The sequence below is a fragment of the Silene latifolia genome, chromosome Y (genome assembly GCF_048544455.1).
Source record: "Silene latifolia isolate original U9 population chromosome Y, ASM4854445v1, whole genome shotgun sequence".
NCBI classification, from domain to species: domain Eukaryota; kingdom Viridiplantae; phylum Streptophyta; class Magnoliopsida; order Caryophyllales; family Caryophyllaceae; genus Silene; species Silene latifolia.
In genome coordinates, this window is record NC_133538.1 from 32,656,712 (window position 1) to 32,728,800 (window position 72,089).

Sequence of the window (72,089 nt, forward strand, 5' to 3'; positions counted from 1 at the left end):
AGTCAATGCATGGTCTTTATATTTTACGCCTGATTGTCAACAACACACGGCCTTATTTCCTTCGAGAATTGATGGGCTTGTCAACGTTCATTTCGTGGGCTTGTCAACGAGTCCAATTTGGACTGAACGATAATATTTCGGACTTTTCATTTACGTCCCATACTTCGTATTAGAAACATGCTCAACCCATTCAAGTGGACCGTCTTTATATTTTGGCAAAATGGACTAAAAAACCGTCATATTTGTTCGGGCTAAAATCCACCGACCCATTTCTCAAAAGATAAACTTTCACATAAGTCAACATTTGACCATTTGGCCTATTATAAAAATGTAAGACATATTTTTATGTCTACAAATTTGCCCCCTCGGGATACAGCTTTTTGTCTGTCATCCACCATCTCTTTCTACGCTCTTGTGGCGTAAGTGCACCACGCCCTCGTCACTCCGCATCTCACATGCATCGGAGGCTTTCAGGAGATGTTAGCTGCTCGCACAACGTCGATAAGGAGACTTGCGTCCACTTTTTCGTACTCCACCAACTTGATGTTTCTATCCGACATGGTCTTTTGCTAGGTTTTAATATTTGTATCGTAGTGATGGTTACTTGCATGTGTAATATGGGCGTTGTTTGCCCGAACTTTATGTAGGTATACCTTTATTTACTGCTGCCAAAAAAAAAAAAAAAAAAAAAAAAAAAAAAAAAAAAGGGATTGAGTCACGTACACGATTTTGAGTGTTTAAGCGTGAGTCGATCCCGATAGCTTTTATTTTGCAGCCGAGCTTCTCTAAATAGACCAACTTCATTTCAACTGGGCCTTAGAATTTGAACTCTCCCTGTACGTATACAACTTGAAGCCAACCACAACTTAGCTGGCACCCCTTCTTCAAAGTCTATCCTAATCCATCGAATCAAAGTAGTTTTACTAAGATTTTCTTTCGTCCTTCTCATTGGACTGGAATATTATCAATAAAAGATAAAGTTTCGACCTTAAATTGATAAATTAAGAGGACTTGATAGAATTTTAAGATAGAATTGAAGGTCTTTTACTCCTACTCAAATTATGAGCTTAACCGTCTGACAATGAGTATAAAAGGAAGAACATGTCATTCAAATTCTTCATCAATGTTCTGCCTCTCATTCCTCTCATATAATTGCTGGAACTCAGAACAAACAAGACCATACACACTGCAGCTACCGGAACTCCTTAGTCGGATCGAAATCATCCTCAGAGTACGGGAGCCAAATCTTCAGGTTTGTATATGAGCGAGACTTGCATTTTACACACCTACTTTCTTTTGTATGCAGCGTAGTGTATCAATCCTGATGCTATAAGCGAACTTCACATCATCACATACGGACTGAAAACGTACATGGCGCCACTGGTACGGCCTAATTTTCAGCGGCCTTTCATCAAATTGCTTCGTTCTCGACGTATGCCCAGTGCTCATCGTCAACTCGGCGCGATGAGATTTACATTGGCTTCCCTCCGTTGACGGATCCGATACCCCAAGCGACGCGAGGCCTCTGGACTTGCCTGATGTGTATGCAGCAGCCAAATAACCTGTAACTTTGTCACTGTCACGAAGCTTTGCGAGACATGTTGTTTTATAGCCGAATTCCAGCCTCCTCCGACAGCGAAGACGAAACAGGCGCCAATTGAAGGTCACGCTATGACCTCCGAAACCCGAGTGTGCCAATAGACCCATAAGCGAATTAATTGTCATCTTCGGCATGCGGCTTCGACGACAACTACCGGAAATAAACTTGATTTGGTGGACAAATTGAGTTTCCGTAGAATTGAATTTATGTTGACAAGCAGGAATTAACCCAAGTGATGAATAACCGATTAAAATTTGGGGCCTTTATTTATTTATTTGGTTTTGACTTTGTTTTTTTTCTTTTGATGTATAGCTTGCTGGAGTCTTGTTCCCTTTATACTCCTTTTGTTTAAATGGAGCACGTGCCCCACCACATAACACACTACACTTGCAATATATTTTCGTTTTTTTTTTTTTTTTTTTTTTTTTTTTTTAAAAATAAAATAATTTGTTTGCCTTTTTGTCTTAGGAGACGATATGGTGCATTTCAACGAAAGCAAATCCACGGTTACCGGCAAAGAGTACTTAGTGACGGTTGACGACGCCAGTGACATAAGTAAGGGAGTCAAGCACGCCATCTTTCCTTCTGCGACGGGTCCCTTTGCTGAATCATGGTTACCGCTGATATACCCACCGAACCTGAAATCCTGGTGGCAAGAAGTCGAAAACTCGTGTCCGGTGCTACTTTCTTCACACCATAATAACACTGATGCAACACCGACTTTCTCTAAGTTGCTACACTCTCGAATCTCCAGAGGTGAAGTTCAACGCAGTGCTAGTTTTCACTTTGGATCCGAATTTTACTACATTCCGCGCTACTGGGAATGGTTAGAGGACGTTCTTCGCGAGTGTCGCAGCAGTCTGAAATCCGTCTACATTTATGAAGCAGTTTGTGCTTCGCTTTTCCTTTATCGTCGCAGCACTTCATTAATTGAGTCCTTTTGCGACTTTTGGTGCCCGGAGACAAATACATTGCTAACCGCAGAAGGAGAAATTTCGATCAGTCTTTGGGATATTCGGTCCATCACCGGTCTTCCTCTAACAGGCTTACTTTATGACGAAGTAGTGCCTTCGGTTTTAGAACTCCAAGGTTCTGATGAGAGTGGCAAAGCGCATTTGCCCCCAAGCTGCAAGCATTTATTTTCAGCATTTCATCGGATTGCTCTTTCGGCGAAGAAGAACGGCAAGGTCTCATTTTCCGACTGGTGTCACTTTTGGTTTAAAGGCGCGCACAAGTATTTTCCCTCGTTTACGAGCCAAAATTTCCCGACACTACGACAAAATTTCGGAGAGCCTTCTGAATGGGATGAAACTACTCACGACTTCTTTGCAATTTTAGGTGTTCCCGAGGCAGAAAGACGAGAAACATATCTTGCAGCTTTTATCTCTTGCTGGCTTTGCGCGTTCGTTCTCCCTATTCGCGACCTTGGCCACATCCGAGCAAGCGTCTTTAAGGTTTCTTCTCTATTAGCGAACAATCAGATGGTCTCTCTAGCAATACCTGTGCTAGCAAGCATTTATCGCGGTCTGAATGACATTTCTACTTCGGCAACGCCTGGAAAAGATCATGGTCACTTTGCTGCGCACTATGTTTATGGATGGATTGCCAAATACTATCATTCGCATAAATCCACTAGCCACTCGTCTGTTGAAGGAACCATGATTGAGTTTCAGGGTCTGGATGCCGCCAAGACTTTCCGCTCCGAAGAGGCTAGAAGACTAATTCAGTCTGGTAACCAGGTTTCATGGCTCTCCACATTTAATTGAGCCAAGGGAAATGCGGAACACGTAGATGATGGTCGTAACATACGTCGGCCCACGACTTTCTCATTGCTTCGCGGTCGAGTTTCTTAACTCTAAGACATGAGGACAACTACATCATTGAACCGTATAGTCCTCACCGTTTAGCTCGAACTAGGTTTTCGTCAAGATGTTCCAGGTGCACTTACTCGTGACATTCGCAGCGGCGACCTTGAGCGCCTTTTTCAATTGTTTACGTCTTCAACATGCTTAGGAACGAAATCAAAGTTCATCATTCCGCGAAAAGACCTGAAAATTGGCATTTTAGTCACTCCGGCTTATGCTAAATGGTTGAAGGGAATTTCTGTGTTAATGCTTCCAAACGAGGTTAGAAGATCTTCCAAGTCTCCGCTTCCGAACGAGGTTAGAAAATCTTCCAAGTCTCCGCTTCCGAACGAGGTTAGAAAATCTTCCAAGTCTCCGCTTCCGAACGAGGTTAGAAAATCTTCCAAGTCTCCGCTTCCGAACGAGGTTAGAAAATCTTCCAAGTCTCCGACGCCAATGATCCCAACCCTACTGTGAAAAGAAGGCTAGAGAGTGTTAATCTGCAACCTATAGTTCAAGCCTTACCGTACCTGGATAATGTTGTGCGTCCTTTGAAAATGACGACTTCACCGAGCTCAATCCAACCTTCCGCAGATCATGCCGTATCGCCACCGACGAAGAAAATGAAGCGTGCCCAAAGTCAGATAGTTCAAACTTCGAATGGGAAACCATCATCATCTAAGGGTAAGAGAAATGTGAAGAATGGATCCTCCAAATCTTTAACGGTTTCCTTAAAGGTGAAACCTACTTCTAACCCGACTCCTCCATCTTCTGGCAAAGCCGAAGAACCTAGTATTCGGCACCTCCTCGACGACCCTGTTGAAGCAGACGATTATCCTGTCGTTGACGACCTTCCTGCTATTAATGAGGTAAGTTCACAATTTTCAGTGCTTTCTTCTTTCCTTCCATTTTTTATTATTTACCCTTTCTTTTTTTTTTTTTTTTTTTTTACAGAGTTCTATGCCTCTGGCGAGCGGCACACCTGATTTGCCGGCCACTCATATTGAAAAGGTGATTGATAAAGTGGAGCCTTCTCAAGTCAAAGGATTTTCCTTCAATACACAACACATGATCCTTGAAGTTGAACGACATGCGTATTTGTCCATGGCTAATAAGTTGCGAGAAAATTTGTTGAAATCCTCCCTTGACGAAATTCCAGCATATGAAAAGGAGTGCGAGACTTTCTTCGAGTATTTAAAGTCAAAGAATGTTGATGCCTCAGTCCTTCGTGCTAATGTCCAGAATTATCTAAGATCTGCTTCAGTTCTTCAATCTATGGGAGGAGATTACCCGATGAGCCAGCCTACTCCTTCACAGATCGAGGAACAGATTAAGGTTATCAAAGATCGCATCTCGAGTGCTGCATCTTTGGTAAGTCAAGCAAGAAAGGAAGTTGCCATTCTTCGAGGAAAATTGCAGGAATCTGTGGCGAAGGAGGAGCAATTGAAGAAGGAATTAGAGGAGGAAGGGGTGAAGCAACAACAATTGATTGCGTCTATTGCTGTTGCAGACAAGGAAGAACGCGACCAGGTCTCAGTTGTTGAGACTTCTACTCAAGAGGAGTCCTCCTTGGAAGCTCGTATGATGATTGCAAGGCAAGAAGTCGAGAAGATTGAACATGTTGAAAAAACCTTCACCGAATCAGCCGAAGCTTTAAAGAACTTAGTATGGTCTCCGTGATGTCATTTGTTGTATATTTTTTTTTTTAGACGCCCTTTTTTTTGGACACTTAGAAGTGTGTGTGTGTGTGTTTTTTTTTTTTTTGAAACATGGATAATAATAAATTGAGCTTTATTTGTTTTTATTTCTCAATCTCTCTTATCCATTTCATTTTGCCGTTCATAATTTATACTCTTATGGGCCAGGAGTGTATTTTTTTGTTTGATGTGGCTGGACTAAAGTAAATGGCTTACTTCAGCTGCCTACGTACTCATAAAGCACAAATAAATATACCTTACGAGATCAAGCCAACGTAGTTCAAAATGAAGAAGAGGTGATTTTATTTGGGGGGTTTGGCCGCACCTAAGTAAAAGAGTTTTACTTAAGCTGCCTACGTACCTACAAAATAATAATACTTTGCAGGATCAAGCCAACGTAGTTCGTTAAAGGGAAGTTTGTGTTTGGAATTTTTTTTTTTTTTTTTTTTTTTTTTTTTTTTTTTTTTTTTTTTTTTTTTTTGATTTTTTTTTTTTTTTTTTTTTTTTTTTTTTTTTTTTTTTTTTTTTGCAGTTTAGGCTCGTACTCAGGAGCTTATTGGAGAATTGTCATCTTACGCGTAGTAGCGCTTCAAAAACTTGGCATTAATCGGACCAACACGTACTCCATCATTATCAACAATCTTGTACGCGCCGTTGGTGTAGACTTCTTGCACAACATAAGGCCCGTCCCACTTGGAAGTGAACTTATTTCCGGCCTTACGAGGCATGATGATGGGCCTCCGGACTGCCAAGACCATATCGCCAACTTGGAAAGATCTAGGACGAACCTTCTTGTTGAATGCCCTTGATAATCGCGCCTGATAGCACTCCAAATTCTGCTGCGCATCGAGCCTTTTCTCATCAAGAGCTTCGAGCTCAGCTAAACGCAGCTTTTCATTTTCGCCTTCCGCCAAACCCATTTGTATGGCCATACGAAGAGAAGGAATTTCCAATTCAAGTGGAAGGACCGCCTCTACTCCATAAACCAAGGCATAAGGTGTTGATTGGGTTGGAGTTCTATACGTGGTGCGATAAGCCCAAAGTGCTTCTCCGAGCCTCTCATGCCAATCACGTTTTGATTTTGAGACCATTTTCTTCAACAAATTGCAGAGAGTCTTGTTGAAAGCTTCGGCGAGACCATTGGCTGGCGCATTATACATTGAAGAATTACGTTGGACGAATTTGAACTTTTCCATCAATGCATCCATGAGCTTGTTGTAAAAGTTTTTGCCATTGTCGGTAATGATATACCTTGGCACTCCATATCGATATATGATATGCTTTCGCACGAAATCTGCAACATTCTCCTTTTTCACTTCTCGAAGAGGAATAGCTTCCGCCCATTTCGAAAAATAATCAGTTCCGGCCAAGATGAATAGATGTCCGGCAGACGACTTAGTTGGTAAGGGTCCAACTACATCGAGTCCCCAAGCTTCAAATGGCCACGAAGCGACTGTAGGGTGGAGCACCTCAGGCGGTTGATGAATGAAGTTTCCATGAAACTGACAAGCGTCACACTTCTTCGCATACTCCATGCAATCTTGCACCATTGTCGGCCAATAATAGCCCATTCTTTTGATTCGATCGCACAACTTCGGTCCCGATTGGTGAGCACCGCATATGCCGGCATGTGCCTCCTCCATGGTGTGCAGACCTTCATCTTCATCGAGGCATCGTAACCAAAGTCCATTAAATGATCGGCGATATAAAATCCCTTTGTAGTATATGAAGCGAGCAGAGCGACGTCGCACCTCCATCTTGTGCCTGGGATCAGTTGGCAACTTTTTATGCTCTAAGTAATCGATGATCGGCTGACGCCAATCTTCTTTGTTGATTACGTAGACCGAAATTGCATTGACGTCTTCTGTCAAATCGTCATCTTCTTCTTCTGGCAACACTACCCATTTTTTGCAAATCGGAATTGAAGAAGGAATACTTGCCCCCAGTGCCAAAGTGGCTGCGAGATTTGCCAGAGCGTCGGCCATCTTGTTGGCACTCCTTGGTATATGACCTAAGAAGACCGAATCAAGTTTTTGTAGGCACCGGGAAGCTAATTTATGATATGGCACAAGACTTTCTTCTTTGACTTCATACTCGCCGAGCAATTGATTGATTATCAACTTGGCATCACCGTATATGTCTAGATCTTTGCATCCCAATTCGAGAGCCATTTGTACGCCTATGATCAAAGCTTGATATTCGGCGGCGTTATTTGTGCACAACTCTGGAAGTATGAATGAATATGGCAGGAGATGTTTTTCCGGCGAAATGAATATGACTCCGGCTCCTGCTCCGTCTTGACGAGCGGCTCCATCAAAGTACATCTGCCAAGAAGGAAGAACGTCAATGCAGAAGACTCCTTCTCCGGGAAGTTCGTCAGAAAAACTCCATTTTCCCGGAACTGGATGATCCGCTAAGAAATCTGCCAACGCTTGTCCCTTGACAGCCTTTTGAGGAATGTAAACTATGTCATCTTTGCTTCAACAAAGACGGCCCATTTGGCGAGTCGTCCCGAGAACACTGGCCTCGACAAAATGTACTTGATCGGATCAGCTTTAGAAATGACGTGGACGGTGTGAGCTTGAAAGTAATGGCGCAACTTTTGGATGGCGAAGATGAGAACTAAACACATCTTCTCAATGGGCGAATAATCCAATTCGGCTCCAACAAGTGTGCGACTCAAATAGTATAGAACTCTTTCTTTACCGTCTTCATTCTCTTGAGCACATAATGCCCCCATCGAGTGTTCTTGGACCGATATGTACAGAATGATCGACTTCCCAGGAATTGGCGCTCCTAATACGGGAGGATTTGACAAATACTTCTTGATGTCATCGAAAGCTTTCCGACACGATTCATCCCACTCGAAAGGAGCACCTTTTTTCATTAGATGACTAAACGGGTGACATCGTCCTGCCAAATTGGAAATGAATCGGCGTATGTAAGCTAAACGACCTTGAAGACTTCGAAGATCTTTAAGTGTAGACGGTTCAGGCATGTCTTTTATTGTCTTGATTTTGGATTGATCTATCTCAATTCCTCGGTGACGTACGATGAAACCCAAAAACTTGCCAGAGCTAACACCGAAAGCGCATTTTAAAGGATTCATCTTGAGCTTGCACTTTCGTAGTCTCTCGAAAACCGTTCGAAGATCTTTCACGTGGTCGACCCTTTTCTTGGATTTGACAACAAGATCATCGACGTAGCACTCAACAATGTCATGTAGCATATCATCGAAAATTTTCTCGCATAGCTCGGCGATATGTGGCTCCTGCATTCTTCAACCCAAAGGGCATTACCTTATAGCAAAATATGCCCTTTGGTGTTCAAACCCAGTGGCTTCTTCATCTTCCGCGCCATTTGGATTTGATTATATCCAGCGGTGCAATCCATGAATGACAATGCTTCATGCCCGGTCGTGGCGTCAATCATGATCTCCGTAACTGGAAGCGGGAAATCATCCTTTGGACAAGCCTCGTTCAAATCTCGAAAGTCGACACAAATACGGAGTTGTCCGTTTTTCTTTCTTACCGGAACAATGTTAGCAATCCACGTCGGATACTTGACCTCCCGAATAAATCCTGCGTCGATCAATTTGTTTACCTCCGCTTCAATTTCTAGCAACATTTCTGGCCGAAATCGTCTTCGTGGTTGCTTCTTTGGGGAAACGCCTTTCCTTATTGCAAGTCGATGAACTGCGATTTTTGGGCTCAGGCCGGGCATTTCTTGATAGCTCTAGGCAAACACATCTTTATATTCTGATAGAAGCTCAACATATTCCGTTTGCTCTTGATCTGTCAGAAGGGAACTTACATAGACGGGTCGAGGCTCCTCGGTTGTGCCTAGGTTGATTTCTTTCAAGTCATCAACCGTCGCTTGGACTCCGTCTTCAAGAGTTTTTGGAATTTCACCAACCTCTATCTCGTCATCTAAATCTGGGCATTCTTGTGCCGTCACATGGTTAGACGAGACAAAATCCCGAGCGATTTTCCTTTGACTCGACTCCTCTTGTGGATTTGTGAAGATGACAGTACGACTTTTTACTTTCAACGACTTATCCATAGTTATTTCCACTTCATGATGACGTTTCATTTTAGAGGGAATGACACTGTGGATATCTTTGCTGAGGTCAATAGCAACTTTTGTCTTCGAGGACTTCCTTTGTTTTTGTCGGCGCCTCTTCTGCACCTTGGAGTTACCAATGCGACAAAAAACTGATTTCTTCACCTCATTTCTGCCAATGCGAGTGAACACCGACGCACTTTGTCTTTGTGGTTGTGGACCTGAAGTTAATTGGACGCGGACGGTCTCTTCCCTTTCTCCCAACCTGTTGAATACGGAGGAGCGAGGAGTAGAAGTTGCTCGACCTAGCCTGTCAAAAACAGACCTTTGCGGAAGCATTTCAGTGTTCTCGCCTTCACTTTCTGCGAGCTCTGCAGCAATATATTGTGATGAAGCTTGCTTCGCCTTACGTCGTGCAGAAATTCTAATGGGTTCAGGAGGCGAAAAACCAATGCCAACTTTTCCGACTTCAAGTGTGTTACCTTGTTGGTGCAACTTCTTTTGTGTTTGATTCAAACCATACGGGGTGACTTCAATCACTTGCCCCAATGGAGTTGGATTCTTAAAATCGTACCCGGACTTCGACATGAGCTTGTAAACATTTGGATCGAATCGTCCTTTTGTCGACTCTTCGGCACCCGTTTGGTCCCCTTTCTTCGATGCTGTCGTAAAGCCAGGTAGAGGTTGTTTACTCGTTGTAGAGTGATTTGTTCTTGCAACCGAAACGATGACATTGTTTTTCAGAGTTTGCAAATCTTTATCGTCAATTATTCTAGTTGATGTGGACGCTTCACTTTCAGGTGCGCACTCTGCAAACGGTGTCTCTCCATCTTTACGCCTTGATTTTGGTACGTACTTAAGGATCGGTGTCGCTTTCATGGGATTAGAGAAACTTTCTTTCCGCCAAAGTTCACATTTGTTTGACTGGCCTCTTTGAAAACGCTCTCGTGATTCTCGACTCTCATCGACTCTTTTGCCTCCGGAACTTTAGAATCGTCTACCTTTTTTGAAATTCTGGTTCCCGTCGAAATGATCGAGGATGGCAACATCTCACTTGGCACATCCTGCTTTTCATAGAATCGAGCGTCGGCAAAGTAGGACTCCACCGTAGAAAAGGGCTTTACATCACCATTTATCTTCTTTTCGCCATCTCTGTAATATTTCAGGCATTGGTGTAGAGTTGACGCTACAACACCATTCTCGTGAAGCCAAGGTCGACCAAGCAACAACTTGTACGACGTTTTGGCATCAATTACTTGGAAAAGTGTGGTAGATAACATATCTCCCATCGAGATTTCGACACGGATAATGCCAATTGCTTTTTGTCCTCCGAGATTGAATCCTTGGATCATCAAGCGACTTTTGGCTAGTTCGCTTACAGAAATCCCTAGTTCTTCCATAGTGGCTTTCGGCATTATGTTGACGGCAGAACCTCCGTCGACTAAAATGCGGCTCACCTTCTTCTCTCGAATGTATCCAGATACAAACAAAGGACGATTATGCAACTTTGATCCTAGTAGCAAATCTTCATCACTAAAAGCGAGAGCGACATTGCAAGTAACACATTTCTTTGATTGATCCGCAGCTCTCCCAGACTTTAACTTTATCAAAGATACGCTTCTGGTTGAAGAATCGCCAAAGACAATTGTTGACGCATTTCTTCAGGCAAGTGAAACATTTGTTGCCATCCCATACGCGCAGGCAGTGCATCTAAGATTGCATCAATCTTTGCACCATCGATCAAATTTGAGGGAGATTCTTTAGCCACATCATCCTTGCAGCTTTCTTCCTCAATGACGGTAGAAGACACGGTGTTCACCGAAACTTTAGCAAGATAGGACTCGGGAAAATAATCCTCTAACGTCACAACTTGATGTAATCTCGACTTAATTTTCTTAAACGACGTGACATCTGGCGAAGAATCCATGACGACCCCTCTATATTTCTTCAATGAAGATTTCCTCACTTTCTGACGAGTTGACTTTTAACGTTTTGGCACTTGGGGTACTGACACTTCTCTACCTTGATTCTTTCGTCGACGCCTAGTCACAAGGATCCACCCTTCGTCGCCGTTTTCTAGATTCTGAACGGTGGAAGTTGGTGATATGACAGACTTCAATTCTCCGGGCATGACAACACTCACCGGCTCAAAAGTTCCGAACTGAATCATTTGCACACATCCTTTAACTGCCGAAGTAGGACATCTTTTAACACCTTCGTCGTTTACTTGAGCTGCGATGTAATTGGACTCAGCGATATCTTCGAGGTCCAAGAGAATTTTCCCGTCTTCGGCTAACTGCACTATCTTTTCTTTAAGGGTTATGCATTTTTCCAATGGATGACTTACGACCCTATGATATCGGCAATACTTCGGATCGTTCGTACGTCCAGCTTCACTTGGTCGTTTAGACTCGGGAAGCTCGATCACCTTCTTCTCCAAGAGATCATCTAACATGCCGGCCAGATCAGAATCCGGGAAGGGGTACTTCTTCTTCTCGAGCTCTTTCAGAGTTGGTCGTGGCTTCCGTGTATCCTTTGAATAGGTCGCCACCTTCTTGTCTGTCTTTGGTCGAGCCGAGATTTTCACCGGATTAGAAGTAGAAACCGTCATAACCTCCTTCAAAGTGCTCTTGGACGCCTTGTCGTTTTTCTTATACTCCTTTCTCTCCGTCTTGATTCGAATGAGTAAAAAGTCTTCCCCCATGGCTAGCGATAGTAATCTCCATGTCGTGAGCTCGAGTGGCTAAATCCTGGAATGTTATCGGCTTGTTGCCTTGGAGGATGTAAACTAGATCCAGATTCATTCCCTGGATGCACATTCACTACAAGAAAAACGCGGCTTACTGACGGCCCTACCGACGGAAAAAAGAGGCCGTCAGAAAACACGGGTTACTGACGGATGTGTGACGGAAATTCCGTCAGTAAAGTTTCCTGACGGATATCCCGTCGGTATCTATTGGCGCGTTGACCAAGTCAAAGGCGCCAAAGAATCTGTGACGGAAATTCCGTCGGAATCTTTTAATCTTGACGGAAAATCCGTCAATGCTTTTTGCGCGTTAAATTGGATGACATGGTGAAATCACTTTACCCTATCGATGGAATATCCGTCGGTGTTTTCAAAAAACTGACGGAAAATCCGTCACTTGGTCAATTATTAGTGGGTGGTAGTGTGTGACAGTGTCACAATAATTGACCTAGTGACGGATATTCCGTCGATTTTTGAAAAATCGACGGATATTCTCGTCAGAATTTTACTTTAACGACGTGTACATCCTTGCATTATTTTTCTCGATAAAGTGAGCGGTGACGGATTTTCCGTCGGTTGAATAATAATACGACGGAATTTCCGTCGATTTCTATTTAATCGACGGAATTTCCGTCCGATGGTTTCTATTAATCGCAAAGACGCGCAAATTTCCTCCTTCACTTTACTAAAATTCCCCCAAATCAATTAAAATCGCCTCAACCCCTTACCTCCATAAAACCCGACACCACCACCACCCTCCTCCACTTCCGGCGCCACCACCACCACCACCAACACCACCACGCCGTCGCCATCACTATAAGGTAATTAACTTTATCTTTTTTTTCTATTTTCTTTATCTTTATCTTTTTCCTTCTCCTTCATCCTTTTCCTTCTCCTTTTCTTATTTATCTTTTTTTTTTTTAATAGTAGGCCGCCGCCGTCGTCCCGCCCCGCCGCCGCCGCCCAGCCCCGCCGCCAGCCGATAGCCGCCAGCACCCCACCACTTCACTTCCTTTTTCATTTTTTTTGGTCAAGTTAATTAGGTATTACTCCTTTTAATTAGTTTAATTAATTTAGATTATTAGTTATTGTTTTAATCCGTCGAGGTTTCTCTCGACGGATATTCCGTCAATTGTGAAAAGCTGACGGATATTACTCTTTTTAATTTTTTTAATTAGTTTAATTAATTTAGATTATTAGTTATTGTTTTAATTGTTGTTGAAAAAGGGTTGGTGTTGATGCATGTTGACTTAGGATAGAAGTCAATGTTGTGACGGATGTATGTTGTTAATGTATGTTGTTAATTTAGATTATTAGTTATAATTTTTTTTTTATTTAATGTATGCATGTTGAGTTAAGATAGATATTTAATTTTATTATTAAAAATTAGATTATTGTTAAATGTTAATTAGAATAGATATGAATTAGACTAGATATGTAAAATGAAAAGTAAATCATGTTAGTTTTTGTTAATTGAAAAAGTAGTCATTGTTGTATGTTTTGTTTTTAATATTGTTAAAATTATTGTTCATATTGACCTAGTACCCGTTCAAAAATTACTCACTAGGAGTAATTTTTGAATAGTCCCCGTTTTGGGACTGTCTTTGTACGTTTTAAGTCACTTAGGTAGTAAACATGTGCTTGTGATTTGTTAATGAGAAAAGAGTTTGGTGACAATTCCTTTAATGTTCTCTAAATGCATATGTAGAGTAATTATTTATTCTATATTGTGTATTTGGAGAACGGATGGGAATTGTTGCCGAATTTTTTTCTCATTAATAAATCACAAGTACATGTTTGCTAGTGACTTAAAACGTACATTGATGGGTTTAGGTTGGAGTGATAAGGACCCAATTCAAAGAAATACAATATTTATATTGGTTAAAATGTTAAATTATTGTTTATTATGCTTGATTTTGATTATTGTTAGGTTATTATCTTTTTTAATGATATATATAAATGTGTAGATATATAATAACATGAAAAGATTAGAACAAAGGTGGATGTATGAAAGATTAGACGAAAAAAAGAAACCCAAGAAAGCATATGCAGAGGGGGTGAAAGAGTTTATTAAATTCGCGGAGGGAAGTAGTGAGTACAAGAATTTAGGTGAAATGAGGTGTCCGTGTAAGAAATGCAAAAACCTAGGTTTTAAAAGGAAAGCAGATGTTCAAATTCATCTTTGGTCGTATGGTTTCGCCGATAATTATTATGTATGGACGTATCACGGTGAGAAACTACCTAGTACAAATGCTAGTGAGAATCTTTACCGTGAGTTCGTGGAAAATGCATTGCGTGATATTGTTGACCAAATTTTGGAGGATCGACTTAATCCTGATGACCTTGACGATGAAGAAGTGCGTTATGAAACCCCGAACCCCAAGTTTCTTCGTTCTTTAAAATGTTAGAGCAAGGTGAACAACCGGTGTTTGAGGGAAGTGATATGAGTTTGTTGCAAGCAAATTGCTAGGTTGTTATCAATCAAATGTGAGAACAACATATCTCTTAGATGCGCTAATAGTTTTGTGTCGTTCGTTGGTGACATAATTCCAAAGGAAAATCAAATGGCGCGCAATTTTTATGAGATTAAAAAAGTTATGAAGGGACTCCAACTTCCCCATGAAAAGATTGATGCATGTATCAATGGATGCATGCTTTTCCGGGAGGAAAATTCTAATCTTGAAGAATGTACAAAGTGTCGTGCATCTCGGTATAAAGGTAAAAAGAATTCAAGTGGGAGGCGAATTCCATGTAAACCAATAACTTATTTTCCGCTTGCGCCAAGGTTACAACGACTATATGCAACCAAGCACATAGCAGGTGAGATGAGTTGGCACTACAAAAACTCTCGATTAAGAGAGAAAGGGGGACAATGGCACATCCAAGTGATGGAGAAGCGTGGAAGCATTTCGATAGAGAGCATCCAGATTTTGCAAGTGAACCCCGGAATGTTAGGCTAGGTTTGTGTACGGATGAATTTCAACCTTTTGGGCTGTTTGGGACGAAATACTCTTGTTGGCCCGTGATTGTGACTCCGTACAACTTACCTCCTTGGTTATGCATGAAGAGACAATTTCTGTTCTTATCTGTGCTAGTTCCCGGTCCTAAGAATCCGAAAACAAATTTAGATGTTTTCCTCCAACCGTTGATCAAAGAGTTGAAACAACTTTGGGAAACCGGCGTGGACACCTATGATGTCTCTAAGAAACAAAATTTTCAATTAAAGGCTGCATTAATGTGGACGATCAACGATTTTCCGGCATATGGCATGCTTTCTGGTTGGTCCACAAGTGGATATCGTGCCTACTTATAGGGAATTTGAGGCACATATCAAAATCAATTTTCCTGATGTCACATCCTCTGATGATGTTTGGGCATCACATGAGAAAAGTTTTCCGAAATGGTTCCAAAATCAAGTAAGTGATGATACATTTTCTTTGAAATTGAACTATACATTTAGATTTCTTATTAGATATTGAAAAAAATATAACAACTTAATTAACATTTTTTTATTCATAGGTTCATAGATTGAAGGATCATCTAATAATAGCTTTAGCATTGGGTCCTAGTAACATGGTGAAGTCTTGGAGACGGTATTCCATCAACGGCTATAAGTTTCGAGCTTATAAGGAGGGAGTTGATGTTTCGAAGTCTACGTTAAGCAATGGGGTTTCTGTGAATTCAACTGAAGGGTTGGACTACTATGGAACCCTAAATGAAGTAATTGAGCTTTCTTATTATGCCGGGCAAAGGGTTTATAGGGTTATATTGTTTAAATGTGATTGGCTTGATAATTCCCCACAAGGACTTAGTATCCATAAGGTTTATGGACTTGTAGATGTAAACGAGAAAAAGAAACTTCGTGGACATAACCCATTTGTGGCAGCTTTTCAAGTCGATCAAGTTTGTTATGCTCCTTATCCAACCATTAAGAAAGGTAATCAAGGTATTCAGTGGTCCGCGGTTTTTAAAACCAAGGCAAGATCACAAGTTGATGCTCCTATTGAAGAAAGTGTCTTTCAAGAAGATGTGGTTGTGAATGATCACTCAATTTCACCGATTTTGTTGGAAGATACAGATGATGAAGATGTATACGAAGTGACAGTGGAAAGAGGTCAAGGGGAATATGACAGAGACGTCGAAGAAGAAGGGGATGAAGATGAAGTTGAAGAACTCATTAGATACGAAAATGAGGAATCAGAGGAAGAAGTGGGAGTGCTTTTTTCAGATGATGAACCTGTTTTGATTTGTAGTGATAGTGATAGTGAGGAGGACTAGTTGTAATTGTACAATTATTAAACATTCAATAAAATATGCCCTCCGTTTTTTATTACTTGTCGTTCTAAGCTATTTGGTTTTTTGTTTTATACATGTCGTTTTAGCTTAACATCAATAGTGTGTTTCAATTTTCAAGATTTGGTTATAAGAAACCTCTCAATTCACCCAATAAAATGCATTAAAGAAGAGGCAAGTGGTAATTAGTTCACGCTTTTCCATAGTGTTTTTTTCAATTGTTTATATATACTAACGATTTGAATTGTTAACATGCAGTGATTATGCCGAACATTTTTCGCCGTATGATTGGGAGCAATAGTAAGGCAAACGCATCTCAACGGAATCGGGAGGACGAAGAGGTTGAGGATGAGGAAAATCCTGAATTTCCATCAACTAGACAGGAGAACATGCGGTGATTCTCTCGAGAGGCCCGTGCTCGGCCAGATCATTATTGGTAAGTTTATGTTAATTTTTCTTAAGTTTAAAAAAACTTAACATTTACAATTTTAATTTCAAATATTTATGTGTTTTTCAGGTGGGATGACGAAGCAATCAAGAAATATGTTACTTGGTCGTTCACCCGTAACACAAGAGATGAGTACTTCACTAGGTGGGGTGAAGCGAGTAACGCACAAAGGCGTCGAAGATGTGGAATTACTTTGCGGTAATTATGTTTTTCAATAATAATTTTAATAATTTTCTTAAGTTTATAAGAATTTTCCAAAGTTTTATATAACTAATTTCACACTTGTTTTTTGAAACAGACTCATGTAAGATCCATCGATCCTGGGTATGATCCTATTCCTGAGTGGCAGGCGAGGGTAACGAGGCGGATTACCACTCTTATCAATGGAATAAAATATAACAAGAAACCGCCAAAGTGGGTGCCTGTTTCTTGGTTGGAGAACCTTAGGAATAGGCCAAATGATGCTACTTTTGCCAAACATTCGAAAATCAACACGGCAAATAGGAAGTCGGGTGGGAAAGATGGGAAAGCATTGGGCACCCACACTCTTGGTCGGAAGAGTTGCTCCGATGCTTTCAAGGAATTGGTAAGTATTGTTTATATTGCTTTTAAAAAGTGGTTAATATATATGATTGACAAAAATATACTTGATTTTACTTGTTTCCATAATAATTTCAGGGTCAAGAGGCCACCCCCCACAAGATGTTCATGAAGACGAAGAAAAATAAGAAGGGCGAGTGGGTTAACCCTCGAGCGGCTGATGTTGAGGTAAATTCTTGAATTTAATTTAATATTTATTTTTATTACAAAGAACGATAATCTCTTTCTTATAAAGATAGGTATATATATATCATTTCGACGATTTTCTATTTTTTTTCAAATATGATTTCCAAGAGGAGATGAGGCGCCCATTGCCACATGGACAGTCTCCGACGAGATTCGGGCCTACTACAAGGTCAGTAGGAGGATTTGACGAGAAGAACCGGATGTTTGGGACAGAGATACGGGGGCCAAATATGGTATGATCTTCCTCCTAACAAAGCTGGCCGACGGTCTTTATCTTATGCTCCTAGCATAATTTCACAGTTTTCCACCCAAATGAATGATGAGCGATCCGCTCGAGTTGCTCTTGAAAGACAGGTTCGTGAACAGGCTGAAGAAATGGCGGCAATGAGAAAGGCTTGGGCTGATTTGCAAGCATCTCAACCCCCAAACACGTGTTCACAATTTACTCCACATAGACGGGATGACTTTGGGGGTGGTGATGACGGGTTTGGAGGTATTGGTGGTAGTTTTATTGACCCTATAAACACTTAGAGCTTTTAAGTTAGAGCCTTTAGGTTAGAGCCTTTAGGTTAGAACTTTAGTTTAGTTAGTATTGTCGTCTAGTAAGTATGAAAGACATGGTAAAACAATTCTCTCTTTAATTTGTAAGACAATGTACAAATTTGACTATGTTTTTATGTAAAACAATTTGCGTCCCCTTCTCTTTTGTTGTGTATTGATTCCCGCATTAGCGGTCGACGTGAAAATGGATTCCCGCTTGGCGGTCGACGATTGGATGTGTTTTGCATGTTTTGTTTATATTGGAAACGATGCAAATAGGCATCGTGGGTGGCAAAGCGAGTCAGTATTTGAAACGATGCAAAAACGATCGTGGTAGGGCAAAGCAGTCATTTTTCTGGTCTGTTATTTAATACTACCGACGGAAATTCCGTCAAGAATATTAAAATACCGACGGAATTTCCGTCACGCATTTCCCTCCCCATTTTCCGATTTAACTAGAAGTCGCCACGTGTCCCCAAATCGACGGAAATTCCGTCGAAAACCAAAAAATCCGACGGAAATTCCGTCACTACCATCTCGTTAATGTGATTTCGAAACCTACTTGGAATGCCACGTCCCACAAACCGACGGAATTTCCGTCGATAATGCTAAACACTCGACGGAATTTCCGTCACTATTGACCTATAAAAAGGACGGATTTTCCGTCACATATCCGTCGATTTTGGAAGATCGACGGAAATTCCGTCGACAAGATGGTATTTTACTTGACGAAATAAGTCGACCCACAGTTCTTGACGGAATTTCCGTCGGAGAAAGGGAAATACCGACGGAAAAGCCGTCGATGGGCTTTATTTTTCCGTCGCTTTCCGTTTTTCTTGTAGTGATTTCAATAGCGAAGTCTCGACAAACGGTCTTTACACTCGAGGCTTAACGAGCGCCATCTACTTATGTAGTCGATAACGGGTTCATCCTTCCATTGCTTCGTGTTAGTTAGTTCCGTCATGCTTACGATACGCCTGGTATCAGTAGAAGCGATTGAGGAACTCCTTTTCCATTTGGTCCCAACTGTCGATTGACTCGGCGCTTAGATCCGTGTACCAATCAAAGGCGGTCCCTTTCGTGAGATCGGACAAACCGCTTGACAAGAAGATCGCCATCGATGCGCGGTGTTACAAGTTTCAATGAAATGGGCAATATGTTGCTTGGGATTGCCCTTTCCATCAAACTGCTGAAACTTCGGTGGTTGGTAGCCGATAGGCATCCTCAAATAGTCAATCCTCTTACTATATGGCTTGACGTAACGGTGATTGCCGACGGAGCGAAAGTTTCCATCAAACTGACTTTTGAAGGCTTCCGCGATCATCTTTTGGACGTCTTTAGCAGTAAACGACTTATCCTTATCACGATCATCATCGTTCTCGCTGGCATAGTCACTATCTTCATTTTGAATTGACGAAATAGGCCGCTTCTCCAACTTTTTTGTCAAGGCGGCAATCTGCTTGGATTTCTCTTCGTTTTCCTTCTGGAGGTCTTCAAGAATAGCTTTCATTTTATTAAGCTGTTCTTCCATATTGTCGCCCTCAATGACCATGACGGGTGCCACCATGGAGTATGACGGTTGGCTTGACATCTCCTCGTTACGCCTTTGTGGTGACGACGGAGACGAACCAAAGACTCTCGTGGCTATCCTCGACGGTGAATGGCTCGAACAAAGGGCTAGTGTGAACAGTCATCTCCTCAAAAGTGCCGGACATTATCTCTCGAAATGTTGACGAGACAAACGAGGGTCGTCGACTCGTATGGGAGAAGATGAACCGAAGCGGGATATTCATATGGCCTAGAGTTGCCGGCACCATATGATTCCCTTGGAGCATTGGCGGTGACATTGGATTTGGGGTCTCGTAGGCACGGATGCGAATCGGAGTCTCGCCGCGGCGGTACGGAAGAGGATGGATCTAGTCCTGCTCCTTGTAGAAACACCAATGGGCGATCTGTCGAGAGAACCACCAAGACGGACTGAGCTTTCGTTAGAGGCCATTGAAACGATTGTTGTGCAACTTGATTGTGCGGAAAAAGAGATGAGTAGTAGAGATGTCCCACCGGGCGTGCCAAATTTGTAACAACAAATTTGCGTTTAATCTGCAAACAAGAGATAAAACACAAACAAATGCAACAAAATAATAATTTTATTAATCAAAAGGATTTGGTACAATCTACTAGTTATTCTACCGATTCGATTTCCGCAATGAATGAATAGGAGGGTCTTGATTTGAAGACTTGATTCTCCTGGATGAATTTGACTTGCTTCTCTTCAATTGACTGACGACGAACGCTGATGTCGATTCAAAGACTAATTTAGTATTCAAATCTAGAGGACTAGAAATGAATGTAATTTCCTTCTCTTGTTTTTTTTTCTTGGGAGAGATTTTGTAGAGAATGTTTTGTAGAAGGGTTTTTGGGTTTTGTAGTGTATTTTTGGTGTAAATGTGTTGATTTTTGTTTGATGTGGTGATTAGTTTTATGAGAATGAATGCTCTCCGTATTTATAAGAACTTTGTTTGTTTTGTTGTACGGGTACACACATGCAACTACTTCCCCCTCTTTCTCGTTGACTTCCTTGGCTCACGCAAATCTCCCTATTTTAATGTAAACAAACTTATGCTGTTACTTGACCAAGTCCTTCTGTTTTGTTTCAAGAGCAAACACTACGGAGTATCACATAACAATCCATGCATGTGTGGGCCATAATCCCAAAGTCAATGCATGGTCTTTATATTTTACGCCTGATTGTCAACAACACACGGCCTTATTTCCTTCGAGAATTGATGGGCTTGTCAACGTTCATTTCGTGGGCTTGTCAACGAGTCCAATTTGGACTGAACGATAATATTTCGGACTTTTCATTTACGTCCCATACTTCGTATTAGAAACATGCTCAACCCATTCAAGTGGACCGTCTTTATATTTTGGCAAAATGGACTAAAAAACCGTCATATTTGTTCGGGCTAAAATCCACCGACCCATTTCTCAAAAGATAAACTTTCACATAAGTCAACATTTGACCATTTGGCCTATTATAAAAATGTAAGACATATTTTTATGTCTACACGCATCATATCCGATAGTAAAAGGACATTCTGCAGATTATTGAAGCTTTGTTGTATCCTTATTAGTGATTTACCATAACCTCAAGTGAGTCCAGTGTCACGGTTGGCTTTCCATACAACCGAGGTTCACGTGCTGGGAGCACTTTAAGGCTCAAAGGATCAATCTTCAAGGAAGAATCTAGAAGATTAGAGAAGTATCAAGAAATGTCTAGAAGTTTCTAGAGAATAGTAGAGTCAAGTAGAATAGTCTAGAAGGGTTCGGAATATTCTAGAATAGTGTAGAGTAATTTAGAATATTCTAGAAGTGTCTAGAATATTCTAGAATAGTGTGGAGTCTTTTAGGCTGTTCTAGTGTATTCTAGAATGGTCTAAAAGGTTTAGACCATCCCCAAGCAAGGTCAATTGCTTGGTCATGACCTTGCTTGGTCATGATTAATGGAGTAATTAAGGTATTTAATTGGTGACCAAAATTGTTAATTTGTAACCAAACTTGGTCACTTTGGTCACAAATTGACCACTTATGTGACCTCCCATGTGTCCAAATTTGATAGGTGGAACAATAAAAAAATAATAAAAAAAAGTATATAATATGATAGTGGGGTATGATTGGGAATGTTGTGAAGTGGAAAATGATTGGGTTAATGACCTAGGTCGCGACCTTCTGCTTGGGAGGGTGAAAATAGGTCAAGGTTAATAAGGTGGAATTAAGAGTAAAATCGGGTCGTGACCTAGTTAGCGTGACCACTGCTTGGGGATGGTCTTATAAGTAAACTAGAAAAGTCTAGGAGAGTTTAGAACATTCTAGATGGCTCTAGGAAAGAACAAGTCTAGGCCACTCTAGAGTAGAGGAGGCTTGAACCTCACCTATAAATAGAGGTCTTGCCATTCATTTCCACCATCCTACCAAAGACACACACCAAACATTGTAATTCTCTTAATCATTCAAGTGTAATATAAGTAACCTTTTCACACTTAGTGTCTAGCCTTCTTATTCGACATTTAGCTTATACAGCACATAATATTCCGCTGCAAAGGGGTTGCCTGACTTGGCTTGCGAAGGGGTGCGAGTTAAGTGGCACACGAGCTTGGTTTTCTAGTGTCAAAGTAACCAAGGCGTGCTCTTGTTAACAAGATAATCCACAAATCTCCGCCTCCAACACCGCTAGTACCTGACAACTGCGGGTGGTAAACTGCTGGAGATATTTTTCCATCCAATGTTTAGAAGAGGAAACAAAACTACGATTTTCCATCCAAAATTGTTTCTATACCTAAGGCCTAAGGGGTACCAATTACCATGAAACCTGGAATATATGTAGTTAAAATCAGTTTTTCTTAACGAGAAATCACACTATTGAAGCCTTAGCAAACCAGGCTAATAACAAATATTGTCCTAGTAGACATAATGCACAATACAAGCTTACAAAAAGTGCGACCAGAATTCAAAAGAATAAATTGTACAAATGGTTCTTCATGAGCTACAAGTTGATCAGCAGCCTCAGTTTCATAGATAGTCGGCAAGATTGTGGCTTCCCAAATCCCAGATAACTACCTTCCCATCAAGTCCTAGGATGCAATACACATTCACTAAATCAGCTGTGGTGTAAAACTCTTAGATTTACATCAGAAATTGAGAGAAGATAAATAATCGAACCTGAAGTGCTGAAGCGTGCAACTTTTGAATCCGTTCCCTTCTTCAACGGTACAATGCGACTGAAAATAAGATTATAATTAACAGCTAAGCTTGCAGTAAGCCAGTAACATGAAACATCATAATGAGCCATGACTAAACGATGTAAGAAAAAAAAAAGTATTCTGTGTCCTTTTATTCTTTTAACTAGTTTATGTGTTTCAAAATAGTCGGTCATATCCGATAGTTCGCTTCACTTTTTTAGGTATGTTTCCTGTGGTGGAGAGTAACGCGGGATTTGTGTAGCCCACTAGCACGTACTTACATATTAAAAGTAATTCAAAAACAACCGAGGAGAAAGGGGACGAGAAAAAGGAGAGTCAAATATAAGCTAAAATGGGAAAAAGTAGAATAAACGTAAAGAAAATGAAGAGGCCGGACAAAGAGAAAGAGAAGTACCAAGATAGAGAAAGAGGAGCACCAAGATAAGGAAAGAGGAAAAAAAAAAATTAAAAAAGAAAAAAGCAAATGAAGAGTATGAAAAGGAAACTATACAAACTCAAAAATTCATTTGCTAAAAAATGAAGGTGAAGTTGTGGGTAAGACCGATCATACGTTATGCAGTTTTCATGAGAACGGTCACTTGTATCATCAACTGTGTCATTGGCATTGCTATACTTTGACTGACCATATAGTTTTCCGAAAGCTCCCGATAGCTGCAACATTAGATATCCTTGCATCAGTGTAAGAATCTAAAACAACCGTAATGTGCAATAGAATATGGCTATTACTGTAAGATTGTTTCCCATCGAAATCAAAGAATCACGTTACGAACTGATCAACATGCACCAAACAAAGAATATCACGAGGTTCCAGGCTAATTTATTCGACTAGATACCATCTACCAGTTATTTGTTCACGATGTCTAGTAATTCAACTGCAAAGTTGCATGATAACAGTTGATCCAATCCAATTCCCACCCCCAGTCAAAGACATTAGAACATGAATCAAGAGGGAAACACCACTAAAATGAGTATCTTAGGTAACAACAACTACACATAACGTACCTGTGAACCATATCGTGCATTTGTTGGAGCCGTTTGCCTTTCACCCAAAAATCTAATAAAGCTCCTGCAACACACAAGACATAAAAACTTTCCATAATCCGTTTTTCCAAATGAAAAGAAGAAAAAAATCCCAAGGCTGTATTACAATAAAAGCAATAGCACAAAATTACCACGGCAGTCTAATTAAAACTAGAAGAAATTACACACTATAGTCCAGACACCTGACCACCTGTCTATCACCAATGAACTCCCTTTTCATTTCGGGTGGTCCATAGTCCATTAATAAACTCGTTACCAACCTTTTTTGTACGATAATTATGGTCATTAAGGGTTCTGACTTTCTCACCCACATCTTTCACATTAATTTATGTGCGAATCAAAATAGGAATTTTTTGTTGCAAAAATGATGTACAATAGATTTACCTACAAGGGACTCAATGAACTTGGAGGTCAACTAAAGATAAGACTAGAGCTCTGCTTATCATTCCCACTATCAAAGAATAATAACCACGTGTTATCTAAATAGAACATCAAAAATCTTAAGTTAGAAGTATTACTTACCACGATCCACTTTCATCTGCTGCAAAAACCATTGGATTGTAATCAAATCCCACACCTATAACCATTTTCTCTGACACGAATAGGATCTGCATGATCAACAGATGAGAGATCAGCTATGCCAATTAACAAAGATGAACTTAAATAGCTTTGTAAGTAAAGATACTGAGAGAGGATGCTGACCCACATCACAGAGGGGCAAATCACGGAATGCGACAGTTTGTGCCAAAGGTGAGGGGCCCACATCATCAACAAAATATATCATCGAGTTATGACCTTTAAAGTCGCAAGCAAAAATTAATGATTATGCAACTCCTTACAATTAAGGTATTTGATCCATACAAAATATAACAATAGAGTGCGCAAGGGTCAGCTAGAAGGAATCAAGTAATCAGATATAGAAAGAATTTCTGACCTACATAGGCTAATGTATTGCCTGTGGGAGACCACTTTACACCAAACGCCCACGAATAAGAGAGATCAAGCTGAATTATTTGCTGTAATAAATGGATACAGATGAACAAGTCAGGAAAGTATATAATTCAAGCATCCATATAGGTAGGTAATGCATTCCCAGAAAAGAACAAGAAAAGCAGATGCAATAAGGAAGGAACACTGGGGGAAGGGGGGATGTAACTGTATATGATCAACCAACATTTATGAGTAATAATGTGTATAATATTCCCAATAACTACTGTTGAAAGATCATCCAGCCCGACTCCAAAAGGACAACCCCACTCTCCTAGCCAACTTGTAAGAGATGTATCCATAAAGATCAACACAATGCCAAAATAGGTGTGAGATATCCTCACGGTGTGCCAACACATCATGCATATATTAGGAAAGATGTAGCTTGTATATTTCGCTGCAATATGTCATTAAGATTGATCTTATCCAAAACCATAGCCCAAACGAAAGCTCGAACCTAGAAAGGAGCCTTGCATTTCCAAATGAACCTCGTTACCAAAGAGAAGCGCGCCCATTCCCAACCATCCAAGAGTTTGGTAATCCTAGAAACTACAGGCTTCCACAATGACAAGGAGCCTGAATTAGCAGCAAATGATACTCCTAGGTAACTAAGACGCCATGTTGAATTACACAAAAGGAATAGCTACCAAGCTAGCAAATTTATGCAGTATAAATTGCCCAATATTAATACCATCAACTGGACACTTGTGCATAACTATTTTCTCCCATAATAATTCAAAAAATTTGGTAGCTTACTTATTCAATCAATAACGTGGGGAAATGTATTTTAGTCACTTGGACTTGAAATCCACATATCATCAAGTTCGGACTATTGAGAAAGATGGACCGAATACAGCTTATGTGATGAGATATGGGACATACAAATAGTTGGTCATGCCATTTGGTTGGAAGAATGCTGGATAAGTATATAGACAAGTAATGAACAAAGCATCTCAAAATAGCAAGGAACGTAAAATGCAATTTGTGGAACTCTCCTTGGTAAATAATGAGTACGCCATCAAATTGTAGTATTTGATATCTTGGACCATATCAGTAATTTGTCAACGAAACAATAAACATTCACGATACATCATGGGCTCATTGAGTCATTCGCAATGCATTACTTGGAGGAACTCCAAACTTTACAATTATACTTAAATGTAAGTTTCCTACTTAATCACCAACTGATGACTGGCACAATTATTTAAATTGTTGCAAACACACGCGCATGCGCGCGCGCGCACACACACACACACACACCATCCAAAAGAAGAAGAAAATAGTTAATAAAAAATGCAACCTCATTCCAAAAGTATAAAAAAAAAAACATCTTGATTCAGGATGACTTGCATCTCATGGAAACAATCAGGTAAACTGTCTGTGTCTACAGACAAGCAATAACCATTAACCACTACCTGCGAGGACTGGGCTGCCAAACAGAATCGCACCCGGAAAAAGAAGTTTTACTTAGAAATGGCAATTTAACAAACAAGCTACCAAACAGAAAATTCAAACAGAGAGGCTTTTTGGGATAGAAGATCCATTAAGCACAGTAAAATGACAAACCTCGCCAAACTTTGTCTCAGATGAAGAGCTTGCTTCAGAGACCCTGACCATGTTTCAATAACAAACAGTAGTTATGTAGAGATGGATTTTAAAAGTCAGCAAGCTCTTATGTAATCAGTCATACCTTGTATCAACACCCTTAATAAAAGTAGAAAAAACTCTGCATTTTCCATCTGTTGATGTCGTTGCCAAAAGAATCTACAAAGAATAAATAGAAAACGCTAAAAGAAAAAAGAAAAAATCATTTGCTTAAAAACAATAAACAAAAATAATGATAAATAATAGTTCCTCCATCCCTTTGTTATTCCTAGTTACTAGGGATTGTATGGGAAGTTCATTTTTCTATCTACTAGGCATAGAAAGAGGCCAATTATTTTTAAAAACACACGAGAGACCCAGAAATTTTGAGACCATCCTGATATCCACAAAGCTGTTAGTTTCTTTGGCGGTGAGAGAGAATAATTGAGTATCTTATTATAGAAAATAAAATCTGATTTTAAGATTAAATACTGCCACTAATTAATAATTAGTTGGATGTTTTAGTTGTTGTTTTTCAGGTCTTGTAAGAGTTTAAAGCATCCAATGAGTAAGCAGTCACTCCACACATCGTGATTATGAAATTCATAAAAACAATGTAAACCTTAAGAGCATGAGAACTTTCCTGAAACTACTTTGTCAATTATGAGAAGAAGAATAGTAAACATAAGAATGAATAGAAGTAGGCAAGGGATGCAAGGGGGCAGTTCAGTTGATGGGAAGGTGGTGGAAAGTGGTGGTCAAAGGGCGAAGCCAGTGGTTATAGGTGGTTACAGGGTGGTAGAGGAGGTGTTTTGAGGAGAGAATTGAAAGGAATAGCAGTTTTTTATGCTGACAAGACATCATTAAAGTTGTCTAATAGGTTGAGAAAGAATTACCCTGGGACTACTCTCTCATATACAGAGTAACATATTAGAGGTCAATCAGAGATGTTTAAACACAGTAATTATGTAGTACCCCTGGCAGAACACGTTCAAAATATTAACAATGTGCAAGTGGGACTCAGGAATAGCATAAACGCCAAAAAGGACTATCAAACTTGAAAAGGCCTTACGTTGTTCGGATGCCAGGCAACACTTGTCACAGAAGAATTGTGTTTCTTTCTTATAAGTTTACTGACCCACCTGCAACAGCACAAACGGACAAGATTATTACCGGTCTAACTAGTTAACAACCAGCCTAATCGTTAAAGTTAATATTTATATCTTTTTCTATAGATTGTCCCTCGATGCATGGTACATGTATTTGAAATCCCAGATCAGGGGACCAATATAATGCAACTGACTTGTCACAACTACTATAATACCCGCATCACAAAATGGTCAACCTAAGTATCAATTACTCCCTCCAATCATTTAGGTTGCTACATATCCAACTGTCCAATATTTAAGAAAGAACAAAGATACAAGAGTATAAATGGCAACAAACAATTTGCTTTGCTATCTTGCAAGTGGATGAGACAAATAGATGTATTTATTGGCCCAAGCGATGGAACCCAGTTACTTTACATTAGGGCGTAAGGATGTTCGGGTTTCTTAAGGAATTTTTTTTCCACACAACAAAATATGAATCGAAATGAGTGGACGAAACGGAATATGTAGCAAACCCAAATGAATGAAGGGAGTACTAAATCTAACCACATATCTGGAGTGAGGTCGAACTGGAGGTAGGTCATACACAGAAAATAAAATGTAAACCAACCTTCATGCTGCCATATTCAAAACAATGGGTGATAGCAAAATATAATATGAAAACATTTTATCCCATCAAAATAGTAGTGTTATTTTAGAACATTGGGCAGTTGAGTTCTAGTTTAGAACAACAGAGTAATTTTTTTAATTGCATACAATTTTATTTTTAGGGGAAGAAAAGTCTATTTCAACATGAAAGTCAACTATTGGGGAAAAATGTGCCCCCGGCGGTGACATCCTGCATCCATCACTACTTATGGATCAACCATTCAAACAAGATACATTGCTTACCAGTTATTGTCTTGCTCGTAGTAGCATATACACACTGTTTTTGCACCACTTCCAACAGCAAACTTGTTTTCTGACATATGGAAGTGGAATGTGTTAGGGTCTGGTATCCATTTTCCGTAGAGCCTCAACAGGTGGGGGTGGGAGAAGGGCGTGTTAGAATTCCAAATTAGTCATCAAACTAATGTTTCTTGCAGATATGCACGCTCAATTATATGCATTAGAAGGATGGGGTAGACAACCATATGCAAAGTAGCAATTAAACAATAGTGTTGCCCACTCAAAACGCTTCAGAGACCTTGATTGATGCACAGAAATAACTTAAGTTGAGGATGGTACATTTGATGGAAGAATCACTAAGTCATTCCCCGAACACGCATATTTATGCCATCTGTCAAAGAAACAACTGATGCGCGGCGAATATCTCCGGCCCTCAATGCATGTAGCCACTAACTTGGACTGCACAATTGCATATTATTTGTAACAACCCTTTTTTTATCGCATGAATTAGTATTAATCACATATCGTTAGTAAAGGGACCACTGCATACTGTATTGATCCAAGTTATTACTTATTACAGAAGGTTCTCCAGAACTAATGCTCGGCGCGTAATTACAGCTTCTCAGTGTAAGCGTATTGAACAACCTTTTTCACCACATGGGTCATTGTTAGCCACAGTAACAAGTGAAGGAATCAATGTATCATGTATTGATTGGAGATATTTGAGTAGGTTCTCTATAACTGATGCTCCCATTCTAATTTATAGCAGTGTGACTCCGACACGCCGACACGTGTCGGTGTTGGACACGTGTCGGCGTGTCCGACACGAAATTTCTGAATTAGCCCGACACGGTCAACAGTGTGTCTTGACCAACTGACACGACACGACACGACACGTTATTTTTATAAATAAAAATAAAATTTTAAAAAAAAAATACAGTTTCCATAAAATTAAAAATTCTAGTTCGTATATAAAGTCAATTGCCAAAAAAAAACATAAATAATGAACTGAACCTTTTTTAAACTTGCAAATGGAAACAAAGAGTTGCCTTGGGACTTGTTAACAAAAAATAATTAAAAATAAAGAAATTTGACTAGTCAACTTTTATTAGGTCATAACTTTTTTTCAACTATTCAGTTTTCACAACTATGCAACGCCGTCGCCACCCTTCCAAACAAAATGAAAAATATTGTACTTTCACCCTTCTTCTTCTTCTTCTTCTTCACTATAACCCAACCCAGATCTTCTTCAAAAATCCACCGTTGTACTCTCTCCGGCGCCGACACGGCCGGCCTTCATCTTTCGTTGAAGAATTAACATTGAACTTTATACAGTAATCCTCGTGTCTACCCGAGTGCCATGTAAGTTCCACTTTTCATTTTTGGCTGACATTTCGTCACAGCCGTGTCAGTGTCGTTTCCGGCAAAGCCGTGTCAGACACGTGTCGCGTGTCGTGTCCGACACGCGACACGCTACCTGGCAGCCGTGTCGGAGTAACGCAGATTTATAGCTTCCTAATGTGAGCATATTAGGAGGAAGTACACAATAAAGCATTGTGTGACTCTTAAGGGTCATATTGTTCCAGAGATCTCATGTGCAAGAAAGGGTTAGTATAGCATTAACTACTAACTTTGTGAAGACTGAAGCTTAAGCACATGTTCAAAAATGCCATGTAGACTTTTTTTTTACGAGAAAAATACCATGTAGAGGAAGAAAGAAGGCCATCTATAAACTGTGAGTTGGCATGACATGAGTAACCGAACCATTACCATTTAAAATTTACTAGCATACCTGTTGGACTCCATTGCACACATAGAGCAGCACGATTTAGTCGTAGAATAACAAGAGTTGGCACCCACTCTCCTGCTTCTTGGTTCCAAACATACCTGAAAAATCACTCAGCAAATAGAAATATTTCCATCAAACTAAGAACTCTAATAACTGTTTGACCATGGATATATAACTCCAGATCAAGTCACTCACGAATTTCGATCATGCGACACAGTCACAATTTTGTTTGTTTTCGAACTCCAATCTATGCCACATACAACTTGATCATGCTGTTGCCAGAGAAAACATGAAAGAACACAGTCATATCAGCTTAAACACGTGTAAGAAAACGAAGAACGTAAGCAATCTAGAGAAAAGGATCCTGTTTGTGTTTTCTAACAATAGAAATTTAAGTACTTGTATGCAATGTAATGTCCAGGATGTCATCATATAAATTTTCAGCTTCTTCTTTTTCACTTTTTCATTTTTAGGAAAATATTTCTTTTGATTATAACAACAGCCTCCCTTCATCAATATAGTTATTATAACTTGAATTTAAGAATAGCAATTCATCCTACCTTCATGAGAATATGTACCCTATCCCACTTTCCCTCTGATAATTGATAAATATGAACTTCTTCGGTGTTGGGGCATAAAGCAAGCACTGCAAGGACAGATATATGGCTTAGAGAATTGAACTCCATGACAGAATTAAGAAAGGCTATAGCAACAGAAACCAGAATAAAGCTTATAATATTGTATTTCATGTATATTGCCATGAAAAAAGGAAACAAAGCACATGTTTTAACAGAAAGAGAATTTAGTAGGCTCCCTCCATCTCAGAGTTTTCCCAGTTTCCTTTTATGGCAATCTCAGTGTGTTCCAATTCTTTCCATATTGGTGTTTTGTAGGAAATAAACTTGCCCCTGATGACAATCGCAAAATTAAATAAATGTCATTTCTAAATACTTTGTACTCCCTTCTATTCATTGGAAAAACACCATTTCAATTTGAACCAAATATTAAGGCAAGTGGGTGAAATAGAGGTAGTTTACTAAAATATCCCTCTCTAACTCACCCCAGCAAACACAAGTTCACATGAATCACAAGCACAACCCTTAGTTATCACCCACCCAGCAAGGCAGCAACATACCTTACCACCACTCCTGAACTACCACAGACCATCCCTGTCACTGACAAAGCCCCCTCACCGAAAAATCATTGACTAACATAAACACGGGGACTCTTAGCCTCAAACGTTCAGCAATCAAAATTACAAAAGGATTATATTGACTTAAATACCCCACTTCTGCAAACGCTACTTTCCCCCCCAAACATGTCTGATGGGTGAAGCCAGTAGAATATGAAAAAATTGTTTCCATCCAAATCCACCACAACAAAACTAGTAGTGTACACTTCAAGAGTAACTTCACCCATTCACTCTTTCCTAAGTACCCATAGAAATATTCACGACAGCTGACAAACCAACAAACCAACAGCTCCCTTATGATAGCATTACCTAGTACCTCAAAGGTTTCCTGACTATGGCAAGATAAGGAGGCCGCGTGTATGCTTTATTACCCTTGTGTCGCAAAGACAGGGACAACGAATGAACTACAATGAAAAAAATTGTGCTAAGATTTCATTAACCGACTATTACTTCACAATATAAGAGGTGCATCCATATATATACTCTTATGAGCCTTGCTTTTCCCTATCCCATTGCAACAAGGCTCGATAAACAGGTGGCATTTCTTTTTATTATGAAGTAGCAGTCATTCGATGCAATTCTCAACCCAACTTTCATTTAGAGTCATCTAGAAACAAGCTCTTTGTGGTAGCAGCACAGGGTTAAGGTCGTGTGCATCCAACGCCCTAAAATCCCCCCCAAACCACAATTTGCGGGAGCTATTGACGCACCGAGGCGGTCTTAGACCAATGAATGGCAAGTGCAATAGGATGTCTATCAATCAGAAGTGCAGCATAAGAAGCTACCCAATTGGCAATTCCCAGAGAGCAAAAATTACCCCATTTCAAAAAGTAACAAAAGATTTATCAGCTCTAGTATATACGCATTACACGAATCACAAGTATTAAACATAAACTCGTGATGGGCACTGTGGGAAAATGAATATACATCCAGGAAACAAGTAAACATTTCCAGAAAACAAGGATCGACAATCGAATGAATCGCAGATATATACAGCTTATCATAATTCAAATTCAAAAAAAAGAGAGAAACATACTAGAATGGTCAGCATTCCAAGCATGGCAAGTGATGCATTGAGCAAACTTATGAGCGGAAACTGCACTCATTTTCGCTTAACTTCACAAAAATGGGGATCTGGGTTTCTGAGGAATTATATTATAAGGATGAATGATTGATTAAGAGTGTAAATTGGGATCTAATCGCTAATTTGATTTGATTGGGATTTGGATTAAATTGGCTTCAAAGGGAAGACTGAGGAGAGAGAATGAGAGAGATGGTGGACTCAGACTTGGCTCCCGGGAAATCACTGCTACGGAGCAGGGTAGTGCGGAGTACTTTTTAAGTTTCGATTTCCGCTTAATTTCCGATCTCATCCCCTATAAACTAAAAAAAAACAAGTCTAAGCTAACCCCGCTCATTTTTACTGCTTCATTGTACAAAAATATCCTCTTCTATTTTCAGCAATAATATATTGTAGTCAATTAATAAATATCCTCTACTATTTTCAATAATAGTATATTGTTGTAAATCTATTTTGAGCAAAAAAAAAACTACACTAATTGGTGTAATACCCGTCCTTTTAGGGACCTGTTGACCGACGTTAACCGGCCTTAGGCACCTATCTTGACCTTCGTAAACCTTACGAGTGATGACTGGTGACGATGTGAGGTTTGGCTTGTGTGTTACTCGATCTAGCTGAGACTACTCGATCGAGTAGCTTGGCAGCTCGATCGAGTAGGGGTCACTTGATCGAGTAAGTTAGTTACTCGATCGAGTAACGGGTTTGCAGCGGGAAATTATAAATCGTGTTTCGTGAAACCTCAAATCATTTCCGCACTTCATTTCCTAAACCTAGATGCCGTCACTCTCTTTCTCCTTCACCATAACCCTTGCCTTGAGGTCCTTGGGGATGCTTACATCATGGGGATGGGATGCTTGAGTCGGGTAGCGGTCTTGACACCGGATTGCTATGTATAGGTATGTTATCGTCATCATCGTTGTTTTCAGTTAGGGTTGTAGTGATAGTGATGGTTGAGTGTACTGTGTGTATAGGTGTGTTGTTTGGTTGATTGGTATCATGTGATCGGACGCGGAATCGCTGATGTTGGCTAAAGGTAGGTTCGTCTACTCAGTACTGTTGGTTGTCTAGAGTGTCTTTGATGTGGTTTGGTTGATTAGTGTCGGTATGGTTGGTTGATTGTGATAATCGGTTGGTGTTGTGTTGTTTTGATTATCGTTGTTGTGGTGCAGCTGCTTGTGATTGTTTGTCTATGGTTCTCGAGGTGCGTCTTCGGCTGAGTGGAGTCACTTGCGGGAGTGGTTTCACGCCCGTAGTTCGCCCTCCGTGGAACCCGCCACGGGAGGGGATGTGCACATTAATGGACATGGGTTTATCGCTCGATATGATGAGCGGGGCTTAGGTGGAAACGGATGCGGTCCCCCACTGGCAGGGCTGGTCCAGTGGACAGTCGGTGATGGTGATTGATTGGAGGAGATGTGGTGTGTGTGTGTGTGTGTGTGTGCGCGCGCGCGCGTGTGTGTGTGTGTATGTGTATTGTCGTGCATGTGTGGTGTTTGTGGTTGTGTGGTGTCTGTGGTTGTGTGTCTGTTCCCTCAGTTGCTAACCTTGTGTGGTTTTGTTTTGTTGTTTGTTTCTGTTGTGTCTGCCGTGATCCACTATGGTTAGCAGTCAGTCTTAGCAGGTTGTGATCTGGATGATAGTTGGGTGCTTGGCGGGATGTGTATATCACGAATCACGACAGTAGTAATTCATATAGTTGATAGTGGTTTTGAGTTGTATCTTTATATCGTTAATTTTGTTAATCACTTGTAATATAACTTAATTGTTCTTTTATCGACATTTGAATATTACTGTCCTCGGGCAACCGAGATGGTAATGCCCTTATATGCTAGGAAAGGTCTTGTTAAGGTTCCTTGGTATATGGGGGTGTTATATAGTGGTATTGGTGATGGAGTCTCTGTTAATGTTAGTATGTGTGGTTGTGATGAGGAACTGTGTACGTATGTAGTTGAATAAAAATGTGTATGAAAGTAATGGAAGTGGTGGAATGTTTATAGTACGTGACAGTGTTGTGTGATGTGGTGATAGTAGCGGTTTCTAAATCGTTCTATGCGTGTTGGTTATAAAGGAGTTGTGAGTCTTGCAAGTGGTGATGATAGTAAGTAGTAAGTTTGAATTAGTTGTAACGTTTTTCAAGTAGTATTTGATAAGTATGATGGATGTATGGTTGAATGCTTTCATGATATGGCATAGTTGAGTTGAGTAACCTAGCTGATAATTTATTGTGACATGGATAAGTTATTATTAAGCTTGGACGATAAGTGATGGCTTAATGTTAGATGAATGCTTAGAGTGATATGATTAAAAGTTGTATTGTTGAAGTTGCAAATGCACGATTAGAGGTAAAGAAATGCGTTGAATGCATGCATGAGGAAGCTAGAAGTGTAGTCAATTGTTCGTGTAATATTTGGTATAGAATGAAGTAGTGTGTATCCTGGTTGAATGAAACCGTTGCGTTGCATTTGAGTAGCAGTGGTACGTCATGAATGAGTATAATAATCTGTGACGATTTCCGAATTTACTTTGAAATCGACACGAGTTGTTGTTTTGCAGGAACCGTTACTTAAATTCGTAACTTTTGACCTCGTTCTTATTTTTTGCCCGACCAAGTAAGAGTATCTACTCTATCGAGTAGACCTCATTCAATCTAGTTAGGAAGCCACAACATCGAAAAAGTTGGATCTGCCAACGAAAACTCGACCGAGTAGCTCCAACTCGATCGAGTAGAGGCCACTCGATCGAGTAACCTACTTACTCGATCGAGTAAGTGAACAGTACCCGGAGAATTGCGGGATTCATAACCCCTCTTCTCTATTCTTTTCTTCTTATTTCTTTTCATTCACCTAAACCCTAATCCTGTTTATCTCTGTCTAAGTTGCTCTAATCTTTGTTTTTGGGTGCTTGAATCTTGGTGTTTTACTTGTTTAATTCGTCATCTTTACTTGCCAATCCTTCAAGGTAATAATATTCATCTCTTTTTATGTTTCAATTAATTAAAAATATGTATAATAGTTGGTGTTTGATGAAAATTCGATTTATATGTGCCAAAGCTTGCTTGTAATTGTTGCAACATGATCTATTTGCTTCAATTTGTTGATTATTGATGTTAGATATGCAAAAATCGAATCAATTTTGGGGAAAGTATGTGTTGAAATTTCTAGGGTTTGAGATTTTGAATTGAATTTTGGTTGTCTTTTGTATACGAAAGAGGGGAAATTGGGTAATGTATGTTATATATATATCATGTTTAGAGTTGATTTTGATGGTTTTTACTCAAAATTTTGCCTTAAAACTCCGTCTTAAAAGTGCCCCAAACTGAAATTCGTCCATATGAATTGTGAAACATATCTAATTGTGGAACTATTTTGAAGTTTAGTCTTTAAAACTTGTAGTTGGGTTGTTAATTGATACCATGCTTGTCATAATTAGTTGTAGCTGTGAGACCGTCTGACGACCTTTTTAGAGCTTATTATTGCAATTTTTGGATTGTTTGGTGAAAGTGTGTACATAGTGATTCTTCTAAATGTCCTTATATGAAGGTTTATGTGTTCCAAGCATGTGTTGTTGTGCATCTAAAATGTGTGTTAAAAAAAGATGTCGAGACCAACTGTGGGAACCCGTCAGAGCAAGAGGGGGTGGGCTTCTGAGCCCGAGGTAGGTGAGGGGAGTGGGGGACCTAGGGTCCCAGCAGTGCCTGAGTACCCTTCCATTGTCTTTGCGGACTTTACGCAAAGAGATACTTTTGTTGCTTTGCAGAGACGTTGTATGCGACCCACCCGTTGTATCGACACCACTCTTTTGACTGACCTGGGGATTGAGACCGATGTTAGGCATATCTTCGAGACCTTGAGTATGACTGGGTTGTATCGTCTCCGGAAACATTCCTATGCTTTTCTAACCCTCGAGTTTATGAGTTCTTTCAAGTATGATGCGGTGGAGCAGACCGTTAAGTTCCGCCTTATGAACATCAGTTTCTTCCTTACCATGGACATGTTTGCCACCCACCTTGGCCTTGCTAGACCTGCGAAGGGAGCTCTTAGGAACATCCCGACTGAGTGTGGAGCTAGTAGCCTTATGCCTTGCTTTACCGGCAAACCCGTCCCGACCTCTAGCAACATGTTGATTAATGATGTTCAACATGTCACCTTAAAGATCTTTCTCCATGCTTTGAGCTGTTTACTTTATGAGAGGAAGGATGTGAGTAAGCTTAACTCACACGAGGTGATGTTGCTTGCAGCGTACCTCAACCCCACCCGATCCCAGAGAGTCACCTTTAATACCCCGGGCATAGTGTGTGCCAGCTTAGCCTTGATGGCCACCTCTGATGCTCGTTTTCTGAGCTATGGTGCCATTGCCACGGTTGGCAGAGAGGTTTACCACCTTTGAGGCCTCCTCGGCCTATAAACCCTTGACTCCAGCGGTCTGATGCGTGTATTTTATATAAGGTTTTTACCTCATTTTTACACGCATTTCTGTATTATTTACGTGGCATCTAGCTACAAATACCCCCGAATATGCTACTTTGGTTTGTTTTATGTAAATTGCAGGAATAAGCCAAAGAGGAGATAAATCAAGCCTAAACTCGTCCATTTGCATGCATTTATGGAGAACAAGGAGCCGGAGCTTGGAATCTATCACTTTGAAGACGCGTGAGCTAGTTTCGGAAGGTGTTTAGTGCCTAAACATACCAAGATAGCTCGATCGACTACTTTTCTAGTCGATCGAATGCTTTATATACTGAAGGTTACTCGATCGAGCAGTCCCAGTATTCAATCAAGTAGGCAATACAAGGAGTTACTCGATCGAGTGGTTTATTTCCACTCGATCGAGGGGTTTGACGCTTAGTTACTCGATCATGGTTTATTTCCACTCGATCGAGTGGTTTTGCCTGTATTAGAGTTTTTCCGCCTATTTTCGTATGGGCTTTTGTAATTTAGTTATGGATTAGGTTTAGAGGAGGATTTTCGTATACTACTAATACAGTAGACTGCGTAACTCCTCCTCATTCACTTTTCACTAGAAAAACTTCTACTGTTCCTTTATTTTTACCTTCCTTCTACCCTTTTGCTATTGGGATTCGAACTTCTATTCGGTATTATTCTTTTTTAATTCTTGTTCTTGTTCTTAATTCTTTATTAGTGGTTTTAATTCCTCTCTTCATTATTTCGCTATTGTCATTTTACTTCCATTTCAATTTATCATTATCATGTTTAATTCTTATTATGTATATGTTATTATTGTTGATTCAGTAATGTGTAGCTAATTCCCTTTTGCTAAGGCTAGGGGATCCATGATTATGATGGAATAGTAGTTGCCATATTAGGTTAATGCTTGTGTAGTCTTTGTTGTTAATCGCCACAGTTAACTGTATCTGTCTAATTGGGTCGACGCAATTAGGCATTTTTATTGATACCCGTCGTAAGGTGTCAAAAATAATATTTGTAATTCCAACTACAACTATAGATAGCGGTAGCATGGTCGAACCACAGAGAGACGAAAACAATTATTAGTTGTCTAATTCTAGTCTAAGGTAACAAATGTGAGGGGGATTTGATTTGAGTTGATCTATAACTAAAGGCAATAAATGAAAAGTAAACTAGGCTAGTAGATGAAATCAAATAATAAAAGGGTGCTAAGATGGTCGGTTCACTATAGTTTCGGCGGCAGTATACTAGGTTGGTCTAAAACAAACACGTGATACGGGAAAATAAGAAGTCCTCTCGGTCCATTCTTAACAGGTAGCATCTTTCAATCTCGCTACAGGTCCCTAATATCACTAATGCTAACTTTCGTCCTGAAAAGTGATTTAAAAGGCTAAATTAACTTATCTCTCGATCTTATTAATTTAGTCGTCTTAATTAGGCAGTCTATTTTCTTCCCCTATCTTTCGATCTTATTGGGTCAGCAATTCCTAAACATTCAACTAGTCGTGTGCACTCGATTCGTCAAATATAGCAATTATATTTATTAAAACGAAGCTAATCTCACGTGGCCAGTCGATCGACTAGGGAACCCAGTCGATCGACCATGGCGCGATTTCAGGTCATACTATTCTAATGCCGCCTACATTACAGATTCCCTACATCCTAGCACAGGGTATTTAGCTACTCATGTTTACGATAAAAACAACAACAAGATTAACAAGTGAAGCTAACGAATTCATGCTTAAATTAACTGAACAAAAGACTAGCATAAAACGATAATTTGGCTTCCGGGAAACTATTCTAGCAATTCTATACTATGAACGAAATAAAAGTAATAAAACTGATTAATGGAACAACGGAAATACCGTATGAAAACATGAGAGAAGAATTGCAGAACAAAGATCCAGAAACCGAATGCAAAAGTAAATTGTATTGAAAACGAAACAATCTTTAGAACCCTAATTACTGATGATAAAAGACTTGATAAAACTGGATAAAAGCTTGATGATAACTGCCTAACATCAGGTTACGTTATATAGGAATATAATGTAACACTTATTCCTAAACCTAATATACAATGGGCTTTGGAATTCTCGTTCTATTTCTTTAATTTTGCGCGTCAGCTCGTATGATGGTCGATCGACCATGCAAGGCAGTCGATCGACTGGTCTGCACTGAACAATAGCTTCTGTAAGTCGTGCTCTGGTCGATCGACTATAGGAGGCACTCGATCGACCACTATAGCTGGTAGTCCGCTTCTAATTCTTCATAAAATTGTCTTTCAGGCCTCGAAATGCGCACCAAGTTCATTTCTTGAGTAAATACTTGACGTCAAATGCAATACAAGGTACTCGGGGACGAATTCGGCTCGATTTCTACTCATTTCTGCATAAATCTGCAATATTACATAAAAATACGAAAGTAGACGAAATGGGGCAAATAGTAGCATAAACTACATAATTGAACTCTGAAATGCGTGTAAAATGAGGTGTAAAACATCATATTTAGGACACGCATCAAACTTCCCCAAACCAAACCCTTGCTTGTCCCCAAGCAAGAACAAGACTCGATCCTAAAACCTAGTGGAACGAGTTCAATCTCAGAGCGAAATGCAAACCGAATAGCCTAAACCAATTTAATGCAATAACTAACAATCAATTAGCAATATGAATCATGCAAATGAGTTATGTAGTCGTTAAAAATTGCTGAACCGTCAACCTTGCAAGACCTTTAAAATTGGACTCTCACGGGTCGCTCATATCACTCAATGAATACGAGTGAGTATATGTAAAAGATAGAAAAATGTAATATTGTAATGACTCTCACCTAACTACGACCTATAAGAACATGCCTGCAATCTAATATGAAAATGATCTCTACAACCGTACATATGCATTCCAACCACACAAATGACCATGACACATGCCGAGGTAAATATGGATATGTGAGGTAATGGGTAAGAAGAGGCTAAGATAAATTTGGATAAAAACAGAGTTAAAAGCCAAGCTAGTAACTAAGGGAATCAAATTATAACAACATCCAACTTCTTGTTCAAGTTTAACAATAAAACGGGTGCTAATTATCAAGCACAAATCTCACAATCTCCGATATAATTGTAATTCCCCAAGTGATGATAATAAAGCATGGGAATAAAATCACCAACTGATCAAAACTCCAACCACGTGATTTTGATTTTTCTCTTTTCTCGGGTTTCAGTCGATCGACCAAGATGGGCAGTCGATCGACCGCCCTCTACAGTACAGCATGCGTTTCTTTTTTTCTTTTTTTTTCAATTCTATTTTTTTCCCTTTCTTTCCTTCCTTTTTCATCTTCCCAATATTATCTCAAAATGAGCATTAGCGGCAAAAAACAAAGTAACAATCCCAAGAACATAAACTACTAGCTTGACAAGGGCAGGCTAAATGTAGGATGTGGTTAACGGGACAAAAAGTCTATTTCTGGCAGTGTGGAGCTTATTGGCAAAATGAATAAAGGAGTGACTTCTTCCACATGTGTCAACTAACCACGAACCGAATGCATACAGGTATTAAGCAGATAAAGTTCATATTTATGCATATTTATGTAACATGTCTTACAAGGAGAACTACTCACAATCCTAGATAAACTGGTCATAAATGACACCAGTTATAAGCTCTAAAACTCAGAACATGATGTAGTTTGCCAAAATTCTAAGTCAAGTCTCAAGTCTAGCAAGAATTTAACGAAAACTCGTAGACTATGCATATGATTCTACTAATAACATGTCAATTTAGCACGGCTTAGGCATAAACAGCTGAAAATGCAATGTCATCATTGAAATACTACCGTTCCGACTCGACCTACATGCTAAAATAAACGTGATTGAAATTTTTGAAATTTTTCAATTTTTTTTTGAATTTTCTGTGTATATATAGAGGAATTAAATAACAATGCAAACAGAATAATTAAACGTGAATGCAAAAACATATGAATGCAATGCAAAACCCTTCCCCAAACCAAATCACACAATGTCCCCATTGTGCAAAATCATGTAATGAAATAAAAGGAAAACGGGAATTTGCGAGAAAATTAATTAAAAAGGACATGAAGTTGACTTGGAAACTCACAAGATTTTAAGCGCAGCAAAAGGAAACCTCCCCAAACCAGCGTGAACTAGGAGGTTTCAGTAGCCAGCAGTGCTACCAATAAGTACCTGAAAAGAAGCAAAAGTATCGCGCGTAAATCCGAGAAAACAATTTATTAAACGCAAAATTATGTGTAAAATAAAGAAACGGAAAAAAACAGAAATGAGTCGAAGAATAAAGTGGAGAAAAGACTCCCTCAACTCCGCAAATCGACCAAACACAGCAGGGGAGTGATCGAAAACAGGTACAACAGCGAACATGGTCGATCGGCCACATCACCCAGTCGATCGACCAGAGTGAACAGGAACAGAAGCTCCTGGAAGTCGCAGCTCAGCCGATCGACCATAGGAGGCAGTCGATCGACTGGAAAACCTGCTGTAAGTTCTGATTTTCTTCGACTTAGCTCAATAAATTGAGCCAACATTGTCTATAAACCTGCAAATGCACATAATAACGCGCCCAAAATTGCGCAAAATCCAAAGTAACAGTCTAAAGTATATAAAATCCTAAGCAAACTTATTAAAAATGCGAAGTCTCGCGCACACAAAAGCAATAAATAAAAAGTTTAACGAAAGCAATAAAGTGTTTGTAAAGTCTTAATCAACTAATAGTTGATCAAGAACGGCCACGGAATGGCCCACTTGCTTTCGCTTCCGGCTACAAGAAGTAGCCTCTACAAGTGCTCATCTCCTCAGCTGCACTCCTATCAACTTCAACATCCGCAGAACTCAACGGATCAACAACTTCAGCATCTCCCCAATCAATAACTTCATCTGACTCGTCAAAATCCAAATCGGACTCCGTCACTTTGACTGGCTCCTCATCAGGCTCCTCATCAGTGCCATAGCTAAGACATCCTAAACCGCCTCTTTGAACGATTGACTCCTTCACAGCTGGAGCAACATGCGGCTCTTCCTTCCCCAAACCAGCTCCTGCAATATCCAAAATAGAAGAATCTTCCTCTAATTTGCTCCCAATCTGGGGTGGAGGTGTTATAGCAGAAACAGGCATAGAGACAGGCATATCAGAAAGCACAAAATAAGATTTCTTTTCAGAACCTTATTACAAGTGACTGGCCACATGGGGTCTTTCTTCTTAGCTGTCTGGGCAAAGACAATGGAATGCTTCCATACTTTGAAGGTCAGAGTCCCTGAACCAACATCAATAACTGCACCAGCAGTGTGTAGAAATGGTCTACCCAATATGATAGGAATGTGGGCATCCTCGGGCATATCTAGTACAACGAAGTCAACAGGGAAAAAGAACTTTCCTATTTGCACAAGAATGTCCTCTAAGACTCATATAGGCTGGACCGCAGAACGATCAGCCATCTGTACTGTCATGTTGGTAACTGCAAACCTAGTCAATTTCAACTTCCTAGCAAGACTCAAAGGCATGACACTAATACTGGCTCCTAGGTCACATAATGCCTTCTCAATAGAAAATGTGCCAATATTACATGGGACTGAAAAACTACCTGGGTCTTCTAGTTTGTGAGGTGCAGCATGGGTTAGATAAGAACATGACTCCTCAGTTAGTGCGACAGATTGCACAGTTTCAAGTGACTTCTTTTTAGACAAAAGTTGCTTCATAAATTTCATGTAAGCAGGCACTTGATTAACTAATTCAAGAAAAGGAACTTGCACATTTAAGCTGCGAATAACATTTTCAAATTTGTTAAATGATACATGTTCCCTTGTCGGCACTAATCTCTCTGGATAAGGGGCTGTTAGAAGTAACTTAGCCCTCTCCTCTAGGTCTCTCATGCCGGCATCGGTGGATTTAGGCTGAAAATCCACTACCTTATCCTTGTTGTAGCGTGACCCTTCTTCAGACCGTCTCAAAAATGAACCATTAATCGTCATCGGGTCATACTTTGGAACCGGGACTGACCCATCAGCATTCGGGTCTTGCCTCAATATTTTCGGAGTATTCGTACCTCGAAACAAGTGGTCCCTCAAGTTATTTGGCATTGGAGGACGAAAAGACTCACCATCAGCAGCGTAGTCAGTCGATGGACTATGCATGTCAGTCGATCGACTAACTTCTACAGAAACAGCAGCTATGTCACTTCGCGGACTGGTCGATCGACTGGGTATGTCAGTCGATCGACTGACATACCTGCTGATCGTCTTTTTCTTGCTATTATTCGTTACAGCCTTCTTCTTACTTGGTTCCGCCTCATCTTTTTCAGTGATATCCTCGACCATAGTGGGCCCCTCAAGGGTGGACCCACTCCTCAAAGTAATAGCATTAAGGGTCTCCTTTTGATCCGTCTGCGACGGTAAATGCCCCGGAGCTTGAGTTGCACTCTTGCTAGCTAATTGAGCGATTTGGCTCTCCAACATTTTTATCCCGGCCTCTCTAGCTTGAGACTCTTTCAGCAACAAATTCTTCAACTCGGCAAAATCGGAGCCATGAGACCGCTGCTGCTGCTGAGGAACATACGGAGGCTTTTGATATGGCTGCTGCTGCTTATGAGGGGGCACATAATTCTGCTGCTGTTGCTGCTGTGGAGGTGGAGTCGGATTTAGGACATTTTGGCTACTCCACCTCAAATTCGGATGAACATTCGACTCAAAATAAGTGTTTGTCTGCCTATAATGTTGAAAAGCAGCACAAGACTCATAGGAACTGTTGCAGTTGTCTGAAACATGTCCTTCTCCTCCACATCTCTTGCAGACGAAAGGACCGTCTGAAACAACATTCACATGATAGATCCCTCCTTTTGAAGCTCCTCCCAACTCGTACTTATCAAATCTCGCCGTAAGAGCCTCTAATGCAGCTACAGAAGGGGATTCAGCACTTCTCCTTTGATTTCCCCTGGAATTTCTATACTCAGCTTTATGGGTAGCCAAATCATCAATAATTTTCCACCCCTTTGTTTCTCCAACATTCTCCTGGAATCTACCATTAGCTGCCGCATCCAGGATAGCCCTCTGATCGTCATAAAGCCCATTATAAAATTGATTGCACAGGCTCCATTTCTCGAACCCATGGTGCGGAATAGTTCGCACCAACTTCTTGAAACGGACCCACGCCTCATGAAAATTCTCATCAGGACCTTGTTTAAAGCTCGTGATCTGAGCTCTAATAGCATTTATCTTCGAGGCAAATAAATATTTCTTGTAGAATGCTAGGGCCAGCGACTTCCAATCAGTGATCCCGTTAGCAGCTCGATCCAGGTCTCGGTACCACTCCCTTGCAGCATCACGAAGAGAGATATGAACATAGTTTCCTTCACCTGGTCTTGGGTCACACCGGTTGGTGGGGGTATGGAATAGCAATAGTCAATGAATGTCTCCATATGTTTGGCTGCATCTTCATTTGCAGCTCCCCCGAATTGGTTTCTCTCAACCAAGTTGATATAGGATGGTTTTGGCTCGAATTTTCTGTCCGTCCCTGGTAATGCGAATCCCTTATAGAGATTCTCAGTTGTCGGCTCAGAGTGACTAGCTATACTCGCTTCTTCGCCCATGTCTAGAGATGTGATGGTCTCAGCCGAGGAAGTAGAAATAGGTGATGAAGGTGGATCTTCCTCAAACAGCTCGTTCTCATAGTAACTAGATAGAGTACTCAGCTCTTCCTATGTCGGCAATACTCTAGATGATCGTCTCAACTCCCGCAAAGTCTTCTCAATCTCAGGATTGAACGGTAGTATTTCACCAACCTGTGACCTGCGCATAAGAAGAAATTATAAGTAGAATATGAGAATAGTTTAAGGAACAGATGTCTTTTAAACTAAGAGAAAGACTAAAAATAGAAACAACTAAAAATTTTAAACAATTGCCTCCCCGACAACTGCGCCAAAATTTGATGCCTGTCGTTGTGTGCACCAAAAATAAATTTATATTTCCAAACTACTACTGTAGCTAGTGGCAGTCAGGGTCGAACCACAAAGAGGCGAATGCAATTATTAGTTGTCTAATTCTAGTCTAAGGTAACAAATGTGAGGGGGATTTGATTTGAGTTGATCTATAACTAAAGGCAATAAATGAAAAGTAAACTAGGCTAGTAGATGAAATCAAATAATAATAGGGTGCTAAGATGGTCGGTTCACTATAGTTTCGGCGGCAGTATACTAGGTAGGTCTAAAACAAACACGTGATACGGGAAAATAAGAAGTCCTCTCGGTCCATTCTTAACAGGTAGCATCTTTCAATCTCGCTACAGAACCCTAATATCACTAATGCTAACTTTCGTCCTGAAAAGTGATTTAAAAGGCTAAATTAACTTATCTCTCGATCTTATTAATTTAGTCGTCTTAATTAGGCAGACTATTTTCCTCCCCTATCTTTCGATCTTATTGGGTCAGCCAATTCCTAAACATTCAACTAGTCGCGTACACTCGATTCGTCAAATATAGCAATTAAATTAATTAAAACGAAGCTAATCTCACGTGGCTAGTCGATCGACCATGGCGCGATTTCAGGTCATACTATTCTAATGCCGCCTACACTACAGATTCCCTACATCCTAGCACAGGGTATTTAGCTACTCATATTTACGATAAAAACAACAACAAGATTAACAAGTGAAGCTAACGAATTCATGCTTTAATTAACTGAACAAAAGACTAGCATAAAACGATAATTTGGCTTCCGGGAAACTATTCTAGCAATTCTATGCTATGAACGAAATAAAAGCAATAAAACTGATTAATGGAACAGCGGAAATACCGTATGAAAACAGGAGAGAAGAATTGCAGAACAAAGATCCAGAAACCGAATGCAAAAGTAAATTGTATTGAAAACGAAACAATCTTGAGAACCCTAATTACTGATGATAAAAGACTTGATAAAACTGGATAAAAGGTTGATGATAACTGCCTAACATCAGGTTACGTTATATAGGAATATAACGTAACACTTATTCCTAAACCTAATATACAATGGGCTTTGGAATTCTCGTTCTATTTCTTTAATTTGCCCGTCAGTTCGTATGATGCTCGATCGACCATGCAAGGCAGTCGATCGACTGGTCTGCACTGAACAGTAACTTCTGTAAGTCGTGCTCTGGTCGATCGACTATAGGAGGCAGTCGATCGACCACTATAGCTGGTAGTCCGCTTCTAATTCTTCATAAAATTGTCTTTCCGGCCTCGAAATGCGCACCAAGTTCGTTTCTTGAGTAAATACTTGACGTCAAATGCAATACAAGGTACTCGGGGACGGATTCGGCTCGATTTCTACTCATTTCCGCATAAATCTGCAATATTACATAAAAATACGAAAGTAGACGAAATGGGGCAAATAGTAGCATAAACTACATAATTGAGCTCTGAAATACGTGTAAAATGAGGTGTAAAACATCATATTTAGGACACGCATCATTTATCATAGTAAACCTTGACCTGGACCGGAAGGTTGGAAAGGGTGAGACTCGTAGCGAACATTAGGGCACTGTAGTGAGGGCGGAAGCTAAGCTATCTGTGCTTTAGGGCGAATTGAGACCGGAAGGAGATATTCACTGCTCCTCAGACCATACCTGCATTGACCTGAGATTTTGACTACTTGACTGAATGATCATGGTGAACCATCCATCTTAGCTATTTCCCTTATCTGTTTAATCCTTTTTCTCTGCCTTTTCTCTATCTCATCCTTGTTAGTTTAGAACAACAACCCAATTAAAACCCCCATTTTGGTTACCGTGACGAACTTAGACAAAGCTAACATTTTCCCATCTCCCTGTGGAGATCAACCCGACTTCCCTAGCTATATTAGTCAGAGCCCGTTGGTTATTTTTGATAGGTATACGACTGCCCTATCAAATTTTGGCGCCGTTGCCGGGGAGGTGGCGCAATTTTGTTGCATTATTTGAGTTTGTCTCTCGTCTCAAGGAATTTATTCCTTGAGACTGATCTCATTTGTTACGAAGTTTTTGATTAGTTTTGCAGGTTATCTGTTCTATAATAGAACATCGTCGCACCTGCTTTGCTTTGTAAATTCTATTTTTCAGGATGCCTAATATAGCCAGCCATTCAGAGCCTAATGTGGATTCACTTCCAAAAGGTTTCCTATTACTCACTACTGAGTCGGGAACCTTTGGAATCCACCCATCTTACATACAAATTGGTCGAGAGAAATCTCTTTAGGGGGTACTGAAGAAGATCCATGCGGGCATATAGAATCTGTTTACAGTAGTATTGCTCTACCATTCCTCTTCTTCTTTGGGTGACACAGACAAAGTGAAGGGAGTTCTTTTTCCCTTTTCTTTAGCCGATGATGCCCGGGAATGGTTGAGGGATCTAGATAGGGAGGCAAATGGTGTAACCGACCGAGTTCCTTGCCTTGGCCTTTTACAGGCGATATTTCCCACCGCAGCGCATTAATACCTTGAGAGCTCAGATTACTTCTTTTGAGCAACTACCTACTGAAGATTTGGATGGGGCGTGGGCGAGATTCAAGAAGCTCGTCCATTCTGTGCCTCACCATGGTCTCAAGCGTTGGTTCCTTTGTACCCAGTTCTAAAACGGGTTATATCGAAACCAAAGAGCTATTCTCGATAGTGTAGCTAAGGGGAGATTCACGAAGAATGTTGAAGATGACCAAGGGTGGCGCCTTATTGAAGAGATGGCTATTTATGTTTCAGAATATAGAAATCCCCGAGGTAGTGAGCAAGTTAACGAGTTGGCAACAGCTGCAGTGGAAAGTCCTAGCAAAAGTCTAGGTAATGTGGAGATTACGAAAGCTGTGAGTGAAATCGTACAGGTCTGTTCAATCACTGAGCATGTGGAGATATGTGGTAGATGTGGCATGGAAGGACATGACCCTATTGATTGTCTGGCGAGTATAGAGCGAGTCCTTACTTATCAGAAATACAAGCAAGGGGTCCCTTTCTCTCAATTATACGAGGAAATGAAGAATTTTTCTACTCTTTCTACGCCGGCACCGCAACGGTCTCTCCTTCTACAAACAAGGAAATTGTCGAACTGAAATCCTTGATGTTGAACTTAACACAACAGTTTGGGGAGAAATGTAGCGAGAATGAAACTGTTATTGTGGAATTAAGAGAATAAGTCGCGCAGCTAACACTCGCGAAAGACCAAGCCAACCTTCTACCGACATGCGATCCGGTTAATGCTACGAATCTCCAAGGTGGCCTTACTCATGAGGGCCCACAAGTACCAGAAGACGGGGTTTTGACAGCTGATAGTGCCCTGGAAGATGATTTGGATGAGTTTTTGGACGAAATCCTTGCTGCGTGTTGTCCAGACACTCGATCGAGTGAAAATTCTACTCGATCGAGTGAAACAATCCATCCCATCACTCGATCGAATGATAATTGTGGTCGATCGAGTAGTGCTCAAATTACCGATGCTCGATCGAGTGATATTCTTACTCGATCGAGTGAAATAGCTGGAGAAATCACTCGATCGAGTGAACAAAGTGATCGATCGAGCAAGCCTGAAAAAGAGATCACTCGATCGAGTGAAGAAAATGGTCGATCTAGTAAACACCAACATGAAACTACTCGATCTAGTGAGGAAAGTACTCGATCGAGTACCAGAAGCAACAGAGACCCTATTTTGCTATCTAGTTCCGCTACCGTGTCCTCTTTCCCTGCTGTGGAGATGTCACGCACTGATAAAGGTAAAGAGAAAGTCGTGGGTTCACTCATTGCTACTAGAGTACCCTTTCCGAGTTGTCTGAAGAACGCGAAGGTCAAGCGATAGTACGGTAAGTTTGTAGACGTTGTGAAGAACCTCCAGGTAACTGTCCCTTTTACCGAACTCGTTACCCAGGTACCTACTTACGCTAAATTTATGAAAGATATTGTGACGCGTAAGAGAGAGCTAAGTGAATTTGAGACGGTTTCATTTATGGAAGAGTCTAGTAACTTACTTTTAAATAAGGCTCCGCCTAAAATGAAAGACCCGGGTAGCTTCTCTATTACCTGTGTTATAGGCAATTTAGTTATTGATAAGGCTTTTTGTGATTTAGGAGCCAGTGTTAGCGTCATGCCCCTATCTGTCTGCAAGAAATTGAATATGGGTCATCTTAAATTGACTAACATTACCCTACAGATGGCTGATAGATCTGTTAAGAGACCCTTAGGTGTCTTGGAGGACGTGCCTGTGAAAATAGGCAAGTTCTTTATACCAGTAGATTTCATTGTTTTAGACATAGCTGAGGACACCCGGAACCCAATTATCTTAGGAAGACCGTTCCTTTGTACAGCTGGGGCCATTATTGATGTCAAACAAGGGCGTTTGACTCTTGCAGTAGGGGATGACGTGATCACTTTAGTCTGCCTAGCACTTTGGCTCGGCCAATGATAGAGGATACTTGTTATTAGGTTGATATTATTGATGAGTCTATTTATGACTTCTGGTCGGGTTCTTTTATGAAGGACCCACTAGAGGCTATTATGCTTTTAGATGAGTGTGCAGATAACCCAGATGACGATGATGCTGTGTTGGATTTGCTTATAGATGATTTAGATGAGCGTGAACTCACCGACGCTGAGGGAGAGCAAGTGGAACAGATGATCAGTACTCTTTGCTCCATTGAAGTAAAGGTGCCTGAGCGTAAGCCTCTCCCCTCTCATCTAAAATATGCTTTCTTAGATGATACTGAGCGATATCCAGTCATCGTTAGTGCTAAGCTTGATAATGATCAGCTAACTTCTTTGTTAGTTGTGCTTAAGAAAAACAGAAAAGCTTTGGGTTATTCTTTGGACGATATCAAGGGGATTAGTCCTGATATTTGTAGGCACAGGATAGAGCTGGAGGAAGATCACAAACCTTGCAGACATGGTCAGCGCCGGCTGAACCAGAAGATGCAAGATGTTGTGATGGCTGAGGTAATGAAGCTGCTCGACGCAGATATTATCTATTCTGTTGGTCATTCTAAATGGGTGAGTCCAGTGCAGGTGGTCCCGAAGAAAGGAGGGACTACTGTGGTTAAGAATGATAAGAATAAGTTAATACCCACTCGAGTAGTGACTGGTTGGCGGATGTGTATAGATTACAGACAGCTGAATGCCGCCACCAAGAAAGATCACTTTCCCCTTCCTTTTATTGATCAAATGGTAGAAAGGTTAGCTTCTCATAAATTTTTCTGCTATTTAGACGGGTATTCAGGGTTCTTCCAGATCCCTATTCACCCAGACGATCAAGCTAAGACTACATTTACTTATCCTCAAGGCGTGTTTGCTTATCGCAGGATGCCTTTTGGTTTATGTAATGCCCCTGCCACCTTCCAAAGGTGCATGATGGGGATATTTTCAGAGTTTATTGAGTCTATTATGGAAGTTTTCATGGACGATTTTAGTGTTTATGGAAGTGATTTTTCTAACTGTCAGTCTAACCTTGATAAAGTGTTGCAGCGCTGCATCGAGGTTAATCTCGTCCTTAACTGGGAGAAGTGCCATTTCATAGTCAACGAGGGATTTGTCTTAGGGCACTTAGTTTTTGATAGGGGAATAGAGGTTGATAAAGCAAAGGTGGAAGTGATTTAGCAATTACCACCTCCTGTTAATGTTAAGGGGGTGAGGAGTTTCCTTGGCCACGCCGGCTTCTATCGCCGATTTATCAAGGATTTCTCAAAAATTGCTAAACCACTTACACAGCTGCTACTTAAGGACTCCTCTTTTGTGTTTACTGATGAGTGTCTTTCTGCTTTTCACAGGTTAAAGCAGGCTTTAGTCTCTACGCCGATCATACAGCCTCCCGACTGGGACTTGCCGTTTGAGATAATGTGTGATGCCAGTGACTATGCACTAGGAGCGGTGCTAGGCCAAAGGAAAGACAAAGCTTTAAATGCAATCTACTATGCGAGCCGAACTCTGGATGAGGCTCAAGTGAAGTACACTACCACTGAAAAAGAGCTGCTAGCTGTAGTTTATGCCTTAGAGAAATTTCGTTCTTATTTGATTGAGTCAGAAGTTACTGTTTTTACTGGCCATGCAGCTCTGAGGCACCTCCTTGCTAAGAAGGAGGCTAAACCACGGCTATTGAGATGGATACTCCTTCTTCAGGAGTTTGATTTGCAGATTAAAGATAAGAAAGGAGCTGAGAACGTCGTAGCTGATCATCTGTCGCGACTGTCGCGACAAGAAGGGGAAGATTCTTTACCTATTGATGATTCTTTCCCTGACGATACTTTATTTGCTGTATTATCGTCTATTGTTAACCAAGAGCCTTGGTATGCAGATATAGCTATATAGTTTGTCAGTGGCAAGCTGCCGCCTAACCTTTCTCATCAACAGAGGAAGCGTTTTCTGTATAACGCTAAGCAGTATTTTTGGGACGATCCTTATTTATTTAAGGAATGTGCAGACCGTCTCTACAGACGGTGTATTCCGCAGTGCGAGGCCAAAGTAGTCCTGGAAGGCTGTCACTCCTCTTCCTATGGTGGTCACCACGGTCCATCGCGCACCGTGGCTAAGGTACTTCAGTCTGGTTTTTACTGGCCTTCTTTGTTTGCTGATGCTAAGTCTTTTGTTTCAGCTTGTGATGCTTGCCAACGATCAGGGAACATTTCAAAGAGACATGAGATGCCACAAAATGGTATCTTAGAGGTTGAGGTTTTCGATGTCTGGGGCATTGACTTCCAAGGACCGTTCCCATCTAGTAAAGGTAACAAGTACATTTTAGTGGTTGTAGATTATGTGTCGAAATGGGTTGAGGCAATTGCCTCACTTCATTGTGATGCCAAGACCGTGATAAAAATATTTAAAAAGGTCATATTTCCCCGATTTGGCGTCCCTAGGGTCGTCATTAGTGATGGGGGAATGCACTTTAAAGAAAAGAAACTAACTTCTATTTTGTCTAAAGTTGGTGTCCAACACCGGCGTGGTTTGGGGTATCATCCCCAAACTAGTGGTCAGGTTGAAGTCTCTAATCGCGAGTTGAAAGAGATCTTGTCTAAGGTAGTTTCTAAATCACGGAAGGACTGGAGTCTTAAATTAGAAGACACATTATGGGCCTCTCTGAATCGCCTTTAAGACACCAATTGGTGCATCACCTTATAGGTTAGTTTATGGGAAATCATGTCACTTACCTGTTGAGTTGGAATGTAAGGCTTGGTGGGCAATTCGAGAGCTTAACTTTGATCCTAAGTTGTGTGGTCAGAATCGTCTTTTGCAGCTAGATGAGTTGGAAGAATTTAGGCTTAACGTCTATGATAGCTCGCGCATTTATAAAGAAAAGACGAAGAGATGGCATGACAAAAGAATTCTACCTCGGGAGTTTCATTTCGGGCAAAAGGTGCTGTTGTTTAATGCCCGACTGCGATTGTTTCCTAGCAAGCTGAAGTCCAGGTGGAGTGGTCCTTATACGGTGACAGCTATTACTAGATATGGATCCGTTGAGCTAGAAGGTCCCGAGGGAAATCAGTTCAAGGTGAATGGGCAATATGTGAAGCATTATCACGAGGCAAATAAAGCAGATAATCGTGTCGAAGTCCTGTACTTCGATGAGCTAGATGCGCCATTTAATTGAGGCCAGAAAGGTCGTGCGGGACCTCTTAAACATGCGCTCTCCGAGAGGCAACCCGGACTGTTTTATTGTATTTTTGTTGAACTTTTTATTTACCTTTAGCTTTTTGTTGAACTTTAGACGCTGTTTTATGCACCCTATGTATTTTCCTTGCTTTTGATGCGTGTTTTGCAGGTACAGTCACTCGATCGAGTAGTTTTTCTACTCGATCGAGCACTTTTGAGATAATATTCACTCGATCGAGTGATTTCAGTACTCGATCGACAAGCTGCATAACCTGGATCACTCGATCGAGTAACAATTTGCTCGATCGAGCACATTTTGATGCCATTTCACTCGATCGAGATATTCCAAACCACTCGATCGAGTGGTTTCGTCTTCCAGCCAGTACTTTTCGTCTGTTGAGCTACTGCTTGACTTCTTTTGACCTCCCATGTTCATGGTCGGTTTGAGGAGGTCCCTCTTCATGACGTTTTGTAAGTCTTCCGACTCCACTTATCCTTCTCTCCTTAGTTTGCATTTCCTTCCCTATTTTTGGTACAATGAGGGCATTGTACGATTTGGTTTGGGGAGGTATGCATCCATATCTGTGTCTGCATGTTTTCTTGCATTTTCGTTTGCACGTTTATTTATTTTCGCATGCATTGTCGTTTTAATTTGAAAATCACATAAATTTCAATAATTTCACGTTTAATTTGAGTCGGAACGTTTGAACTTTGACACTATATTGAATCCTTACCTTAGCCTTGCATTTTCCTGACATATAGTTGGCATGATTATGTGCATGATCTACGAGTTTTTGTTTCTCTCTTATCTGAACGAATAGACTTGACTCGCATATTGGCAAGCTACATTACATTCTGAGGTTAGAGCTTTATAAACTGGTGACATTCATGACCGGTTTCATTTAAGATGTGAGTAGTACTCTCTGTAAGGCATGTAACATCAATTTACATAAGCATGAGTTTAGTCTTCTTAATACCTGTATGCATTCGGTCTGTGGATGGTGACACATGTTAGGAGAGGCAGTTCCCCTTTATTTCATTTTACCCACGAACCTCACATAGCCAAATTGCCCTTTGTCCTTTTAGCTACATACTATAATTTTTCCTACCCTAGCCGAGCTAGTAATGAGTAGCTGTTTGGAATGCTTTACTGCAGTTTGGTTATTTTTATTTGAATTCAGAAGATGGTGGAAGAATTGAAGGGAATGAAAGAAAAAATGATGGATGAAAAAAATAAGAAAAAAAAAGAGAAGAAAAGAATGAAAAAAAAAATGGAATATGAAAAAGAAAAAAAGAAAGAAAAATCATGTGCAGAGAATTGAGAAATTGTATAATGATTTTCACCCCCATGCTTTACTTATATTTTATGGGGAGTTGACAAGTTTTTGGTGTATTGTGAGCTGAGTGCATGGAATTTGCGCCGTTTTGTTTTATTATATTGAGTATGAAGTTGGGATGCAGTTCAATATTTGGATTTGTTGTTGCTAGCCTGGCTATTAACCCCACATATCCAAATTCATCTTAGCCCCTTCTTACCCATTACCTCACTTACCTAAATTAAGTCCTCGGCATGTGTCTTGGTCATTAGTATGGTTGGAATGCGTATGTACGGTTGTAGAGACTTTATTCATGTTAACTGCATGCATGTTCTTATAGTTCGAGTTAGGTGAGTGTCTTTACTTCTTTCTATCTTTCACATATATACTCATTTTGTGCCTAAATTTGAGCGATGAGCGACCCGTGAGAGTCCGATATCTTTTGAGTCTTGCAAGGTCGACGGTTCAGTAAGTTTGAAACATTGATTTAACTCGTTTGCACTTATCATTTGCCACTTTGTTAGTTGTTGCATTAAACTGGTTTTGGTGGGTGATATGTAGCTGATGTGTTGGTCCCGTTCCACTGTTTATTCTTAGTTGCATTCATAGTTTGCTTGGAGACAAGCAAAAGTTTGGTTTGGGGAGATTTGATGCGTGTATTTTATATAAGGTTTTTACCTCATTTTTACACGCATTTCTGTATTATTTACGTGGCATCTAGCTAAAAATACCCCCGAATATTCTACTTTGGTTCGTTTTATGTAAATTGCAGGAATAAGCCAAAGAGGAGATAAATCAAGCCTAAACTCGTCCCATTTGCATGCATTTATGGAGAACAAGGAGCCGGAGCTTGGAATTTATCACTTTGAAGATGCGTGAGCTAGCTTCGGAAGGTGTTTAGTGCCTAAACATACCAAGATAGCTCGATCGACTACTTTTCTAGTCGATCGAATGCTTTATATACTGAAGGTTACTCGATCGAGCAGTCTCAGTATTCAATCAAGTAGGCAATACAAGGAGTTACTCGATCAAGTGGTTTATTTCCACTCGATCGAGGGGTTTGACGCTTAGTTACTCGATCGAGTGGTTTATTTCCACTCGATCGAGTGGTTTTGCCTGTATTAGAGTTTTTCCGCCTATTTTCGTATGGGCTTTTGTAATTTAGTTATGGATTAGGTTTAGAGGAGGATTTTCGTATACTACTAATACAATAGAGTGCGTAACTTCTCCTCATTCACTTTTCACTAGAAAAACTTCTACTGTTCCTTTATTTTTACATTCCTTCTACCCTTTTGCTATTGGGATTCGAACTTCTATTCGGTATTATTCTATTTTAATTCTTGTTCTTGTTCTTAATTCTTTATTAGTGGTTTTAATTCCTCTCTTCATTATTTCGCTATTGTCATTTTACTTCCACTTCAATTTATCATTATCATGTTTAATTCTTATTATGTATATGTTATTATTGTTGATTCAGTAATGTGTAGCTAATTCCATTTTGCTAAGGCTAGGGGATCCATGATTATGAAGGAATAGTAGTTGCCATATTAGGTTAATGCTTGTGTAGTCTTTGTTGTTAATCGCCACAGTTAACTGTATCTGTCTAATTGAGTCGACGCAATTAGTAATTTTTATCATAGTAAACCTTGACCTGGACCGGAAGGTTGGAAAGGGTGAGACTCGTAGCGAACATTAGGGCACTGTAGTGAGGGCGAAAGCTAAGCTATATGTGCTTTAGGGCGAATTGAGACCGGAAGGAGATATTCACTGCTCCTCAGACCATACTTGCATTGACCTGAGATTTAGACTACTTGACTGAATGATCATGGTGAACCATCCGTCTTAGCTGTTTCCCTTATCTGTTTAATCCTTTTTCTCTGCCTTTTCTCTGTCTCATCCTTGTTAGTTTAGAACAACAACCCAATTAAAACCCCCATTTTGGTTACCGTGACGAACTTAGACAAAGCTAACACTTTCCCATCTCCCTGTGGAGATCGACCCGACTTCCCTAGCTATATTAGTTAGAGCCAGTTGGTTATTTTTGATAGGTATACGACTGCCCTATCACGGTCCCTACCTTGGACCGTGAGTACTTTCTTGACCTCAAGTGGTTGAGGAATTTGGAGGATGGTGGGCTAGCATGGAGAGTTTGGGGAATGAGTTGGATGAGGATACCTGCTCCCGAGCACTTTCCTAAGACCGAGCCTTTACCGGCGGCAGTAGTGGCTGCCGATTCTGATGATGAGGATGAGGAGGTTCCTGAGAGGCAGCTGTACCTCATTGACCCGGATATCTTGGAGGTGATGCCTGAGCCGACGAAAGGGGATCGTGTGAGACCTGAGAATGCCCAGCCTAGAGTGGGGAGAGGACCACGACGAGTGAGGGAGAGGGCGGCTGAGACCCAGCTGGAGCAGCCTGTGCCTCCACAGTACCAACACCCCGGTTACACTCCCTTCTATAGCCTTGAGATGAGAGTGAGCGAGCTCACGGAGAGGGTGTCTACTACCTTGACACTCCGGAACCTCCATGATATGGCTGTTGGAGCTTGTGTCTTCCACAAATAAGTGTGATAACATTATAAATCTCTTACAGGTTCACAAGGGTATACTTCGTATTTTAATCAGTTGATTAACGATTACCTAATAACGGTTGGCTTGCTAGAAAGTTTGACGTTATTATCATAAAGATGGCGGTGATCAACTGGTCCCTAAAGGTCACACCTATAGGATGTGTTTGAGAGATGTGGTTATAGAAATATAATCACATTGATGCCTTATATGACTAAACAGTTAGTCAATGTGTTGATGAGACAATTATTTAATGAAGATTAAATAATATTAGTTGAGACGAATTAGCTGTCAATTCGTAAATTGAATATAATAAGTTATATTTAATTAAATGTATGTAATGTTAGCTTGGACGAATTAATATGTTAATTCGTAATTAAATGTAATCGGTTATATTTAATATCAACAAGATGAATGTGTCATAGTGGTAATAGTGAGGGTACTCAAACCAAGAGGTCATGGGTTCGATCCTCACTAGATGACAATTTATCTTTAACACATTTATACATTTTTGGAATAACCGAAAATAAGGATTTTAATCCTTATTATTTCGGTTCATATGGGCCGATTTTTGGAAAAAGAAAATCAACCCTATTTCTCCATATACTCGGTTATAAGGAGAGTTAAGGGTTTTTTTTTCTTAACCTAATTTTTCTCATCATTTTCTCTCATCAGAAAATCACACAAATAAACCCTAATATTTACAGAAAATTGGGGATCTCATTCTAGCAATTTGAGGGGCATTTCTCGGAGTATCTTGGGTGCAACTGATAGGAGAATATCATTGCGATATTGTTCATAGGCCATAAAAGCTAGGACCGAAAGTTATTTCTTAATCCTTTACGATTTTGTTTATGCAATTTATTTTATGACTAGTTATCATCACTTTATAATTCGTTATAATCCTTAAATATAAAGGATGCATACAGATAAATCCAACAAGTGGTATTAGAGCCAAGGCCACGAATTTTAATTTTGATGATTCTCATAAAATTGTTTGTAAACAATAATTAGGGTTTGCGAAAAAATATAATCGGCTGGAATTTTTTTTGAGCCGTGGATTTTTTTTCGTTTCCGTTACTGTTCACGGATGAACAGTATTTTGTTTTCAAAAAAAAAAAAATTTCTGTTTTTTTTCTTTCTTTCGGTTTCTCCTGAAAAATCGATTAAAATTTTTTGCGGTTGTTTTTGTTTATGCCGATTTGAAAAGCATCCGAGAAAAGAATTTTTTTTCCTGTTACTGTTCATGTGGTTACTGTTCACAGAGGACAGATTTAAAAAAAAAAAATTGTCTTGTTTCGGTTTTACAGATAAAACCGTGTACAAAATAAGGAAAGCTGTTTTCTGTTTTTAGTTTAGCCGTACTGAAATTATAAAAAAAAAAAATTGTTTTTCTTACTGTTCAGCCGAGACCAAAAAGAAAAAAAAAAGGATTTTGTTTTTTTTTGTTTTGGCCAATTTTGTTTATACATTAAATTTATAATGTATGATAATTTTTGTGAAGCGGTTCACAAAATTTAAAGATACCTAATTATTTTAAAGTAGTTTAAAATATTGATGGATTAAATTCATATTACAAGTTTAATATGAATTAAGTTTGAAATTAATGTGATTAATTGAGGAATTGTCACTTAATTTGTTAATTTAAATAGGTGGTTTGGATAAAATTAATCAACATAATTAAGGAATTGTGTCATGTATGTTTAATTTATTTTTAGTTGATGCATTTTATTTTTGTTGAATGAATCGTTGAATGAATTTATTTACGTATTTTTGCAATCGGTTGTAATTTGTAATACTTAGTGTGGCCTTAGTCAAATTATGTTTTCGTAATGAAGGAAACATAATTTTTATGTAATTATGAGATCTCGAATCTCCTTTATTTTTCTTTAGCTTTGGGTTTTGAAATTAGGATGTAATAAATAGGTTTATTATGTAAATTTATCTATTGTAATTTTCAAAGAAGACTAAAATGGAGATTGGAGCTCACTCCCGCTACATGGATCAAGATGGAACATCGAGACAAGCTTCTCGGGTCCAAGGATGGATTCCAAATTTGTATTTAATGTTCATTTTGATAGGATAGGCCACACTAGGACTTTTATTGTTTTGTTTTTACGTTTTTCATTCCTATTGATTTTTATTCACATGATAGTTTATGCATCATATTCCGCCTAAACCAAACCACCTACTACTAAAATGCATGAAAATTGACACATATAGGTTGTATGTTAGTTTTCATAGACATACAGATGTCACATGTTTATTAAGCCATCACCTTAGTTTATTCATTCACGCATGCTAGATATTAGTTCACTTAAAATGAATTAAAATAAAGTTGATGGGATCTTCCTCTAAAACGGAAATTGAGACTAGTCTTTATAAGGGCAAACACCTATGAATCCCTTCTTCGTCGGTAGGCATAATATGACCCCTTCTAGGTTGGGTAAGTAGTTGTGTTGACTTAGTTTACCTCAACATCATAGTCCGAAGAGTTTCTCGTGATTATGATGGACTAAAGATAGAATTTACAGAAATTTATCGACCAAGAATTCTAACGGTAGAATTAGCTAAAAGGTTAGCTTTTCAATTTGCAGATAATTGAGTCTTGGGATCATTTATATAATTCTTGAGGGAGGTCAATTGTATAAATGTTTTGAGTCTTCGCGTTATGACAGTAGTTCATTAGACTTAAAAATTATAAACGATGCACATGCTTATTATTTTTATTCTTCTTCTCGCAGTGTAGAACACGTATATTTTGATAATACTGTTACAACTAAATGGCTGGAAATAACGAAATCCCAATGCCAAGTGCCACACTTGGACGCAAGTCTTGGCTGAAAGCTTTCATGGACTATATGAATCAGTCCACGCGACTAAAGAATGATGGGTCCAACTTTGCGGACTGGGAGGCGGCACTACGAAATGCTGCCACTGCTGACGGTAAGCTCAGGTATCTAACTGAGCCAATACCGGTAAACCCAGGCCCAAATGCAAGAGCTAACGATATAGTTGCTTATAGTGACTTCGTTATGGAAGTGGGTGCGATAAAGAACGTACTCATCTTTGCAATGGAAACCAATTTGCAGAGACGCTTCATTGCCCAAGGTGCGAACAAGATTTTCACCACGTTCACTAACGAGTTCTCAAAAGCACCGAGAATCGTTACTTATGAGCATACCTGTCGCTTCTTTGATGCGAAACTCCAAAAGGGCCAACCGGTTAGCCTACACATTCTTCACATGATTGAGAATGTCGAGAAATTGGAGGCACTTGATTGCAAAATCAGTGAGAGCATTGTCATTGACCGAATGCTTCATTCTCTTCATGATAGTTTTGCCCTTTTCAGGGCGAACTACTACATGAATGACTTGAAAAAGAGTCCTCATGAGCTACACTCCCTTCTCGTACAGACCGAGAAGGATATGAAATTGAGTGGGAGCATGAAGCAGGATGTTCTCACGATTTTCAACAAGGGTAAAGGTAAGGGCAAGACTCATGGCGACCTAGCTGTAGGTGAGCCAAAGTTTAAGAAGCCAGAAACGGTAAGAGTGGGCCTGGTGATACTAGTGGCTCACAGGACAAGGCAAAGAGCAAGGGCGGTGACATGGAGTGCCACCATTGTCAAAATACTGGACATTGGAGGAGAAACTATCCCGTGTACCGTGAGGACATCAAAGCAGGCCGCGTCGTTCCTGTTGGTATGTCATCTTATATTCATATGATTGAGATTAACCATGCAAGTTTCGGAACTTGGATACTTGATACTGGTTGTGGTTCTCATCTGTGTAATCATTTGCAGGGCCTAAAGAACATCATACCTCTCGAAAAAGGTGATGTGGACTGCGAGTCGGAATGGAGCACGAGTTCTGTCATTGTCTCGAAGGGAACATATGTAATCCAACTCCCTAGTGGTTTTGAGTTATTTTTAAATAACTGTTACTATGTACCCAGTTTGTCTAAGAACATTATTTCATTTTCCGTACTTGCTAAAGACGGTTTTGCACTTTCAATAAAGGATAATAGCTGTATTTTCTCTTTCAATGAAATGATTTATGGCAAAGCAGTTTCCATGAATGAAATTTACATCTTAGATCAAACCACGGAAGTATTACACGTGAATAATAAGAAATTAAAGGTTGGTGACAAAGATCAAACCTATTTATGGCATTGTCGAATGGGACACATAAATGAGAAACGCGTGAAGAAACTCGTCGATAATGGGACTATTCCTGCATTCGAATTTTCTAAATATGGCACGTGTGAATCATGTCTCATTGGCAAAATGACTCGAATTTCCTTCAAAGGTGTTGGAATGCGCGCTAGTGACCTATTAGGACTCATACATACTGATGTTTGTGGACCTATGTCAATTACCGCTAGAGATGGCTATAGATATTTTATCACTTTCACGGACGATTTGAGTAGATACGGATATGTCTACTTAATGAAGCATAAAAGTGAGTCATTTGAGAAATTCAAGGAATACCAGAACAGGGTACAGAACCAACTGGGTAGAAAGGTTAAAGCACTCCATTAAGATCGTGGTGGCGAATATCTTTCAAATGAGTTTGATCAACACCTTAAAGACTGTGGAATCGTTCTACAGTTAACTCCACCTGGAACACCTCAATTAAATGGTGTGTCCGAACGGATAAATCGAACCTTACTTGATATGGTTCGATCCATGATGAGTCACACGGTAGTGCCTGATTCATTATGGGGTTTTTCTCTTTTGTCAGCTGCTCTTATACTTAACCGAAGTCCGACTAAAGCTGTCGACAAGACTCCATATGAAATGTGGAAGGGAACGGTTCCTAACTTGTCCTTTATTCGGGTTTGGGGCTGCGAGGCTTATGTCAAGTGGAGACACGAGGATAAGCTCGGCCCGCGATCGGTAAAGACATACTTTATAGGTTATCCAAAAGGAACATTTGGTCATTACTTCTATTCGCCTACCGAACATCGAGTTTTTGTTCTGGCTAGTGCGACGTTCTTAGAGAAAAAATTTCTCGAGAACAAGACGAGTAATAGAACCTTCGAGCTGTCGGAGATTCCAGAACCAACCACCGAGGAACGGATGAAGGAAGTTGTTCCTCCAACAGATGACACGGTTAATATTCATGAGGAACCTAGGAGGTCGGGTAGAGTCTCTCATCCTCCGGACAGATACATTGGTATGGTCGAGGAGAATGACATTTTACTCCTAGAGAGTAATGAACCCGCTACCTATAAAGCTGCTATGGCCTGTTCCGACTCAAAGCTATGGCTCGAAGCCATGCAATCCGAGATGGACTCTATGTATGAGAATGACGTATGGGATCTTGTTGATTTACATAATAAGGTAAAACCTCTACAGTGCAAATGGCTTTACAAAATAAAGCGTTCTGTAGACGCGCAACCAGATACCTATAAGGCACGACTAGTGGCAAAAGGTTTCACTCAAGTGCACGGATTGCATTATGATGAGATTTTTGCACCTGTAGTCATGCTACGTTCCATTCGGATAATCTTAGCAATTGCCGCTTTTCATGACTATGAAATTTGGCAAATGGATGTGAAAACCGCCTTCTTAAACGGTTATTTGGAGGAAGAGTTGTATATGGTGCAACCCGAAGGTTTTATAGATCCTGAACATCCTAAGAAAGTATGCAAGCTTAAGCGTTCCATTTATGGACTTAAGCAAGCTTCTCGGAGTTGGAATCATCGTTTCGACCAGGTGATAAAAGAGTATGGTTTCACTCGATCGGTCGAGGAAACATGCTTATATATCAAGTCGAGTGGGAGCAAGATTGTATTCTTGATATTGTATGTCGATGACATACTCTTGATTGGGACTGACATTCCTCTATTATCTTCGGTTAAAGGATGGTTGAAGAACCATTTCCAGATGAAAGATCTGGGTGAGGCACAACACATATTGGGAATCCGTATCTACCAAGATAGATCACGACGGACGTTATCACTTAGTCAGGAGTCTTATTTGGATAAGATTCTTGAGAGGTTCAGCATGACCAACTCCAAGAAGGGGAACCTTCCAATGACGTCTGGGATGCAGTTGAGCAAGTCTCAGTCACCCACGATGCCTGAAGGGGTTGAACGCATGAGTCGTTTTCCTTATGCATCAGCTATAGGATCAATCATGTATGCCATGATATGCACATGTTCAGACGTGGCATATGCATTGAGTATGAGAGGTCGGTACCAAGGCAATCCAGGTGAAACACATTGGATAGCTGTGAAAAACATCCTCAAGTACCTACGGAGGACTAAGGATTGGGTATTGACTTATAGAGGAGATACTAAGCTATGCGCAACCGGTTACGCAGATGCTAGCTTCCAAACGGACCGAGATGATTTAAAATCTCAGTCCGAGTTCGTCTTCACTCTTAATGATGTTGCGGTCAGCTGGAAGAGTTCCAGACAGAGTGTTGTAGCAGATTCTACTACTGAATTCTTGAATTATGATAAGCATGTAGGGCACGTTATTTTCATTTGAATTAAACGTGTTCCTGAGTTGTAATAGTTGATTATGGATTCGATACATTATCTTTTTCATATACTATTTATAACTTCATCGTTTTTATATAATATTTTGTTTTTCATGTGGATTGTACTGACAACATTGAACGCCACAAAGTGAACTGAATTATATTATATTAGTTTTGGTCCGTAATTGCCTCCAAGAGCTGATAACTCTGGCTATTATATTGTGCAGTCGATTGATGGTGGGTTCAACGAGCCATAAGTCAAACGGTTTACTGATCGTTCACAAATACGAGATTATAACGATACCTCGTAGGACAACAAATTTTGTGACAACGTAATGGAGTCCTAAATGTTTAAAAACATTCGGTGCTGGGTCGTGGATTGGACGTCCATTGTGTTCCTAGAGTCGATTCTTTTGACTATCGACTGTCTCTTGAGATTAAGGCAGTTTTGGGTGACTTTGGTTTCTTTCTCACGGTCTGTTGTAAATGGAGGCTTAGTAGGTTTTTTCTGGGTCATTTCATACTGTGCTTACATCTGCAGGATTCGAGTTGAGGAAAATATCCAACCCTTATCAGGTATAGTTATTTCTCAGGGCCACTCGAGGAGTTGTAACTGAAATGCATGGCCATGCTCGAATGATGATTCGTTTATCAGTTAAGTTACTCTCTAGTCGGGGAAACCACTCTTGATAATGATCGCTTGTAAAATACGACCTTTGTGAATACGGATTTGCAAATTGTTTTACATTGAGTGGGAGAAATTTTAGGATATGAGAATCGGTTATCGCACATACACTTGTGAAGACAAGTGGGAGTTTTTGGAGCTTGTGTCCTCCACAAATTAGTGTGAGAATATTTGTAAATCTCTTACAGGTTCACAAGGGTATACTTCATATTTTAATCAGTTGATTAACGATTACCTAATAACGGTTGACTTACTAGAAAGTTTGACATTATTATCATACAGATGGCGGTGATCAACTGGTCCCTAAAGGTCACACCTATAGGATGTGTTTGAGAGATGTGGTTATAGAAATATAATCACATTGATGCCTTATATGACTAAACAGTTAGTCAATGTATTGATGAGACAATTATTTAATGAAGATTAAATAATATTAGTTGAGACGAATTAACTGTCAATTCGTAAATTGAATATAATAAGTTATATTTAATTAAATGTATGTAATGTTAGGTTGGACGAATTAATATGTTAATTCGTAATTAAATGTAATCGGTTATATTTAATATCAACAAGATGAATGTGTCGTAGTGGTAATAGTAAGGGTACTCAAACCAAGAGGTCATGGGTTCGATCCTCACTAGATGACAATTTATCTTTAACACATTTATACATTTTTGGAATAACCGAAAATAAGGATTTTAATCCTTATTATTTCGGTTCATATGGGCCGATTTTTGGAAAAAGAAAATCAACCCTATTTCTCCATATACTCGGTTATAAGGAGAGTTAAGGTTTTTTTTTCTTAACCTAATTTTGCTCATCATTTTCTCTCATCAGAAAATCACACAAATAAACCCTAATATTTACAGAAAATTGGGGATCTCATTCTAGCAATTTGAGGGGCATTTCTCGGAGCATCTTGGGTGCAACTGATAGGAGAATATCATTGCGATATTGTTCATAGGCCATAAAAGCTAGGACCGAAGGTTATTTCTTAATCCTTTACGATTTTGTTTATGCAATTTATTTTATGACTAGTTATCATCACTTTATAATTCGTTATAATCCTTAAATATAAAGGATGCATACAGATAAATCCCACAATGACATATGTGCAGGGCATCGGGACCGAGGTAGCGCAGCCGTGTGGTGGAGGGGCGTTGGGGACGACAGTGGAGTTTTCCACTCTTATGGCGTGGAGAGGTCTACTTGGGGAGAGCCTCAATCATATCCCTACGGTTGCTTGGCCCCATGGCGTATGGGAGCGGATGCGGGTGTTGGTGGTGTCGCAGGTCATGATGCAGCTGGAGCAGGCACGTCGGGTGGTGATGGTGGTGACGAGGTGATGGATGATCAGGATGTGGAGTGATGATACTCCTTTTCTTTTTATATATCGTTTTATGGATTTGTAGTTGTTAGTACTTATTTGGTTGGTACTTTGTTAGACTTTGGTATGTATGTTGGCCATAAGGCCCTATTTTGAGTACTTTTAGACTGTTTACGCAGGATTTTGGGGTCGGGAGAGCGTCCCGACTCGTGTTTATATGATTGTTTAGTCTTAACATAGCATTTTAGGGGGAATCTTGACCTGTGGCTACTCGATTGAGTGCTCCTCACTCGATCGAGTAACTGCAGGGGTGGCACTGGGGGAGTGTTCTGATCTCAGCTTACTCGATCGAGTAGCTGATGAACTCGATCGAGTAAGCCCAGCTCGATCGAGCGCCTTACCAACTCGACCGAGTAGCACTGTTACAGCTACTTTTCGTTTTAAAATTTGGTTGAATCATCATATCTTTAAACTTTGTTATATCATTTCTTATTGGGGGTGTTTTATATCATTGTTTAGCCTCAACGATGGCTATATTATTGCGTGTGGTCATACAATGTATACAATTTTCAATTCCAGGTATATCGGTTGAAACGATAAATCAAATTGCTTCAAGTAACGTAATGTCCAACGGTTACAATTCTTGTTGCGTTTTGGTATGGTCATATAAGGGAATAATTCTTGCCATGTCTGATAGTTGGTGGGAGGTGTTCAGTGGTGTTGTTCAAATTGCTAATGGTTGGTGGGAGGTGTTCAGGGAATAATTCTTGCCATGTCATGTTTGCGTAATGTCAAGAAAGTGTCATGGCTTTCATGAGTCGAATATGCATGTTGGTTAATTTGTACAACTCTCGGAGATATTTATATAATTTTGTATACTATTTCAAGCCGCCTTAGAAAGATAGGGTACCATGATTATAATTTTGTTGCATAATTAGTGTGATCATATAACAAGGTAGTAGACGACACAGCTGCTAGTTGGTAATGGTATATCTTGTGGTGTGATACACGTTTTCATTGGTTTTACGTTTATACGAGTCAAGTTGTGTAATGTCAAAAAGTATATTATGTCATCATGAGTCAAGGTTTGCTTAGCAGTTCGTACGTAATGTCAATATGGTATAATATGTAATCGGTTTGAGGGACAGAAAAGTTGTTTGATGGTGAACTTCGGGGACGAAGTTCCTTTTAAGTGGGGAAGAGTAATGTCGCAAAGGGAAAATGACGTAATTATAACAATTTTACAGCATTTTCGTGATATTTTATAGTATCTCCATGACATTTGAAGCGTGTTCAATATTTGCTTGGATAATTCTATTGTGGTTATTGTGTAATTGAGTAAGAGTTATAATTGTTGAATAGAATAGCATGTCGTAATACTTCATTTTCAGTTAATTATTTGTTATGTTGTCATGAAAATTAGATGTTATTAGCGGTAGTAGAGTTGTTATCAGTAGAGTTGTGTTGTGTGGCTAAAGTGATAGAGTGGAATGAATCGTATATCGTTGTGAATCAATGGTAGGACCGTTGTTTTGTATGTTTTATAATTGGTAATCGTTGACAAGTGATGGATGAAAGTATAGTATGATAGTTGTGTTGGTGTAGGTTTGGATAATATTATGTAGTAAGTGCAAGTGATAGTCGAGTTAGTCGTTCTTGTGGTTAGTATGTGTTCAGTGATTCAAAAGGAAGTTGGTGATGCGCTGAGAGTCGTGTTGCGTATTGTGTGCTAAGGTGGATGATGATGATGTCTGATGAGCATACATAGTGGGATGATGTTCTTAAACGATAATGTTGACCTGTGTCGGGTAAACGGTGATGTTGACCTTCGTTTCGTTATCATGTGTCGCGAGGGAGGATGAGTCGAACTTCGGGAACAAAGTTCTTTTTAAGGGGGGAAGACTATAATACCTGTCTTTTTAGGGACCTGTTGACCGACGTTGACCGGCCTTAGGCACCTATCTTGACCTTCGGAAACCTTACGAATGATGACTGGTGACGATGTGAGGTTTGGTTTGTGTGTTACTCGATCTAGCTGAGACTTCTCGATCGAGTAGCTTGGGAGCTCGATCGAGTAGGGGTCACTCGATCGAGTAGGGGTCACTCGATCGAGTAATTTAGTTACTTAATCGAGTAAGGGGTTTGCAGCGGGGAATTATAAATCGTGTTTCGTGAAACCTCAAATCATTTCTGCACTTCATTTCCTAAACCTAGATGCCGTCACTCTCTTTCTCCTTCACCATAACCCTTGCCTTGAGGTACTTGGGGATGTTTACATCATGGGGATGGGATGCTTGAGTCGGGTAGCGGTCTTGACGCCGGATTGCTATGTATAGGTATGTTATCGTCATCATCGTTGTTTTCAGTTAGGGTTGTAGTGATAGTGATAGTTGAGTGTACTGTGTGTGTATAGGTGTGTTGCTTCGTTGATTGGTATCATGTGATCGGACGCAGAATCGCTGCTGTTGGCTAAAGGTAGGTTCGCCTACTCAATATTGTTGGTTGTCTAGAGTGTCTTTGATGTGGTTTGGTTGATTAGTGTCGGTATGGTTGGTTGATGGTGATAATCGGTTGGTGTTGTGTTGTTTTTATTATCGTTGTTGTGGTGCAGCTGCTTGTGATTGTTTGTCTATAGTTCTCGAGGTGCGTCCTCGGCTGAGTGGAGTCAATTGCAAGAGTGGTTTCACGCCCGTAGTTCGCCCTCCGTGGAATCCGCCACGGGAAGGGATGTGCACATTAATGGACATGGGTTTATCGCTCGATATGATGAGCGGGGCTTAGGTGGGAACGGCTGCGGTCCCCCACTGGCAGGGCTGGTCCAGTGGACAATCGGTGACGGTGATTGATTGGAGGAGATGTGGTGTGTGTGTGTGTGTGTGTGTGTGTGTGTGTGTGTGTGTGTGTGTGTGTGTGTGTGTGTGTGTGTGTATTGTCGTGCCTGTGTGGTGTCTGTGGTTGTGTGTCTGTTCCCTCAGTTGCTGACCTTGTGTGATTTTGTTTTGTTGTTTGTTTTTGTTGTGTCTGCCGTGATCCACTATGATGAGCAGTCAGTCTTAGCAGGTTGTGATCTGGATGATAGCTGGGTGCTTAGCGGGATGAGTATATCACGAGTCACGACAGTAGTAGTTCATATAGTTGATAGTGGTTTTGAGTTGTATCTTTATATCGTTAGTTTTGTTAATCACTTGTAATATAACTTAATTGTTCTTTTATCGACATTTGATTATTACTGTTCTCAGGTAACCGAGATGGTAATGCCCTTATATGCTAGGGAAGGTCTTGTTAAGGCTCCTTGGTATATAGGGGTGTTACAATTGGAACTAAACATCTTCTATTTTAAGCAAAAATATATTGTACTCCCTCTTATCCACACCAAAGGTAACACTTGCTTTATTACACTTGTCGAGACACGTTTTGCAACGTGAATATCTTTAGTTACACATTATTAAAAATTATAAAAATTTGATATAATTATAGCATTCATGACGATAAATCAAACAAGGTCTCACATGACTATATTTTTGTCTTATAGATTAAGAATAATATCAAAGATTCCCTACGACCATGAATAGTGCCAAAAGCAAGTGTTACCTTTGGTGTGGATCGGAGGGACTAGTTAATTAATATTGTTGTCAATCTATTTTGAGAAAAAAGATACACTAATTGGAATTAAATACACAATACACAATACTTCCCTTAAACTTCGCGCACATTTGATACGATTCTTTTCAACTGAACCTCATAGAAAAAATAAATCAATAATCACTAAAATTTGGGAGAGACGGTCTTTCAATAAGTTATTGAGAGACCAGTCTTCCGCACCCTTTTATTTGTTGTTGATCGTGACCCTTTTATTGTTGATCGTGACATACTAATTTCGTGCCTATTTACATAATAAAAGTACCCATTTTATCTTTAATCATGATTTGTATCTATTTTATTACCTTTGGTACCACTTTTTCTTAAAATTGTAAAATAGTCTCTCTGTAAAATTATTGAGAGACCGTCTCTCAAGAGACCTACAATACCCTGTATACTAAAATATTAACACTACTTAAAAATTCCCGCTCAATGTTATTATTACTCTTGGCAAATTCTAACTAATGAAGTAAGTGGGCCCACTGTTAATTTAGTCCATTAATTTGGTTCCATTAATTGGCAAAATTCTTGCTAAAAAATCTCACTCAGTGTTATTCTTACAAAATATTTATGACTAATCTGATTCCATTTATTTAAAATTTTTATTATCTTAAAAATCAAGAAATATAGAGATGTAATTTGTTAAATTTTTTAAATCAATTTCTGAATATTTTTTTCCAAATCAACTTTCTAAAAATATCAGGCATCTAAAATACCTTTTATGTAACTTCAATGTAGGCCAAATTTCATAAAAAACACAAAAAATGAATTCTCAACTATTATAGGTGATTCAGAATTCGTCTTAATACAAAACTTTATAATATTAGATTTATTAAATATAAAAATGTTTAATGGCAACATTTTAATTACAACTTTCCCTAACATATCCCTTTACAAATACCGTACTATAGTACGCAATCTATACTAGTTTATACCATTTTGGTTGAGCTCAGTTTTACTCAGCTCAGCTTATTCCAGCTCTATTTATCTTTATTCAGCTAACTCCAGTTAAATTTAATTCAGCTAACTCCAGCTAAATTTAATTCAGCTCAGCTTTATTCAGCCCAAAAAAACAGGGTCTTAGTATCCTACACATGCGGGTGAATGCGTATGTATTCAAATTTTTAGATTGTAGTTTTATTTAAGGGATATTCTACATAGTACCCATGTGTTTTGCAATTTTTACATGGTACCTTTACACTTTCCGAAACATACATGATACTCCTAACTTTAATCATTAATCATATCCGTAACCCTAAACTTTTATTCCGTTACTTAATTTCATCAACATTTGTGTAATTGGCTTATTAAGTGATGCCTTAAACTACCATTAGCCCCTTTTTACGACCATCATATTTGTCACTACCACCAACTTTCACCAGTCTTCATCTTACCACCAACATTTTGTCTCGCCCACATCGTAACACCACCCTCTCCAAAACCATTCTTTTACTTTCCATTCTCTGCACTACTTCTCTAGCTAATAACCAATCAATCAATACATATATATATAAAGCATGAACTTTTCGAGCGATATTAGAGAGTCTAACTTTTTTAGAAATCTTAACAATAGTAGATTTCGAAACAAATTTACTAAAATTATCCTAATAAAAGTAGACTTCTTAATATTTAAAATAAAATTTAATAAAATTATCCTAATATAAGTAGATCAAATATATTTTAGTAAAATTATCCTAATATAAGTATATTACAATTATTAAACAGATAACAGACAATTATAATAGGCCAAGTTATCATTTTTAATTAAGTAGAAACTTTTCGAACATATTAGAGAGTCTAACTTTTTTAGAAATTCTGACAAGAGTAGATTTCGAAACAAATTTACTAAAATTATCCTAATAAAAGTAAATTTCTTAATATTTAAAAAAAAAATTTAATAAAATTATTCTAATATAAGTAGATCAAATATATTTTAATAAAATTATCCTAATCATCAATTACATATATATAAAGCAGGAACTTTTCGAGCGATATTAGAGAGTCCAATTTATTTAAAAACCCTAACAATAGTAGATTTCGAAACAAATTTACTAAAATTATCCTAATAAAAGTAGATTTCTTAATATTTAAAACAAAATTTAATAAAATTATCCTAATATAAGTAGATCAAATATATTTTAGTAAAATTATCCTAATATAACTAGATTACAATTATCAAACAGATAACAGAGAATTATAATAGGCCAAGTTATCATTTTTATTTTTCTCACACTTATGGTCTCATACATTTGTAGTTTGTATTCCCGCATCAAAATTCAAGAAGCTGATGGATAAATAATGAATTTATTTGATTAAAGTATTATGGTAAGATGATGTAGTTCGTAGTTACACGAAGTATACACTACGGTTACTTCATCAAAATATAATCACAAAATAATTATTGGAGTGTGTATATAAATCATACATGCCTCGATACACATGCATTCAAGTGATCAATACATATAAAATAATTCACCGATCTATATATGTTACTCCCTCCCTACCGGTCAATAGTTTACAATTACTTTATACACGATTATTAAGGTAATGAGAGAGGAATGAGTTTATAATTATTAAAAAAACAAAAGAAACTTGAAATGAGGAGGAAATAAAATGGTCCCCACCCACATGAGTTTGTTTATTTACTAGAAAAGAAAAGTGTCAACTATTTGACTAATTCACCTTAAATAGGTAAGTGTAAACTATTTTTTCATTAATTTATACTCCCTCCAAGTTTTTTTTTATCTTACCCTTTCTCTAATATATATGTGAGGAGTATTTTATTGAAAGGGGAAGATAAAAAAAACTTGGAGGGAGTACTATATAAGAATGTGTAGATCATTAGATCGTAGAGGAACGAAACCGGGAATAACCGAAGTAAAATTTGGTGGTTTGACAACTTAAAGCTTGCAGCAACTCATAGTATTATTCGTATATGATCAACTGATGATCAATTGTAATCTAACCATTACATAATATTAATTTCTTCTAAGATTCATTTTGCAAGGATAAAATTATATGCATAATTCTTCTGAACTTGAACACGGAGAACAAAAAAATTAATTACAATGCAGAAAATCGAAACTTTTTTTAACCATTTAGAGTTTGAGTGTTGGACTCATGGAAATTTGGAAAGATTAAAAGAATAATAGTAGGTGGTACTCTAAATACACAATGTAACTAATTATATGGTATATTAATAACATACAAAGTACTTATTCATATACTATATCTCAGATTTTATTAGTCATAGTAAAATTGAAAAGTTAACTTAAACCTAAAAAAAATAGCTTAAAAGGTAACTGAAAAGTAGGAGTTGATAAGTTAACTGATTAAATAAAAAGTGTTTGGAAAACTAACCGAAAGGTAGTTATTGTTTAGTAAAATGGCATAAAAGGACTTAGTAAGTACTCCATATTTAATATTTTAAATTGAAGGATTAAAAATAAGAAACAAGTAACTTATTACTCACAAGCTACTCTTATTTTGGTAAATAATTTATCTACCAAATACTTATAAGAAATTAAGCTAAATGAAATTTTGGTCAAATAAGCTTAAGCTTATTTCTTAGAAACAGAGCTTAAATATGAGATTTTTCATAATCTCCCGACCTTACTC

At 39.4% G+C, this 72,089-nt stretch overlaps 2 protein-coding genes across 3 annotated transcripts; one reads left to right on the forward strand and one right to left on the reverse strand.

The window, feature by feature from the left end:
* The first annotated feature begins 3,930 nt into the window (after positions 1–3,930).
* On the forward strand, positions 3,931–5,141 carry LOC141626933 (uncharacterized). Its single transcript, XM_074440500.1, has 2 exons — positions 3,931–4,313; positions 4,399–5,141. The coding sequence occupies exons 1-2, from the start codon at positions 4,002–4,004 to the stop codon at positions 5,122–5,124; spliced, it is 1,038 nt and encodes a 345-aa protein (XP_074296601.1). The 5' UTR covers positions 3,931–4,001; the 3' UTR covers positions 5,125–5,141.
* Positions 5,142–22,326: 17,185 nt separating this feature from the next.
* LOC141634393 (actin-related protein 2/3 complex subunit 1B-like) lies at positions 22,327–32,679 on the reverse strand. Of its 2 annotated transcripts, none has more exons than XM_074446583.1 (15): positions 32,403–32,679; positions 30,735–30,820; positions 30,370–30,446; positions 30,178–30,272; positions 28,389–28,458; positions 27,461–27,530; positions 26,495–26,568; positions 26,371–26,413; positions 24,752–24,833; positions 24,524–24,612; positions 24,340–24,425; positions 23,779–23,842; positions 23,327–23,427; positions 22,736–22,794; positions 22,327–22,647 (listed from the first exon to the last, which is right to left on the reverse strand). In XM_074446583.1, exons 1-15 carry the CDS (start codon positions 32,470–32,472, stop codon positions 22,586–22,588), a joined length of 1,128 nt encoding a protein of 375 aa, XP_074302684.1. In that variant the 5' UTR covers positions 32,473–32,679; the 3' UTR covers positions 22,327–22,585. The 2 variants fall into 2 exon arrangements, with proteins under 2 accessions (XP_074302684.1, XP_074302683.1); XM_074446582.1 differs by having other exon boundaries at positions 30,735–31,082; positions 32,403–32,543.
* Between the last annotated feature and the right edge of the window lie 39,410 nt (positions 32,680–72,089).

Coding starts and splice junctions, on each gene's coding strand:
- LOC141626933 (XM_074440500.1), top strand. CDS start 4,002: ATGACGACTTCACCGAGCTCAATCCAACCTTCCGCAGATCATGCCGTA. Junction 4,314..4,398: donor ACCTTCCTGCTATTAATGAG/GTAAGTTCACAA, acceptor TTTTTTTTACAG/AGTTCTATGCCTCTGGCGAG.
- LOC141634393 (XM_074446582.1), bottom strand. CDS start 30,935: ATGGCAATATACATGAAATACAATATTATAAGCTTTATTCTGGTTTCT. Junction 24,613..24,751: donor CAATACATTAGCCTATGTAG/GTCAGAAATTCT, acceptor GCGACTTTAAAG/GTCATAACTCGATGATATAT. Junction 22,795..23,326: donor TCTCATGAAAACTGCATAAC/GTATGATCGGTC, acceptor TCTTATTTTCAG/TCGCATTGTACCGTTGAAGA.